A 72,089-nucleotide genomic window follows, 5' to 3' on the forward strand; every position below is an offset into this window, starting at 1 on the left:
GATGGCCTTTCTCCTTTTTCAATTGCCCTATTTATTTCAGTTTAACCCAAAATTCACTCTTCCAATTAACTACTCTTTAGTAATTCTGATAACATTTTTTTTTAAAGATTTATTTATTTATTATGTATACAGCATGTATGACTGCAGGCCAGAAGAGGGCACCAGATCTCATTACAGATGGCTGTGAGCCACCATGTGGTTGCTGGGAATTGAACTCAGGACCTCTGGAAGAGCAGTCAGTGCTCTTAACCTCTGAGCCATCTCTCCAGCCCCAACATTTTTTCAATAAAAATTATTTTGGACATGATAGTTGAGGCATATAATTAATTAACTTTCTGGTAGCAACATGGTGTGCAGCATGCCATTGTACAGTCTTTGTCTATCTTAACCACTTGCAAAGGTGAATTTTGCATTCTGAAACTGTGATGAAGGATAGAGAAACTTAGATTTTTATGTAACAATTTCATTAACTTAGGAAGAGTATTTGTATTAGGTGTGTGTGTGTGTGCGCGTGTGCGCACGCGCGTGTGCATATGGGTGGTTGTGTAAAACCAGTCAACTATACTTTTCATGACCTTATCATTGCTTAGCTTGACTTCTTTCCCTTGTGCTTATCACTAGGCATCCTGGAGTGTGGTGTGGGAGCACCTGCTGTGCACAGCACTCTTCGTCAATCAAACAGCAAAATAGAGTGTACATTCTTAGAGCTCAGCGCATCATTTAAGAAGTCTCACCCTCTCCATATAGAACATGTTGCCCAACAATGATTTTATGTGTAGCTTGTTTCTGATTGAAATCACCGCAAAGCTAATATTTTCAGTACTGTGCCCAAGACAATTTTTTAGCACTAGCTGACAAACAAGCTAAGAAATGAGGGATTTAACACAGGAATAAAAATAAATAGAAATAATATTGTAAATCTCCAAAAGTAATTTTTTAAAACACATTTCAAATTGCATTCAATATTTAAAACATATTTTTGGATGCTGTTAAATGCCAAAATGATCCATTTTGCAATGGTTAAGGTTTTGTGCATAGTAAAGCATCAGACACATACTGCACCAACTTCTTTTCCATTTCCCTGTGTTGGTTTTCTCCTTGGGTTCCAACACCACCAACTGTCCCGGATGTTTTGTTTATGTATCCTGTTATCTGTTTCAGCTAGAATGGAAGCATTCAGAAGGTAGAGAGTAGCACCTTCTAGCTAAGCAATATTGGTTGAGTGAGTCAATATGGACACAGCCATTAGCCAGTATTTGAATCCTGGCTCTAGTGGTTAGTAGTCATGTGATTTTGAACATGTTAGGTCATTCTTTGTTTCAGTGTCTTCTCCTGTAAAGCGAGAATATATTAGAGTCATGCTGTATCTGAATAATTGGGAGGACTTACAGACATGTCTGCTGCAGAGTTCAGTTAGTGGTAACTATGGCCCATAGATCAAATGGCTTTGGCTTAGGAAAAATACCCAGAGATTTACAAGAATATTAGAATCACTTGTTGTTGTTTTGTTTTTGCTTTTGGCTAAGTTCTCCTCTTCTCCCCATGTCTTCCTTGGTGTTAGAATGAAAAGCCCAGTAATGTAGAGACAAACCACGAGTTACTTGCCCTGGCCTTCCTACTAGGTATCATCTGTAGGCAATTCTTTATATTCTCCTGGAGTTTTTGTGTTTTCACACCTGCTCCTTGGATGTGGAAATCCTACCTGGCTTTGTTACTCACCAGGCATTATTTCATTTCCCTTTAGCATGACTACTGCTACTCAGTAGATACCACTACAGCTTGGGGGCCTCTTCCTTTTGGTTGCCATGGACTTCCAAGCGATAGACATCGTATGTTTCTACTTACTTGTTAACATGGTCAAGCCACAAAAAGTATAGCCTGGGGAATTAAAATTGTGCTTCTTTGACTCAGTCTAGCATATTGTAGAGTCGTGTATTAGAGCTGTTAATTAAGTAGCTAAATGCTTTCCATAGGTTGAACAGTCTTTGAAGACTTGGGTGTATTCTTCCCTTGTAGCAGCATAGAGCAGTATTCACAAGGAGCGGGCACTTAGGTATTTATGAATGGAGAGAAAAGGGGAGAGAGAGAACACAATAGGTTCAAAGACTCATTCTTCATGATGAATACACTGCAGAAAGCACTTGAACCTTTATTTTTAAATATTGGCATTCGATTTTTATTGTTTTTCTTATTTTTGAAATTATAATCTAATTAGGTCATTTCTCCATTCCTTTTCTTGCTTCCCCATTCTCCTTTGTACCCCTTCTTGCTCTCTTTCAAATCCATGACTTCTTTTTAAATTAACTGTTATTGAGTGCACGTTTGTATGTGTTTAGAAACATATATTCCTAAATACAATCTGTTCACTCCGTATAGTGTTCCAGGTCTGACCATTTGATGGTGGAAAACCAATTGGTGTGCTCTTCTCTGAAGAAGACATGTTCTCTCACTCTCAGCACTCCCTAGTTATCTGTAGTTCTCAATGTATGGTTGAAGCCTCTTGGGTTTTCCCCTGTTCACTTTAGCATGTCTATTCTTGTTCATGTTTGGCTCATCTCTACGCAGTCATGTTGGTGAGACTTTATGGGTATAACTTATGGCATTACTAGGAGACACAAAGTGTTTAAATTGAAAGAGAATAGCAATCAGAAAATTGCTCAATGGACATACTCAACACCAGTAACTTTCTGTACTAATTTATTCATTGGTATGCAAAGTATCTTAATGATGAAAGCCCAGAAAAAACAAAACAAACAAACAAAAAAAACAACAAAAAAAACAAAAACAAAAAAAACCACAAAGTGTCCTCAATACCATTTGGATCATCCAGCCATCAGTTACTTCCTATAATTTGAATGTGTATATGTGTATGGTGGCTTGATTTAGTTAACTTGCAAATAAGACTTTTCTTTTCTACAAGATGGAAGTTCCTTCTATGGTAGGAGGAACTGAGGCAGATGCTTTCATGTCATTGTTTTGTGTCCTTGGGCTGCTGAGGCACAGCTTGCATCATTCAGTGTGCTTCCCTGTTCTTTGCCACTCTACACCATGTGTTTGTGACATTTTTATTAGTCTTTTGTGCTTGGTCACTGTATTAAATCCAGCAATTTCTTCCTCTCCTCTTAAATTGTATTCTCTGCTCAGGGGGTGGGGAAAAACTCGCGGTGCATACACATAAAAAGTCATTATCTCTCTTAGCAAATCCAGCCACACAGAAACAGTGAATCATGACAGCTCTGCTAGGGAACACAGGCCACATCATGAAGGGCAAGGAAGTGAGAGCGAGGCACGATGAAGAAGTCTGCTGTCCTAGGAAAATGTTCATCAGCTGTGGCAAATATTAGTAGCCTTGCCCTGATTCACATCTTGTTTGACAGACAGTTTAGCACGCAGTTGAGTGGGCAGATGAAGTTTATACCAGGCAGTGCTCTCTGTTCATCACCATAATTTACTTGGCACCAGTCAAATCCAATCAGGATAGTTATTTTACTTTCTAAAATTCAAAATACCTTTTATTACACACACACACACACACACACACACACACACACACACACACACGAGCATGCATGCAAAACACAGGAAAGAGAGATACACTGACTTGATATTTCTTGCATCTTGAGACTGAAGTCATGTTTTATTTATTATGCTATCATCTTTTGTTTTGTTTGGTTCCTTTGTTGGAACATTTTGTTGAGTAAATGACTTTAGGATAGTATATAACAAATCTAAATGTGTTTTTCCTCTGCAAGGCCCATGTGTAGGGTTTAATCTAAGGCTACATATTTTCAGGGCTGGCAACAATATCCTTCTGTACTTCTAATAGTTAGTAGAACAGTTGTATCTTCACAGTAAGCTTGGCCCTCATCTCTCTCTCTCCTTCCTGGCATTCAAAGTACTGGTGGCAGATTCTGTTATTCATTTTTGTGATTCCCATAGCAGTTGTCATAGGAGCAATCACACAGAAGAAGCTAGATAAATTTTGTAAAATGTATTATATATATTATATACATTTGTTTTAATTTGTGTGTGTGTGTATGTGTGTGTGTGTGTACATATACACTTGTTTGGGTATACTGTGCATGCAGTGCCTACAAAGCCAAGTAAATGACCAGGATTCCTTGTAAATTGAGTTACAGGTAGTAGTAAGACACCCAGAGTGGGTGCAGGAAACCAGACTTGTTCCTCTGAGAAATCAGCAAGTGATTTTAATGTTTGAACCATTTCTTCATCTCCCAATAAATAGAATTAACAAAAGCCTTTCTTCCTTCTTTTAAATTTTGTTTTGAAATACATTTATGTATATATTTTTAAAAGGGTTTTCCAGTTGCAGAGATTCACGGCTCTGGGAGTCCTGTTGAAGAGAGAGAGGAGGGATTGTGTAAGCCAGGGATGCCAAAGTCATGAAGGAGGAACTCACAGAGAAAGCTGACCTGAGCTCCCAAGAGCTCATGGACTCTGCACCAACAGCCAGGGAGCCTGTATGGGACCAGTCTAAGCCCTTTGCATGTGTGTGACAGTTGTGTCGTTTGGTCTGTTAGTGGGGCTCCTGAAAGTGGCATAAGGACCTGTGCCTGGCACTTGAGCTAGAAACCTACTTCTCATACTGGATTTCCTCATCCAGCCTTGATGCCGGGGGAGGAGGTTGGTCCTGTCTCAACTTGATGTGTGTGTGTGTGTGTGTGTGTGTGTGTGTGTGTGTGTGTGTGTGTGTTTGTGTGTGTGTGTGTGTGTGTGTGTGTGTGTGTGTGTGCTTTGTTGAAACCCACAGAGAGGCCTGCCCCTTTCTGAAGGGAAACAGAGGAGGAGTGGATGGGGAGGGGGTTAGAGGGGAGCTCAGGGGAGGAAATAGGAGGAGAGGAAAGAGGAGAAAATATGATCGAGATGTAAAATAAATGAAAAAAAATGCAATTAATAAAATAAAAAGGCTCTTCATTCTTTGCCTCCAACCCAAATTTCTACCAAAACTGGAAAAAAATTCGAATAAAATACAACTTCAGTAACATTGCATATGATTTTTAAACAGCTCAATACTTAAAAATAACAGCATGTTTATTGTCTACAAATTGGTAACTCAACTGATTTCCTGGTAAACTGTCATTGCTGTTATTATATTTATGACTTTATCATGAGAACATATTATGGTAATTTATTTTGCACTCTTTTTAAAAGAATAGCTTGTAAGCCAGGTCATGGTGATGCACACCTTTAATCCCAGCACTTGGGAGATAAAGGCAGGCAGATCTCTATGAATTCAAGGCCAGACTGGTCTATAAAGAGAGTTCCAAGACATCCAGGGCTGTTATACAGAGAAACGCTATCTCAAAAAACCAAAAAAAAAAAAAAAAAAAAAAAAAAAAAAAAAGAAAAGAAAAGAAAAAGAAAGAAAGAAACACTGGCTTGTATGTTAACATGCTATAGATGAGAGAGAGAGAACCCAGCCTTTGTGTGACGGCAGGAGGAGCTCAAATGTTGGTTTAGCACGAGAATCACTCTCTAGGCCCTATCTCCCCTGCCTGTTAAATGTCCACAATGTGCACTTACCTTACTAGTATGTGGTGAAGCCTAGGTGATGCCATGGTGTCAGTAAAGTACTCAAGCTCAGTACATTTTCAAGGCACCTTCACTATGGCAGTATTAGGAACACTGACAGTCTTTTGAGTTCATGTTCATTTCATTTACTCTTTGAAATGACCTAGTCTTAACAGTAGGGAAACCTCTCGCTAACTTCTCTCTGTCCAGCCTCATCTTCTTTCTCTTTCCCAGGAGATCCCCAGTTCGATTCAGTGCCCCATCTCTTCACAGGTCATAGCGGCAGGCTGCCTAGTGTAAGTCAGTCAGCACATTGCATTTCTTTGGTAATTCTATAGCAGAAATTTTCTAGTTCATGTTGTTTCATCCTACAGAAGAAAGAGACCTAGATATCCTCTGCAGGGCTGTTATCTCTTTCTCTCTTTATTCTCTTTTTCTCTGTTTCTAAGGCAGGAAGTATGGCAACCTGCTCACACTGGCGACCATGTTTAGTCCAGGAGTGAAGCTGTTGAACAAGCTGACCTTGTAGAAATGTAGAAATGAAGAGATAAAAGCTCCAGTCAGTGCCTTGATCTCCACCCCTGAGATGCTTGCCCTGTGAGATAGTAATTCCCCTTAGGATGGAGTTAGGTTTGGAGACTTTTCAGTTACTTGCAAACTAAAGTTTAAAGCACTAACCCTACAGCAAGAACTAGAGCCAGCTTTCTTATTTAACATTTTTTTAATCTGTGAGCATAAAATATGATTTCCTGTGATTACAATTTCTTTCCCTCCTTTTCCCATGTAGTGGGTAGACTACTATTATTTTAATTATTAAAAATATCTGTGAGGCTCAGTAACTGTCAACATGATAATCTTTTCGTTTTTCTTATTCAGAGATTCATTTATTTCATGGTTGCCACATGTGTATATCCACTTTTCATTTCATATTTTTTTTGCATTATGACAACCTACCCAAGAGAAACCACACATAGGTATTATTATTTTTTGAATGGCATTTTATATTTGATCAAGGACTTGTTTAGTCTATGTAGAAGCTTTGTCATGGATAATATTCTTGTAGTTTGTACAGATTCGTTTTGTCTGCTTCCTTATTTAAAATGTGAACTTCCTGAAGACTCTGCTCCAGACTCAGCGAAGCCGTGTCTCAGAAATGGCAGGTGGGGATGGCTCGGTGCTCTACCAGGTTTGATGAAGGAAGGGAGAGAAAGAAAAGGAGAGAGGAAAGATTAAATGTGACCTGCAGGGCTCCAGGAACTATCAGTTTTTTAGATATAAAACCATTCTTAATGGGCTCTGAGGCCTGTACACCTGCCATACTCTGGACAGCTTCCACTTGCCTCTTTTCCTTCCCTGGAATCCAGCTCTGCAAGATTCTGTAGCTCATGAGGTTTATCTCCCTCCTCACCTGCACTGGCTTGGGCATATGCATAGCCTTTGTCTGTCTGTCTGTCTGCCTGTCTGTCCCCGCCCTCTCTTTCTCTCTTCCTCAGCTCTCTGAATACATCTCTCTTTATGTGATTAAGTACGAATGTCCTGTCTTTACTACAGCTTGAAAACAGGCAAGTGTTTACTCAATCCTCTAATGGTTTGCCAGTGTCTGGCATATGTTAGTTGTTCATAATTACAGATTGAATGAATGCCAGCAAACATTGTCTTGTCAGCCTACTTCCATATTTCTTCTTAGTAAATTGCACTTATTGTTTGCCGAAGGTTTGTTTTCATATTATCTATTTATGTGTCTCTAATAATAAGCTACATAAAAGAAAATTGTGCTCATCAGAGATAGATGTTGTATCCCTGACTCATTCTTATTCTGTTTTATTGTCTTATTTATGGCTCAGTTTATGCTATAGTTTGAACACGATCCTCTAATGTTCATGCATTGAAAGCTTGACCCCCAAGTTTATGTGGTAATAATATTTAAAGATAGGGCCTTAGGGAGGTTGTTAAGATTAGGTAATGGTATTTGTGTGTTCCTATGGGGATGTGAAGAAATGCCTGTTCATCCAGATAGAGAGGACCATAGCAGACCAAGCAAAAATCCCTTGCATGTCCAACTTGGTGAGTGTCTTAGGGTTTCTGTTGTTGTGATAAAACAGCATTACCAAAAGCAACTTGGGGAGGAAAGGGTTTATTCCACCTTAGAGCTTGTAGCCCATCTTCCAAGGAAGTTAGAGCAGGAATCTAGAGGCAGGAGCTGATGTAGAAATCATGGAGAGGTGCTGCTTCCTGGGTTACTCCTCATCACTTCCTCAGCCTGTTTTCTTCTAGCACCCAGGACCACCAGGATGGTTGGTACCATCCACAGTGAGCTGGGCTCTTCTATATCAATGATCAATCAAGAAAATGTACCACAGTCTAGTCTATTGGGGGTGTTTTCTCAATTGATGTTCCTTCTTCCAAAATGATACTAGATGGCGTCAAGTTAACATAAAATCAGCTAGCACAGTGAGTCAAGGAGTTTGTTGGGAGTTTCTTATAGTGACTCCAAGGCATTTACATACCCCAGTCTATTATTTACCACTTTAATAATCTTGGTAATCAGCTTTATAAAGATCTCATGGATGTTCATGAACCGTGGGATTCCCATGAACCCCATGAGCCTTTGTCTTGTGAGCATCCCTACTCTTTCTACAGGTGGATATTGATAGACTCCCACTTCATAAGGTGAGAATCTCTGATTGAAATGACCTTATGATTCAAGATGCCAGTGGTCATGTACAATGCACACGACTCTCTACTCCATAATAGTATAAATGTCTTTTTAACAAAAGGAAAAGTTCCCAGCATGGGTGCTCATGCTGCCTTACCACGAGATGCTGTGCACTGAGCTATAGTGCAGGACAAAAAATCATCACCAAATCCTGAATATGTTTTGGTAATAAGTCAAAGTACTCCTCAGCCTTGGGAACCACTTTTCTAAATAAAAATGTTTTCTTTATACATTACCTAGTCCCAGGTGTTTTTGTAGTACTAGAAAACAGCTTAAGAGAATATAGATTTTACTTTGCCAAGCTTCTCTTTATTCAAGTCTGGATTGTGTGGTGATCTGTAGGGCTCTGAATCCTGTTAGCACTGTCACACTGTCATTACTCATCTCTTTTTTACATCTGTCTCTCCAAAGTAGATTCAGAATCTAGTCTGAGATGTTTGTCTATTGCTGAGCGCAGAGCCTGGCATAGTCGGCACCAGAGATACTTTTGACGTGGGTGAGTTAATGAATGCATGCCTTACACTTGCGTGATATTCCCCAGATGTCTAATGTATTTCTGGAAAAGCATTCAGTAAATATTTATAATTTAATTCTGTGTCTTCAGTGTAGTATATGCATCCCTCATGGCTGCTCGGGAAAGTCTACTTTTCAATGATCTTATATTTGAGGACATTGAAAAAAATGTATATAAGCATTTGGGAAGGAAGAGAATAGGACTCAGAAAGTCTGCCTCCTGCTCTTTGTATCTTATTGGCCCCCTGAAGAGGCTGCCTTTCATTCTGTTTCCATTGAGATTCTATGAAGAACAGAGGGAAAAAGAAAATGTTAAAATTTTTTGCTTCCATTTCTACTTAAATTTTCTCTCAGTGTTTAAAACTCTACATTTTTCTATTTTTTAAAAATACATAACATATAGAGAAACTAATACTAAATTATGAACATGTAAACAAATTACGAATGGTTGAAAGTTTTGCTGAAAATATGGGTACCATCACACATGATAACACATTATTGAGAATTTTTAATTTAATTAGTAATTTTAATACAATAAGAGTTTCCAAAAGTGATTTGCAAGTTTCTTTGGATGTCATTCTCAGAAAGCTTTAGGAGGGGATAGATGAGGTTAGGGTAAAAACATTTGGGAAGTCCCCATTTCCACTGTATGCCTGCAAATGTATGCATGTGAGAATCATGTGACTATCATTTGTCCCAGTGTATGCTGAAGAATGGATGGTTTGTGGTTGCATTGTAGTTCAAATCCATCACAAGGCAGTCCTTTTCTGAAGAGCAGATCAGCTAATTTCAAGACTCATTAGCCAATTATCCTCTCAGAAGAGAAGTTTATGACCAATCATCTCGTCTCCCATGTATTAGCATATTCTAAACCTTTTAGTACAGAACAGTATTGTAATTCTCTGCTTTGGAATATGAAGATTTGACGGTTGGGCAGTACTTACAGAGCAGACACAGTTATCAGGACACGGAGTTCCTTCACTAGAATTACACAGCTCATCGTTTAAACTTTAGGTAAAATAACTCTGTGCCTTTGTGGGTCCTTTCTTTTCCTCTGTAAGATGGAAATTGTGTTAACTCACAAATTTGTTATCAGAAGTAAGCAGGAACATTTTAACATGGCTTGCATAGTACCAAACATGTATTTTGTTGAGTGTTAAATTCTGACATCCATTTTCTTGTTTATGAGTGGTAATAAAACCACAGCTGTTTGACTCTGACGTGACTGAAGGAAAGGTTTATTCCTTTGGTCTACTAAGCTGGTAAATTTGACTACATATTCATTCAGATGTCTGGATAATGGAATTACTTGGGTTTAGAGGGTGAGAGGCCCTTATTTCATTTTTTTGCCTCTGTACTCTAAGTACCCCTGTTATGTGACTGAGTAATGTAACTAGATATGTCTTCTATCATTATTCTTTTGACTCCTGAGTGACCCAGAGCTCTGGAGAACTGAGATGAATTTTACCAGTATATTTGGAATGACAACATACAAATTTCATTTTAAGTAGGTTTTTTTTTTTTGTAGTTTCTAAATGTACAAGAGGAGGCAATGCATTCATGTAAACAAATCAATATTAGCTGATGAGGATGGAAGGTACAGTCTATGTCTGCAGAAGAGTTCATGTGTTGCACTAGTCAGTTCAGGAAAGATAGTCTAAGAAGTGTGGATTGGACCATTTTGAGGGGTGTGACTACTAGGCTAATGACTTCAATAACAGCTACTGGCAGTATCTGTCTGATCAGGATCACAATCAGGATCTATGGTTATGCATGAATTTAAGTGATCTTTACTAAGATCTAGAGGTCAGTTATATGATAATGCCCTGGAAAGTCCTCATCCAGGAAAAGGGAAGAAGACTTTATGGAGAGATACTTTATAGTGAAATTATATATGTTTTACAGTATGATGATTTCAGATAGAGGGAAAGAATTTAGATTTGTAAGAAAGCCTGTATAAAAAGCAAAAGGAAGCGATTGCTTCAGCATTTTGATTATTTGAGACATCAGACGTAATTATCAAATGAAATTTTAAACCCATACATAGTGAAAAATAAAATCACACTTCATAAAACACTTCTTTCCATTTCAGGTTTGAGTCACATTTTTCTTTATCCTTGATACCATGCTCTCCTATTCTGCTATTGGAGCAATAAGGGGTGTGGGTGAATTGAAACCAAGGTGTGGCTTTGGTTTTCTGTAGTAGAATCAAAGCATTTCCGTTGTGGAAAGGGTCTGAGGAAATTAGGTGAAGCAAAAGGAGCCAAAGCGATGCTGTGCCTTGCTCAGGGCAGTCCTTACCACAGGAAGAGAACTGCCACTGTCTCTGTTGCTCAGATTCCAGACTCCCTGTATGAAGGCTCTTCTGAGATTCCAGGCTGCCTACATTCCACCTGCTCCTCTATTTGTTGTCACTGAGGACATTTCCCTGGAGATATGGTGTCCTTAGAAACTACCAGCATATCGAGGGTGCTCCCCCATGTTCTATATGAAGTCAGGATACTGGAAGCTCAGAGCCTCCACTGTGCCTATTTCTCCTCCATACATTGAAGTGTATATGCTGAAGTCACTGCAAGACAGGCTGACATGTCAATTTTTCCCCAGAAATTTTCAATTACACTGGCATGTTTGGTTTTTTATTTTAACCAATGTTTTTGGCTCTGAAAAAAAAAAGAGAAAGGAAATTTACATTTTCTTTCTTTGTAAGTTGGTTAGAGTTTATATGACAACTTTTTGTTAAGAGGGAAATGTTATATACCTTAGTTTCTGGACCAGAAAGAGAAAAATGAATTGTGGTTAATAAAAGATAGACTCATGACTGGAATTCATGTCTTCCCTGGTCTTTACCCTTAAAGAAGCCATCACTAATGACTTACTAGTAATATTGACAATGTGAAGAGTTTTCAGAGGAAATTTGTCAGGGTAGTAGAGTGCTAGATAAAAGAGTCTATTATAATAGATTGAAGGAACTTGGAGTGCTCACAGATGACAAACAGTATAATACTCAATTATAAATGTTCAAACAGTTGAGATATACTTTTTACAAAATAGACCACAGTAAAAACACTAAAGTAATTTGGCATAGAAAGTGACTGTCTTGCATGGCCCTATAGAGACCATTGAGTCCTGTAGCTAGCAGCTTCCCTGATGGGATAGTGCCTAAATATCATGTACTAAATGTTTCTAATTTCTAAGTCTATTAGTATAAATTAACATATAATTTATTGCCCATGATTTCCGTGTTTGAAACAAAGATACTAAATAGCCCTCCTCTTGAAATCTCTCTATGGTCTCTCTCTGAAGCCTTATGTGCTCAGTAATCTTAATTTGAAAAACTCAGGAGTCATGTATTTCCAATTTTCATTTCAAAGAAAAGATATTACTTTAACTTCGATTTGAACAAGGTCAGTCTGTGCTATCGACTCTTGTTCTGTGCTTGACTTTGAGTAAATCCACAGTGAGGTCAATACTTAGGCAGACATCATCTATTATCCTAACAGCTCATCCATCCATGATACTCACGTGCTGCCATTTTGACCAGTCACTGCCCTGTCCCTCATTGAAAGTTATCCTAGCTGCCCAAGTATCCATTGAATGTAAAGTGAAACAAAACAAAGTAAAATCTTATGGAGTATGATTTCCCAGATTTTTAAAGAAGCACTCTCAAAGATTCTTACTGTACACAGTGATATGTTTCTTCTAAAATTCTCAAACATTATGATCAATAAAGAAGTTTGGATTATAGAGAAATCTTCTTTCAATTCATGGGCTATACTTTTCTGAACAGACTATTTTTGAAAAGACAGTAATAAGAGAAGGTAAGGCTCACTATCAAATAAATTGTTGCTGGAGTTGGTGCTTGGATTTTGTGATCCTTTCCTGCTTTTGCTACAATGGAGACTCTTTGCATTGTATTTGAATCATGGTCTGGACATCTATTTAACCCAAGGAAATGGCCAAGACACAGAAATATGTTCATTCATGTTTGCTATTGATGGCCATTCATTGAGTTTTTTTTTTAACAAAGTATAGATTTCCTAGACACACTAACAAACTAGGCACATTCCCATTGATTAGACATTTTGTCTACTTAAGAAAATGAATAAATAATTCATATTCTATGTGTATAAATTCATCGATAATATCTAAGGTTTTGCTTGTTTTAATGTTCCACCTACATGTAGTAATAGCAAAGATTGGAGAAGAAAGTTGTGAAAAGTTAAATGTTATGTTAAACTATGTGAAAAATAAACAAACAAAATAGGCCTATAATCTGTTCTGGAAACAGTAAAAACGTTTTTTGTTTTTGTTTTGTTTTGTTTTGTTTTGTTTTAATCCCCCCAGGAACACAAAAGTTACCATGGCACTACCTTTCCCTTTGTGTGTGCTGGTGATTCAATTTAGTGGTGTTAGAAAATGTGAAATGTGTCTATTGCTGTGTTTAAAATTTCTAATTACGGAGACTGGTCAAGAAATCTTCAACTACAGCAGATGTTTGTAGAGAACCTGTTAGGCTGACAAGTGATTGGCAGGTAAACAACCCCACTGTGCCCTGATATTCCATTCTGGGATGCTAGACTGTGGATATTAAGTAGGCCTCAGGAAGTTAAGGTCTTCAAATATTTATTAGCTACTTGGCTTTGTGCGCTTTATAACATTATTGTGTTTTAACTGACCAATGTGCTACTTGCTTTCGAGCTGCCTGGCAGGCTACCCTGATGCCTTGTGATGGGGTCTTTGTGAAAAGAAGAGATGGGAAATTTCCTCTCATTTGTTTATAAGAAGTTAAGCCCTGCCAAGCAAAGTGCAGATTGCAGCAAATAGATTGAAATCATCTAAGAGTGAACCAAGAGGACTGTATTTCTAAACTACGATGTTCTGATTATGACAGAGCAGTGCAAGTGTGAAATCAACCCTTTTCTCTCCTAATGTGAAGGAGAGCTAACTGCTCAGAGCTCATACCTGTACAATGTGTGAAATCAGAGGCCTACAGAATTGACCTTCGATGTACTGTGCTGCTAATATGTCTTGATTTTCAGAGTGCCAGACTTTTCTTCCTGCTTTTAGGCCCAGGCCTTCCTTTTTCACCATTTTATACTTTTAAATTTTTATTTCTTTTCCTTTTCCTTTTTTCCTTTTGGTTTTGGTTTTGGCTTTCAAGATAGGGTTTACCAGAGTAGCCCTGGCTGTACCAGAACTAGCTCTGTAGACCAGGCTGGACATTAAAAAAAAAATTCAGATGCATTTCTTTTGTATTTCTTTTTTCTCCTTTTTTTAAAAAATAAAGAAAAGATCATTGAAGCCAATTTTAACAACATATTTTGAAATAGTTGATAAAATATTATTTAATAATTTATTATTTAATAAAATGTTGAAATAGTAAATTGTAAATTGCCTGAAAAGAAGAAAATACATTAAATAATAAGCTTAAAATTAAAATGAGTGTCTGATGTGAAATGCCATGTTTTCTTGAATTTTAAATTTTTGTAGAAAGTACATTTTTTTCTTTTTAAAAAAATTTATTTTTAAATTCTTTCTTTTATTTTTTGAGGTTATGCCATAATTACATCATTTCCTCCTTCCTTTTCTTCCCTCCCTTATAGCCCTACTTGTTCTTTTACAAATTCATGGCCTCTTTTACATGAACTGTTGCTATACACATATGTATAATTTCCTCCTTCCTTTTCTTCCCTCCCTTATAGCCCTACTTGTTCTTTTACACATTCATGGCCTCTTTTACATGAACTGTTGCTATACACATATGTATATACATAGATACTGGAACTTATATTCTCGGATTTTTTCCCATTTATTGAAAATATTTTTTTTTCCTTCCATAATATCCCTTGATTACAGTCTCCCATCCCTCCACTCCTCTCAGTTCTGCCCCACCTCTTCTGCCGTCTGGATCCACTTCTTTTCTGTCTCTCATTAGAAAACAAACACCTTTCTAAAGGGTAATAATAAAATATAATAAAACACAACAAACACTAACTTATAGGCATAGGACAAAACAAAGAGAAGGGAAAGAGCTGAAGAAAGAGCACAAGAAACAGATACAGAGGCAGAGACACACTCATTAGCACACTCAGTAATTCGATAAAAACACAAACCCGGAAGCCATAATTTATACACAACGGGCCTATAGGGGTTAAAAGAAAGAGAAAAATAATTATTAGTTTAAAAAGATTTCTAGAAACCTGACATCATTATGAGACAAGGAACCTCTAAAGATATCTTTGAGTTTGTTGAGAAAGTTCATTTAAAAAAAATTATAGCCATTTTACATTTCTAAGATGCTCTAATGATTGCCTGAGAGTCTGGAGGCAAAATGTTCATAGTATTTTTTTCCCCTCTACTTCAAATTAAATGCTAAGGACTTGGATGTTTTCAACAAGCTGTTTGCCAGCCGATGTCGAGTCGTTCCTCAAAATGAGAAACCTAGTCAGTAAAATATGTTTGCCAACCAGCAAAATTTGGAAAACCACATTTTTGAGATTCCCTTGGCAAAATTGTCTATCTGTTCATGCAAATAGCTCACTCAAATGGGGGCTTTATGATGGAATTAGATTTTGTTGGTTAGAGATTTATTTTGTGTTCATGTTGCTAATGTAAAACATTCATAGGCCTTTTCAGAACAAAAATGAAATACTTGTGTATCTATCATGAGAATTATATTCTCTGGACAAATTAAAAAAGGAAATGGAAGGTTAAAAAGTGATTTAACATAAATTAACTGCATCCATTGTAACTGATATCCTGTCTTGGTAATAAATATTAGAAGAAAAAATTAGATCAGTTTATTATAAATATTTGTAAGCTATTTAAAACTTGGAACATGTTTTCCCATAGAAACCGTGTTGTAAACATTGGTTCAGTTCCCAGCCCAGTGTACAACATATTTAACCCATATGTATGGAAGAAATGGTATGAGCGTCTGCTTGAGTACTGGCGGGGTCCTAAAGGCATACGTATAGAAAAGTACACAGGGATATGTATTTTATATCCTTTTTCTTTAGACAAAAACGGCCCTGTATGAACTTTAAGTAAACAAGAACAACAATTTCATTATTTGGTTTTTGCTTTTATGCCTCTTCTTGTGGCTGTGGAGAAGACAGGACCGACAAGTTTGCCATGTCTCTCTCTCCTGGCTCTTTAACTGAGCAGCAAACTGCTGGGCTGGATTGCTGGTTGCACACTAGACTTTTGCTAATTAATAAGAATCTTAATAATCTATTACATTTCCATTGAAATGTAACATTTTGAATAAGCAACCTGTCAAGGCCATGTAGAGCTATTATTTATATATATATATATATATATGAAGTGTGTATTTACCAAGGTACAATGGAAACACCCCATTATGTTGCTAAAAGCTTAAAGTTTTGGAGTTTAGTTCTTATTTTTTCCTTAATTTATTTTTCTTCACATCAAGCTACAATTTATAAAGAAATTTGTTTTACGCAGTATTCCTCAATATGATGATAGCAGAGCTTTGGCTGTGCTGAGGCAGTATTAGTGTGGTTGTTAGTGAGGTCTTTGTTCAAACTCTGATTTGAGACATACTGTCCTGTTTCTCAAAACCTGCAACCTTGCTATTATTCACACCTGTAACTTTATGTTTATCTCAGTGACAGCTTAAGTTCCCTTCACTCTTCTGTCTGCCTGAGTGAGTAGGGCTTTTATCACTTACTTTGCTCTATGATTACCTCGCTTGTACTCTAGTTTTTTTCAGACCTGAGCAAACAGGTCAAGGAAATCAACCCAGCACCAGAGTCTCACCATAGCTATGTCTTAACTACCGCAAATTGCTTCTCAGTAAGATGTGCAATTTAATACGTTATTGGGAATATATATCAACAAGGATGGAAAAGGACTTTTACCAGAATGTTTTCTCCACTTTGTTTCATGGAGATATTGCTACTTTGCATTTTTGTACACTAGGTTCATCAGATTATTTTTTTATTATTCTTATTTATTTATTTATTTATTTATTTATTTATTTATTTATTGTTGTTTTTGAGACGGGTTTTTTTCTGTGTAACAGTCCTGGCTGTCCTGGAACTCACTCTGTAGAACATGCTGTCCTCCAACTCACAGAGATCCTCCTGCCTCTACCTCCCAAATGCTAGAATTAAAGGTATGCACCACAACTTCCCAGCAAGACTATTTTTTTAAATGAAGAAAGCATTTGTGAGATTCCCTCCTATTGCAGTACTTTGTGTTTCACCAAGCAGAAAGCTTCTATCCTTTTTTTTTTCATGTTGTACATTCTTTTTAATTTCTTTTCATCTAGAAAACATGGCAACACGTACATACCTAATTAGCTGAGGGGTCTATTTATAATATGTATTTCCTTTTTAAAGTTTACTATGATGTGATGGTCACAACTGTGGACTTTTTAGGCCCAACAGGGGGAGCTAAATCCATATTCTCTTGAGGCTACCTGGAATTATTGCATTTGTCCATTTGTCAAAACCAAACTGCCTGATTTGCATTAGCTGTCCTCAGGGCCCTGTAACAGACATGGTGAAAAATGATGCAGTATTTTGTAATAATTATCATCTAGTCTGTAATGCTAAATGTATTAGTCTATTAGTTATGCCGAGAAAACTCTAAAATAAGAGGCATTATTTTGAAATGTGGGATATGTTTACTTGAGGTAAACACAATCTTAAAACAATTGTAGAATAAAAGTCAATGTGGAAAATATAGACCATTTTCTTCATTACAGAGTCCTTTAACTATAGTATGTTATGGGTAAGTTAATAAAGATGATCATAAGCCCCTTTCCCCTCCTTATCAATTACATATATAAAGTAATGGAAATAATATTATTTGTTATATTGGTTAAAACACATATATTTCTTTTATTCAGAAAAGAAATAAAGACGTTTGATTCAGTTCAAAATATATCATAATGAATCATTTAGGTTGGTATTGAATTTCCATAATTCTTTAGTCGTGTGTTCAATTTTCAGTAAGGAAATAGGATGGTTCTATTAGTTAAACTATGTGTGTATTTTGATATAGTATATTTCTGTAGAATATACAAATTTTCAGTCAGAGATTTACCTTATTTTGACAAAAAATATGGGTGTATATTACACAAGACATTCATTTCCTTTATACATAAATACCATAGTCTTTTACAATATTTTTTTAACTTTGGTTCCCTAGATTTATGCATATGAGTATAGCCTGGTTTATTACATATAAGGAATGTGTTTGAGTTTTCCTCTCCACACACAGCTCTGTTACAGTATAGCCAACCCACCTGTACTTCTTATTTGCTATATATTTAGTAGCTACCATAGTAAGAGACTCATTTTGAATATTAGATAACTAATTAATGATTGTTTACCTATTTTACATTATAAGAGCAGGAAACTTCCACTTTTCTTTTAAATTTTAGTAAGTTTTTTCCCCTAGGGAGCTCTTCGTGTATTTTTTTTTTAACCTAGTTGCTGCAAGAACTTCATTAGAATATGATAATGTTACCAGGAGACTAAAATACAAAACCAGAGTGAATTTGCATTTTTATTTTTAAAACATTGGCTCTGTTATGTAGAAACTTCTCATTGAAAGATTTCTCTCAGTGCGGGGAGATGCCTCAGTTGAAAACAGTGTTTGCTCTGCATGTACAGGGCATGAGTTGGGTCCCCATCACCGAAACAGAAAGCAAGAAGTTAGCAGCTGTGTGCATCTGTATCCCCAGCACCAGGACAAGGAGGTGGAGACATGTCTGTAGGATCACTAAGGCTTTCTGGTCACCAGCCTAGTCAAAAACAAAACAAGCAAACAAATAAACAAAAACAAAACAATGAAGGGTAGTTTTAGTAACAGACCCTGTGCTGACAGGATCGGACAGAGAGCAACAGAGGGAAAAAAAATGCCTTATCTCTTCATCTGTCCTTTGCGCAGACATTCATGTGGATGGATATGCACCTGCATATATGTTTATGAACATGTTTATACCACACACACTTGTGCACATACACACTCACACTAATTATTAGTCTTGTTATTCCTTCAGCATAGCTACATTTTCCCCCACATGAAAAAAAAGTCTTTATGGAATTTGACACACTCATGAAAGAATGAATGAACAGGTGAATGCTTACCTGATATGAAGCTTGTATATCATACATGTACCTGCTTTACTCAGAGCTGTGATAGGCAAATCAAATAGGTATGGAAGAGCTTTCAAATTATAAACACATTATAACTATGAACTTATTGGTACTGATAATACTAGAGTTTTATAATTCAGAATATTGATATTGGAGTTAAACTTAAAGAGACATTACTAGCTGATATTGTCTATTTGCCAGTTTTGGTGTGATGGCACCCCATTTTGGCAATGTGATGGTGAGTCGTACTTCATTAATGGCTAAAATTACATCCTTATTATACCAAACCTCCCTTTTACTCTGTGTACTTCAGAACATCATTTTGTCCTATGACCAGGCATGAATGGGACCAGCTAGTGCTACTCTCTGCTCTTAACTAAAGTTACATTTTCATTTCATTATTTCTATTCCCTAGAGTAAGAGATAAAATGCCACTGGAACCTCTTTAAAACAACAGTTTTTTTTTAATATTGTTGATTATTTTGATTAATGAGGTATCCGCATTAGATGATGGGTTTTCATTTGTAAATAAGTATTGGGGTTAAAAAAAGTTGTAGAAGGCCATTTTAGAATAATCATATCCCTCATGAGAAAAGTTGTCTTGACAACTGTACTGCTTATAATTAGAAATAATGAATATTTTATTTCTCGAAGGAAAATTATCGCTAAGTATGCCAGACGGTGATTGGGATATTTGTCAGGCTCAGTCATTTCCAGTACAGATCTATACTGTGTATTGACTGACTCAGGTTAAATTCGAATCAAGCTTTATACTTTAAAGGAAATAATTATTATTCACATTTTGAACTAGAATTTAGTCAGATAAAAAGATGAGTTTTTTTTTTAAACCTCATCCTATGGAAAGGTACATATCTGAAAATACAACTGAATAAATGCTTGGTTTTTCCTTTCTTTTTCTCATTCAACCAGAAGCTGAGGGAGCATAAGGAACATTCCTGAGTTGTGTTGTTTCATATAACCTGGGATTCTTATTTTTTTTAATTCATAATATTTATTCTCATTACTTATATCCCAAATACATTCCAGCTGTCCTCGAATAGTCCTGACTTAAATAGATGGCTGTTTAAATTAAAAGATAAGATGTGGACTTCATTTTGGCCATCATTTATTATCCCAGGCCTCAGACATTTATCTAGCATCTACTATGTGGCAGCCATTGCTGGCTGTTCCAGTTGAGTGAAGCGTCACTCCTATGGGAGAGACTTGGACATGTGGTTATGCAGAACAGTGATCAACCTTTAGAGAGTTGACATGGAAAATGCTAGGTGATATCAGAGCAACATAGAGTATTTATGAGAGCAGAGGGAGGAGAGGACACTTGAGGAGGGCTATGGAAAAGGGAGTGTGTTAGTGGAGAAAGGTGAAAGTGGGGGTCTAGAGAGATGACATGAGCAGTCAGTGGGCAAAGGAGTGAGTGATTAAGGGTAGTATGTAGTTTTAAACAGAGCCTGAGGCTATAGAAGGACCTCGTGAAATTTTAAACAAACACGATCCATCCTGTAAGGTCTCTTTCCATAAATTCAGCAGTCTGGTAGGATACTCAGTTGTGTGTCTGATTACATGTGATATGGAACTTTCATAGTATAAATTCACATTTTACCATTCACTGTCATGTTATCTTGAAACCTATTTGCTTAATGAAATCTGACAATTACAATATATATGTAGTTAATATGAGACAGGTTTCACTATTCATTCTCACTTTAAAAAATTGAAAGCTTAAATGGTTCTGACACCACACGATGATTTTAAATTTGATGCAGTTGTCATGTTTTGTTTTCATTTTATTATTATTTTTCACTTATCTGTTTGTTAAATATTTATTTATGTCTTCTCTGTTGCTTTGTGGTGCCTGAGATCTCACTACATCAGTGATACATTATCACTAAGATTTACTACCAATCCTTCAAAATGGTATCATAGAAGATATATTTAATTTTATACTGCACAAGACTTATTTTAATAGCTATTACTATTTGCATTCTTTTCATAAAAATGTAGAATTTGGCTCAGGATTTCCATTGGATGGACTCAGAGTAACACACAGGAGTCAGCCATTTAGCTTAACAAGTCTTTGAAACAAGGGCTGAATCAAAGTGTGTTATCTCCATTTTTACTTTGTTTATTATGTTTTTTGCTCAATATTTGTTATTAACCTCCATTCATCATTAGAATACACTTCTCTTTGGAGCACATTAGAGGTCTTCAATCTGATACCAATATTATCATGCATAAGATAATGAATACATGATAAAGAACATTTCACAGAAACGAACAATCTCTTTTCTCACTCTTTGTCCTTGCTGCTTTTTTGATTTCTTCTTTGTGCTATGTCTGTGTTTGAAAGAACTGAATTCTGTAGTCACGAGCACAGTCCCTCAAGGAATTGATAGCCTATGTCTAGGGAAGAGTCACAGTGTACCTGCAGCAGCATCAGGAACACGTGGTCCGCATCTGGACAGGCAGTTGTGTGTTCCCAACTGCCTTTGTGAGCTGACAGAAAAGTACTAGAGTGTGGGTCTGGTAATGAAATTGCATGTCCTTGCACTGAAGCTCAATCAGGGAAGAGCCTTCTAGCTGGACTGAAAGGCAAGGATCCACACCCTCACCTACAAAGAAGAGTGAGGAGCAGTGTTAAGGAAGTTGCACTACAGGAAACACAGAAAGCTTGGGGGAATGGAGGCATTAGCCTTTGGATTTCATCTGCTAGTCTGAAAGAACCACTATATGAAAATGCTATAGAGGTGTTGCATCATGCTTGAATTTTATAGGATATAATTTTCATATTTGAGATGGTGTTGAGGGACAGAGCATACACCCTTGCCCTGCAAAAGTGAGTTGGCAGAGGCAACAATTTACCAAATTTCTCTTTGGTCACATTTCTACCGCAGTGAATTGCTATATTCTATGCAACACATGGGTGTCTTCCCCACCTACTCTTAACTTAGAACCCGGGAGAAAGATTTCAAAAGGAAAGGAAGAAGAGAAGCCAAAATGAGATGAGACTTTCAAAATGAGACTTTCAAAATGATAAAAGAATGCCTGTGAAGACATTTTAGAAGGAGAGCCCAAAGGAACTCTATTATAAAGTAAATTGAGACATTCTGGTAGACTGTTATGTTGGTAACAATGAAAGACATCCCCCAAATTTGTTTCCCTGTTTTGATGTCTCTTCTGAACCTAATTCTGGCCCTGGGATATATCACCAAATGAGACCTTAGTAAGTGAGGTACAAGCAGGAGCTTGACTAGGATGTAGCCATTGGGAACTGTCTTCATGAACTGCTGATTTTCAGAGGACAATAGTTGCTGCGGTGTGAGGAACATCAAGACATGATATGGGTGATAATGGAGATTCAGCCACACCACAATCTGAGCCCTGGCCAGTTTCAACATCTACAGAATTTCATAAATTGCATATGCTTCAGCATCACAGTTCCATAAAACCAAGCATGAAACTGCCTCCTATGGAGCTCAGAGAAGTTTTAGAAATAACAGTCTGTGGTTTTATTATAAAGTATTAATGTTCTGGTAATTTCTTACAAAATAATGTATAACTCTAAAGGGAAACAAGGAAAGTTTGAACACAGACCTGAAAGTGGATGGTGGAACAAGACATCTTCATGCACTGAAGATGGAAAATGTAAAAAGAATAGTCTGCTTTCTCTTACACTTGACTCTGAACTCCTGCAAAAGAGAATACATATTTATCATTTCATTTCAGCACCAAGAGATATGTAAAAACATTTGCTGGATGCAGTATTGGAAGTAAGATATACTTAGGATGGACTTAAGTGCTACATATTCACTGTAAGACTGAATGCTTTGGGGGTCTATTGTTTTTATTTTTCTCTTCATTTTCTTCTTTTGACTATCATAGATTTTTGTGACATAAATAATCCCCAACCCATCACACACACCAAGAAGGAAGAAATTGTGATTATCAAACTGGACTTGGTTAGGTAAGATCTCAAGGAGAAAATTAAGGCCTATGCCACCTGTTAAAATAACCTAAAATTAATATGCACACAGATATTTGTAGCATAGAAAAAGCCAGGCTCATACTTTATATTCTGCTGAATCTAAACTATGAAATATTAGATGTGGGAAATCTGTAATTATATACACAGCTTGAATACTTAAGTAAGAAAGTTTGGGTTACCGTCAAATGAGGGCAAATGATTGTGTGTGGGATTAGTGATCACTTCCTGAGAAAAACGTGTAATTGAGCAGTTGCAAATAAATGGTGCACGTAGCATTTCTTAAGTGTACACCAGGTGTTCAAAGCTGTAAGATATTCCTGTGTATTTTTGTCTAATTATTGTATCTTCAGGATTATAAAAGTTCAGTTTGCCACAAAACAAACTCCAGAACCTTGATCATCCTAGAAAAGGGGGTGCAAGATAGTTAAAGGTGGAGCCAGTCAAGTGGCTGAGAGTGGTTGAGAGGCAAACTTCTGTAAGCATCTGAAAGCAGCAGGGGGCAGTAAAACATTTGGAGTCTGGTGCAGAGGACTGGAGCTGGTCAGTGGAGAAAGACATGTTCTGTTTTATTCCATAAGACTATACTTTATTGCTACCCATGTCTCCTTTCTCACAGTCATGCATTGAGGGGATAGTAAGATATAATGAACCTCAATATTAAACAGAAACTACTCATTCAGAGAAATAACTTTTGCTCCTTTCTTAATTAAGTCTGAGGCAGGATCCGTTTCCTTGTACAAAATATAATACCTACTCACATCTGTATCCCCTTTTCTGCTTCTAAATAATTTTGTGTGACAGTCTTAATAAGTAGGAAGAATGAGAGAAACGTGGATTATAAACGTGATAAGGAATGGAATGCTTAGATTTTCTCTGTGTTTGAGATCATTAAAGCAATCTTTTTCTGTGTTTTAATATCAGAGCAATCTCATTTCATCCTCACAGACATCTTTTGTTCCTGATTGTATCTTTCTCTAGAATCATCATTCTTGTATTTCCATGAGTCGAAGCTATCAATATTTATTGAGAATTGACTTCTGATTCAGTTTTTGACTATTTCTGGTATTTTCCCAATGAAAAGTAATAATATCTTTCATTAAATTCTCCATAGAATTATTCCTGTCCAGAATCCTTGTACTCAGTTGTCTACATTTAAAAGAGTAAAAAGAATGATGACATGCCTTGGGAGACTGAGGCTAAAGGGTCAGGAGTTCAATGCCAGGCTCTGATGCATGAGTCCCAGTTCACAGACAAATGATCATTTAAATAGAATATGTTTTCCTTCTAGGGTTGTAGACACCAGCCTCTGGGCACACAAGCTGTAGTATGGTTTCTCTTCTGATTGATGTTGGGTGTTTGTCTGGACTGTAATTGCAATTCCTTTTGCTGAGTTGTCCATGTGCCATATTGAGATAGCTTGGAAGATAGGGATGAAAAGACAGGATGCGACATTCATCAAGTGCTTAAATGTGTTTTCGTGACTCTTCATGTCAGGTCTTGTGCAATCCTCATTCCAACTCTTCCAACTAGGCAGTGTTGTGTCAGTGCCATAGAGGGCATGAAGCTCACAGGCTGAAGCTTGCCCAAGCTCCAAGTGAAAGCATAAGGCAGCACTGAAAATGAGACCAGTTCCTCCTGCAAGCACATCCATAGCTCACAATGTTTTCACTACATGGAAGTTATTTATTATCTACTCTGGGCCACACATAGCGTTAGAACTATTGATTCTACATTGAAGACAATATTAATCTGTCTTTGAAAGGTTCACATTTCATCAAGGGAGTGATTAAGGTAATTATTATGATTCTCAGTGATAAGGACTTAAAAAGTGTCTTATGGGTACCAAGCAAGAGACCATTACTTATATCTGCCAAGAGATGCATATCCCACCAAAATGTAGAGTTGGGAAATGAAAATCCATAGAGGATTAGCAGTTCACTCAGGGCAGGTACAGAAAGGCTCCTCAAGCCAAAGTAGGGGACTAAGGTCAAGAGACTGGACATCACAGTAGGGAAGATCACTAGCGGCAAAGGAAAGTCAGGAATTGTGTATGTAGGATGAATGGTGAAACACATTCAACTCATCATAGGGTCCCAAGAGTACTCCACAGTGTCAGAAGAAAACCTGCTGTGTTTAATCATGTGAGCATGGAGGTGCATAGTCTACAGATAGACTATCAAAGAGGTCCTTTATACTGACATCATAAGCTCAATAGGGGGATTCTGGGAGGGTGTATAACCAGTACAGAAAACATAAGCTTTGAAGTTAAACAGACAAACTTTGAGCACCGGGTCTGACACTTTCCAAGCTTAACCTACAATCCAACTTATCACTGCCTCTACCAAGTGAGGAAATCACTACTTCAAAAACAGGTGAGAATTTGATGAATCCAATGCCCAACAGTGCAGGTGTTTAGTCAACATGGGCTTTGTTTTCTACATTCCAATATAAGTTAATAAAAGTGTTACCAAAACAAGGTTATATTTTGAAAACAATGAAATTCTATATATTGGTGTATAAACTGGAATTCAGCTCTACGTATACATACAGACTGAGATAAATACACATAAAGCTGCATCTAGAGATTTGCCTATCTTTAAACAACTCTCTATGTAACTTAGTGAAAGTCTATTATAAGAGCATGACAATGCTTTTTGTTTTCTGCCATTTTAATTTTCCATTACATCTTATTTTGATGTTTTGAGAATAAGTCTAATTTTCTGCCTAATTTTAGTATATCATTATAAGACTCATAATATCACCACAAATTCCAAATTATAAATCAAGCAATGTTTATGGTTTGCCAAGCAGTTTCTTTGGTTTGCAAGAATGGATGATTAACATTTTTTTTTCTGCTACTGAAATGATATTTACCCCAAGCTACATACATTAGAGACATTTTTAAAATTAAAATGTTGATACCCTTTTCCAATGAAGCTATTCTTGTGAGCTTCAAAAACAAACTGGGGGCCAGGCGGTGGTGGTGCATGCCTTTAATCCCAGCACTTGGGAGGCAGAGCCAGGCGGATCTCTGTGAGTTCTAGTCCAGCCTGGTCTACAAAACAAGTTCCAGGAAAGGCACAAAGCTACACAGAGAAACCCTGTCTCAAAAAACCAAAAAAAAAAAAAAAAAGGTTATTTTCTGTTTCTTTTTAAGGTACAGAATAAGTGGGGGAAATTAGCAAACTGTTTTTCAGCTTTGTTCTTTAGAGTTGAGTTTTGAATCTAGGTGAGCTAAGCATGCATTCTATCCTTAAGTTACAGCCCCAACCACAACCAAGAGTGTGGGAATTTAAACTCCATCTCATCTTAACACCAAGATGATAAAACAAAATATCACAAGAGATATTTATGTGCAACAGGCAAATATTATAGCAATATTTTCAAAAGCCATGAAATATTGATCAAAACAACATGTCTGAATCACAGTGCTCTACATGAAGAATGAGGCAGTTTCTGTGGAACACTTAGTAGAAGATTTGTAACAGTATCATCAGAATTCTGGAATTTTTCCTAATAAAAGTTAAGGGGTTTGGTGGGAAGAAAGGAAAGGTGAAATGTTGTGGTCACATTATAATCTCAAAAAAAAAATTAGCTAATAAGTAGTTTAGGAACTAAAAAGGATTCTAAAAAAAAGTTAAGATGGAAACCAATTGTGAAAATATTTTTTTTTTTTACTTTTGCCATCAATTTTATCTTATATGTCATTATTGTCTCTCATAATTTGACTTGGAGATTTTGTTTTGATGAATGTGATGATGATGTTTTGAAACATTTCATAGTCACAGAAAGTCATGTAGTTAGTGAGTCTATGTGTCACTATTCTGGTTAAAAATTGACTGTTATTATCGAAGACCTGCTGAATTGTGCATGCTATTATTGAAGCTTGACTCCTTGCAGAATTAATTTAATTTTCTTTCAAATAGATTCTGTTAAGCCACTCTAAATGTGTATCTCATAAGTTACTTGAATTAGTATTCAGATGGGATCTTCCTGAGTGTTTGGGAGCCTTTACAATTAGCTTTATCTCTGTGAGGAGTTGGGCTTTCCAATACAAGGAATGCAATTTATATTGTTACTGCTACAAGCCATTGGTATTTTCCCCCCATTTTCTAGGCATAATGGGATAATAGTATTTGGTCACAATGTGGTGTTTTCTAAAAGCACATAAACTATTTCATGAATAAGATTAGCTAAGGAATTTAGCCTCATTTTATGACCATGACAGTTTAGGTGTGCAACATGAGAGCTTGTGTTTTCTCTACAGTCTCTCCAAGTGTTTTTGTAGAGAAAATGAAACTCCTTCTTACAGAGTCTGATATTGGGTTTCCTCTAACTGTGTAAAATGTCTAGTTTTAAATTACGCCATGGAAAATTGGGGCTATTCACCTATTTAGATGTTTCCTTGTGACTCATGAAAGGTTTAATGATTATAATTATCCAGAACTGTTAGGCACGCATGATGTGATTGTGACATTAGTCTTTATCGTGACGTAATAACTGATCATTTCCTCACCTGTGGACTGTCTCAGGGACTTTGTGGCTTGCTGTCCTCTTTGTTGAAGTCCCTTTCCTAACTTCTGTTCAGCTATGGCAGAGGCTGGAGAGGCATGGCTGAGGACTGAGCAGAGGCCTGATGTCCAATCCCAACACAAGACTGGGACTTTCTTTCTTTGAGGAGTCACTTTTTAGGACAGAAACTGTTACCATGGAATGAAAATTGATGGTTTACTCTGAAGACTTATGTAGTTCAGCAGTGACACATTCAGTTCCACTGAAATTCTTGGTCTTTAAACAAGTCATTTTTAAAAGCCTAGAAAAAGAAACAAACCACTGGCAGAAAACACACTTATAGACACACACACACACACACACACACACACACACACATTCACATATACACAGACACACAAGAACACAGACCACACAAACAAAAACAGACACTTTAAGACCACTAGAAACATTGGTTTGAATAGGTGTTCAGTCACTTTGGTAGTTAACTAAATTTGCTCCAGTTAATAAGTGACAAGTCCATCATAAAATACAAGCATAGGCCGGGCGGTGGTGGCACACGCCTTTAATCCCAGCACTCGGGTGGCAGAGGCAGGTGGATCTTCGGATCTTCGTGAGTTCAAGGCCAGCCTGGTCTACAGAGCAAGGTCCAGGAAAGGCACAAAACTACACCAAGAAACCCTGTCTCGAAAAACAAAAACAACAAAAACAAAAAAAAATACAAGCATAGATTTATGAGAAATAATTCTTACACTACCAGTTAATTGTGTGTGTGTATGTGTGTGTGTGTGTGTGTGTGTGTGTGTGAGAGAGAGAGAGAGAGAGAGAGAGAGAGAGAGAGAGAGAGAGAGAGATATGAATCTTAGTATGACTTCAGCAAATGAAAGTAAATTGCATTTCACACAAGTTATAAGTTTACATTAAAGTAAATTGTATCCTTGAGAAAATAATTCTTTATATTTTTCAGAGATGTAGATTGTGCACATCATTTTCAGTACATGATCACCATTACGGTAAACCTTTTTGTAGATTTACAGAAATGACATTTTGTAGTTTTAAATGCAATTCATATATCAAATAAAATATTGACAGTAAAGTTTGCCTTACGTACACCCATCACTTTAAAAGAAAATTGATTTTTCTGTGCTAATAATGATTTTCTTGGGTTCATATTATGAGAAATTCATTTTAATTTTTTCTGGCCCTATTTTCGGATGGGATTGTTGCTACTCAGCTATTTAAATGTATCTGCTCAACCTTAGCCTTTCAAACACTCTTTTTTGTCTGCCAAAGAGTGTTTTCTCACATATTAAGAAGATTGACAAGAAAGAAATGTGCCAAAGATTAATAGCACAGGTTCTGAATTGCCACTGCGAGTTATGTGATCATCGGGAGTCAGTTTTTTCATTTCATGGTGTGAGTCAACTGATTTCACAATGGCATTTTACTGCAGCAGTGATTTTTTTTGTGTCAAGCCTCAGGCATGATGGCCTTTGGCCTGTTCCCCAACACTTATTTTGTTTCTTCCTGCCTGTGTCAGTTTTATAGCTGAGAAATATTTATTGTGATAAAAATCTATAATGTAAACAAAGCATTCTGGGTCTGAATATCAGAGAAGATAACAAGGACAGAAAATAGCCCATAAGAACAGCCTACCATTGCTGCTAGTTATAAACACAAAGGTAAACTTGTAATAGCCAGTTGGTAATGCTCATTTATCCTTATGAAAAATAGAATTCAAAAATTAACTCATTTACTAACTCATGTCCAAAGTACTATAAATTTTAGAGATATGGAAAATACTCTAATTGATTATAATCCCATTTTGTTCAAGGAATATGCTAAAATTTAGCATTTTTAATTTTTAGATGTCCCTTTATGATGTTAATGTATTTATTCATTCATTATTGTTTAGTTATCTTATGACCTCAAGTGTTTGCATAGTTGTGTCATATGCAAGGAATACCTTTGACAATCTCCAGTATAATCACGTTAGTGTTTGTAGTTTGTCATGATTAAAGTTTGCTTCTTCACTTCCAATTGGGATAATGTTTCTAGACTGGTTATACAATTTTGTTTGTAAATCACATTGATTCGATTAGCTGCTTTCTCCTGGAGTCTCTTTTCTTAGCCTTTAGTGTCTTGTAAGAAGTAGCATCCTGATACCTTTCTTCTCCTGTTTCATCCTTCAACACCAATCTTCTTCCTTGGCTAATCACCTTGGAGTTCTTGTACTTTTAGTTATTATAAGATATGCAACAAATTTGTATATTCTATCATTGCATAGGTTGCCGTTTACTGAGACCTTGTATTGGCCAGGTTCTGTTTCAGATAGTGGGTCCTATCTGTACAGGTCTTTTACCAAAACAAATAACCCGGTTCTCTAAACCTTAACAAATCAGGGAGTTAGCCTTGTAAGCTTTCCTTCATTGTTCCCTTATTTACTTTAAGGACTTAGGCTATGTTCTTGGCTCATAACATATTCAGATTCCCAAGACCTGATTTATGAAAGAAAAAGTTGAGCAGGATGAGAGTTATTTATTTCTTGTATAAAAAATATTCACATGAGTTGATTAAAAGGAGGGGGAAACATGTAAAGGAAGTAGAGTAAATGATGTTAACAGGTAAAATACAAACGTGAAACACAGCTGGCTAATAAATTCATGGAAAGCTGCCCAAACTCACTAGTAATCAAGGAAATGCAAATAAAAGTGAGGATATCTGTTTTTTGCCTCTCTCATAAAATTGGAAAAAGGAAAAATTGTTGATACTGCCCAGCATTACTGAAAATGCAAGGAGAATGAGAACATTTCTAGAGAGAGATCTGGAGTGAAACTTCCCTGGAACATTCCTTGCATCACTTAGTGAAGCTTGAACTCAAAGAGATCAGAGTTTTGAGTTGATTCAGCAGTTTGTACTTTAGACATTTGTCTTGAGGCTATGCAACACCAACATGCAAAATGGTCTTCAGCACTGCACAGTATTGCAGCTTGAGACAAAAAAGAATTGTAAGGTTTCCTCATCTAGGGCCATTTCGAGACAAAATAACCCATGAATAAAAAGATGTCTCCAAGGCAAAACAGCTCTTTTTGTGATTGTCAATGAAAAAACAAAGAAACTAGAAAAATTACAAATGTTCATCCGAATGAATTTCAATAAACTCTGGTGTATGCAAAGTACTTAACATCATATAACAGTGAGTTCATGTTCAAGGTGAATGTCTGCGATCATTTATTATGTCAGAGAGGCAGGGTTGCCTGCCGCCAAGTTATTATGACCCCACAGGTTTTAGTTTTATGAGACAGAGTCTCATGTATCCTGGGCTGGCTTCAAATTCACTATGTAGCCAACATTGATCTTGAACTCTTGATCATCCTGTCTCCATCCCCCTAGTGTTGGAATTACAGGCGTTCCCTGTCAAATCTGGTTTTGCGTGATTTTAGGATGGAACCCCAGGAATCAATCAGGCTAGCAAACACTACACCAACTGAACTGCATCCCAAATCTCCTTTTACCCCTTTAAAAAGTCTATATTCAAGCCCTATTTCAAATTTGATAAGATTTTTATAAACATAGAAAAGCAGAAGCAATCTTTATCAAGCTGTTAATATTTGTCACTTCAGTGAGATGGTCCTTAAAGAAATATGGGCAGATACTGCCCTTTATGTTCTAATTCAGAGTTAGTACAGTTATCACATGTAGTATTGCATCAAAGAAACAGAAACTACAAAGATGTTAAAATGTTAAGCTGCCCATTTTAGCATACATTGATATGGCGCTTACCAACAAGCAGGCAAGGGCTGACAAATAAGAGGTGTCTAGTGGATATTTTCATCTTTCTTTAATTGAAATATATCAAGAACCTCTATATCTAAAGTTTTTCAACACTCATTAACACATACAACATCTACAATGTCATTATCTACATATTGACATATTATATTTTGAGGAATATTATGTATGGGGGTATCTATCACTATAAATTACTTTCTACTTATTTTGGGCAATTCAGTAGGAGTGATTTGAACAGAGATTTTGTTTTGTTTTGTTTTGTTTTGTTTTGTTTTTTTTCAAGACAGGGTTTCTCTGTGTCGCTTTGCGCCTTTCCTGGATCTCGCTCTGTAGACCAGGCTGGCCTCGAACTCAGAGAGATCCGCCTGGCTCTGCCTCCCGAGTGCTGGGATTAAAGGCGTGCGCCACCACCGCCCGGCTGAACAGAGATTTTTAACGGCTGCAGCAAAGCTATTTATATTGTATCTTCTCATTCTTAAAAATGGTAAGATGGGCAAGGTGGAAAGACATATATACACTCATTGACTCAGCTATCCCAAGGCTTATTGCCTGCTATGTTTTGTGGGAGAATCAAGGGCTTCTTCACTGGTCTATACTTACAAGTAGATTTTAGATCTACAGATAATAAGTGAACCATCAATTCCATGATAGGTAGAATGCAGAGGTCCTCCTAGATTATGCAGACACAAACCTGGCACAAAAAACCAATAGACCCAGAAGGAGGGCCTACAGAATTCTGCTACCCATAAAACACATAGGGTAGATGTGTCAAGTACTGTGCTTTCAACTTCTGAGGAGTTGAAGATGTCAGATTTTTACCTTTTGGATAAGTGACAGTTTTTCTGACCCCTTGAGATTGCTTAGAAGCTACCCCATCCCCTTACCCCCCCATATCAATCACACACCATTACTCATGACATAGTACATTTTGATCTAGTTAACACAGAATGAAAAACTGTTTCATTTTTGAGTTCCAATTTGTTAAAAAAAAAAAGTATCTAAGGGCTTTCACTTTCAGGTATTTCTAAGCAAGAATCAAAGGAGCGAGCCTTCAATTAAAAGTATGGTAAGATCCTCGTGCATAACAAATGATGCGAGTGTCTGTTTAAAAGAATTTGCAATGAGCAGGGATATCTGTATGTGTGAGGCCTGTGTGGGAATTAGTGGTTACTGGTGCCGAAGCTACCGTTTCGCTTATACTTGAATATGAATCATTGCTTTCCTGTCAGATTGTGTAAATAGAGTTATCTAAACACAATAAGCATCCGTTTCTGTGTCTGCAAATTAGGATACCAATAATCCTCTTCTGAGTTTGTTATGGGAAATGAATAGTTATCAACTGGTTCCAGCCCAGGCTTAGTGTCTGTGCTGCCAGGAGCCAGTGGCTTGGCATTCCATTGTCACAGAACAGAATTGTTGGTAATGAGTCACTATTGCAAAGGGTAAAACTATGATTCTGGTTTCAGGAATGTATTTTCCAAAATCATCCTTTCATTCTCATTAGAAGATAAAAAAGAACATATAATAAGACAATTTAGAGAATCTACATCCCCATATTGGGGCTGGTTCTCCAGAAATAAAAAGACATTTACATAAAGAATTTCCATCAGATTTCTAGCAATAAAAGAGAAGCATTCTTCAAAACACTGATGTATTTTTCATTTAATGATGCGCTCTTTGGGAAGATGGTCCATTTTTCTGTGTATTCATCATAGTTTTAAAACTGTGAGTCTGGATGAAAAGCATGCAGTACTTGCCTTGTTCTTACATCAGAAGAAGTTTTCCTTTTGTCCATTTTATGCTTGTTTCCAAGGGCTTAAAATGAAAGCTTTGTTTCTGCAATAACGGCTTAGTGTAAGCTTACATTGTTGATCCCCTCAGTAGATGCAATGTAATCCACTTTGGTAATGTGAATTTTTAAGCAATCATAGGCCTCTGCCATTAACCCTTCTCTGTTAATGATAATACTCCTTGAAAACTACAAAGGAACTGAGGCCCTAGCTCCACATTAGACTTGGAGCACACTTAGCTGAATTTGCATTTCTTATTTTAGCAGCGGTGAATTGCTGAGCATATGTTGAACCTCATCAATACCCGAAGCAGAATAGGTGATTGTGAAACTAATGTTCAAGTGCAAGCATTCAGACACAAACACTGCAAACTAGAAGAAAATAATGATGAAATACATCAAAAGTGCTTTCCAGTCCAAAATTCCCTTTGAATGTGCTTTGGCTGCTGGGTTGTTTTTTTTTTTTTTTGTTTTTTTTTTTTGTTTTTTGTTTTTGTTTTTCTTCAATATTTTTTAAACTGACCTGTTGCTTTGCTAGGTTCATTATAGTGCAAATGTCTCAAATAAAGCTGTACATGAGTCATTTTTTTCCTCCTCGGGCTACTTAGATAATAGCTCACTTTGAACACAAGCAGGGGGACCTATTGAATGCTTCCTGCAGAAAGCCTTCAGGGGTTTGCACAGCAGCTTGACGTGGGTCTTTAGGAGAGAGAAATGGTAAATTAGCCTAGAGGAATTTTATTCCATGACATATTTCCAAACTAACATTGAGAACCCATTTCCACTTCTTGTTTAGATTCTACTTTGGGGACTTAGAAAAGGTTTCCTGCATTTGGTAAAGTTACATGCGTGGTCGACAGCTAAGTTAAGATGTTCTTTGGGGATTTGTAGACATTGAAAGCTCTGCTTAAACTAGAGAGATCTTTGCTGCAATTCACACTGAAGCTGCAGTACTATATGCCTTCAGGGCTGTGGATTTAATAAACAAAAGATCTGTCACCAAGCTTGGCTCACAGTAGGGGGTAGATGTAATTATATACTTTAAAGGGGGGGAAGAGTGTTGTTATTATTTTACATTTATTGAGTGCCAACATTTTGCAGTGTGCTGTACCTAACGTAGAATTAGACATAGTCCTTGCCCAGCGGACTATCTATCTCAATTAGACACAATCTAAATATTTCTGTTAAATAGTGCTTGTGTTTTCAAGTTTGTTACTTGATATACTGCATTAGTATAGAAGTATTGCTGTGTCTGCAAATGTGATTAGACCTCTAAAGGCATTCAAAGACAAGTGTTAAGATGAGAGGTGAATGTTAGACTATACACTGCCCATGTTCTTCAATGTTTTGCTTGAAAAATTATATATTCAGCTTAGAATGCTGGAAATTAAATTTGGAATGTGATAGATGCATCATTTTGATTTTCAATTTAAAAAGGCAGTTAGCAATAATTATGTTACTTTGAATAGGTTTAAATGGTATTTGTGTATTTTAAAATTAACTTTAGTCTGAGTAGAATTCCATCAGGGTCAGAAGAGTGTCTGAAACATTCCCTTGCTCTTAAAAGGTATACAATACATAATTACTGAAGTTGCCAATATAATGAATTTATAGATGATTTCTTCATCTTCTAAGGACTTGATTCAGCTTTTAGACTCTGTCAGGGCAGTGCTCTGCTAACTTTTGAAAAACACAGACATAAAAGTGGAAACAACAAAACCATAAATACCCAAAGCCAGAAAATTTTCCTGGGAATATCTTTGAAGAACTCAGACTCAGGACATCTTTGTTTTCTAATGAAGATGTTTCTTGTTTCTCAGCAAGACGTAGACATAACAACACAGTGGATCCTGGAGGGCTGTGAGAGAACTTAGAGCTGTCTTGATCCTCACCAGTGATCAAAGAACCTTTTCACACTGTAGGCTGGTTTCTAGGAATGTGGTCACCAGGCACTCTACTCGGCTTACTGGTCTGTTGTGGCGACACACACAATCCCTCTGAATTCTGTTATAAATGGGGTGTTGCTAGGGGGAAATGTGTGGATACAGAAAGAGAATATATCAGTTGGATGACTGATGTATTTTGCCCGTATAGAGAGGCTGCCTTCTACATTCCCTGAGGTGTGCAGGGCTCTAGTGTGCTCCTTCGGCTCCATCATGATCCTCCACAGTGCACATTAATTGTGTTTGCAAGATGGTAGCCACTCTGTAAGCAGTAAGGAGGACGACTGATGTCACAGAGTAGTTAGTCATCAGGTGTCAAGTCTGAGTCTTTTACAACCAACTATCCTCTGGGCAATCTAGTCAACTTACTTAACTTCTTTTAGTTTCAAGCTCCTTTGATATAAAATAAGAAAAATCTTTAGACTAGACTGTTAGAATTTGGGTGAACATTTATCTGATGTATTTAAAGTAGTCTGAGTATAATGTTACAATTAATATTCTTCTTGTTATTATAAATGATTGCTTTATAATGATGTAGTCAAGTATGGGTATTAAAAGCTCCCCTGAATATATAGTTTCATTTTGATGTATAATATGAAGTTCTCCTGTTTCAAATCCATTTGATAAGCAGTTATCTTTATGATCTGCCAGTATTACACATGGAAAGCTTAAGAAATATTGAGCTACTCTTTTTTTTTATGTTTTGTTTGCCATTCTAGACAGGGAATCGGAGTTGGAACCTCATAAGTTGGACAAGTTCTGAAATACCCCAGCACAAGATGGTCCTTTTTAAATATAATTTTTCTTTTAGTTTTGAGATTATAATAAAATTACATCATTTCCTTTTTCCCCTTCCTCCCCCTAACCTCTCTCATGTAACCTCTTTTTCTTCTTTCAAATCATGGCCTATTTTTTTTTAGTAAGGGTTATTACATGCATATATGTATATGTACATACATTTATATTCCTAGATTTAACATGCTTATTCAAATATAGTGTTACTTGTATGTATGGTTTCATGGCTGCTCCTTTGGTATTGGACCATCATTTGGTGTGCTCTTCACTAGAAAAGACTATTTATTTCTCCTGCTCCCAGCCTTCCTTATTGGCCGTAGTTCTTTTTGGAGGATTGAGAACTCCTGAGCTTTCCAGTCTAATTTGGCATATCTCTTGTTGCTGCCCTTATTCAGCTCATGACATGCAGGTTGTGAGACTTTGTGGAAGTTGCTTAAATTTGTTCTGACTTAATTCTTTACTCTTACTCTGCTTGCTCTTCCAATCCCTACTTTGCCTCAATTTGCCCTATAATCTAAACAAACTCTAATCTTTTTTTTTTTTTTTTTTTTTTTTTTTTTTTTTTTTTTTTTTAATTTAAGCCTCAACTTTATCTTCTCAACAGTAGTCTTGCTTCCTACTTTGGAGAACATCTGACCTAATTCCCTGAAATATTTCTTTTTGTTTTTCTCAATATATTAGTTTAACCCAGTGGTTCTCAACCTAATGCTGTGACCTAACACAGATCTTCATACACTACCACAAAATTATTTTCCTTCTTACTTCATAACTATAATTTTACTAGTTATGAACCATAATGTCTATGTTTTCTGATGATCTTAGGCAACCCCTATGAAAAGGGTCATCGGACTCTCAAAGGAGTTGAGACCCATAGTTGGTCACCACTGATCTAACCCTTTCCCTTCAGCTCCAGTTTCAGAGTCCAGACTCTAGACAACTCAACATCTTACTTGTTATGTTGTTTGTTAATTTTTTCCAATCTTGTACATGCCTAGGATTCCCAGTTTCTATTAATACTCTTCACCTTTCTGCTCAGAATTCTCTTGTTCCCTTTCTCTTCTGTTTGCTCATTGAATGGTCTTTCTCCTGCCTGTTGGATAAGATTGCTTTTTCCAAATTCACTGGTCACTTGCCCATGGCTGAATCCAACAGCCTCATCAACAGCATGTCTTTTCCAGCCCCAATAGGTCTCTGTTCTTGCCTTCATTGGTCCCTTACTTCGACATTTTTTTAATGGAAGGATTTCCCTATGTGCTTCTTGCTTCCTTTCAGTTTTTCCTCAACCTTCGAAGGGTCAGGCTTTAACTTAAATATGTGCTGTAAAGCTCTGCATACCCTACTTCGAGTTATATCCCAGATGTCAGGCCTTTTAGCACCCAGGCTGAGTGTGACATGTCCACCCCTTTGTCGGGGGATTGGGGATGGGGGTGGGTGGCAACTCCACTCATCTCCTCTTGGTTTCCTTGTGGCTGTTAGTGATCTTAAATTCTCCTGAGAGAAGCCTTTATACGAAGCAGCGAGCCGTTTGGAAGTCAGTTGTTACCACGTCCTTTGTCATTTCTGTCACTTCCCTCCCTTCCTCTATACTTGCACCTCACCATCCGTTTTTGACTCTGCAGAAAACACTTCCAATACCACACCATCTCTAATTTTGAAAAAAGAAAAACAAAAAAAATGTAAAATAAAACTGGAACCATGGACTCCAGTAACTAGATTCTGTCCCCATAACCAAAAGAACTAAACAGGAGCTCAGTACTCCCTGTTGGTTAACATATGATACTACTTCATTTCAAATGCCACACCTCATCTTGGGGTTCCATACATATATATATCCCAGTCCAGTGCTCTTACTATTCACACACACACAGAGAGAGAGAGAGAGAGAGAGAGAGAGAGAGAGAGAGAGAGAGAGAGAGAGAGAGAGAGAGAGAGAGCAAGAGAGCAAGAGAGAGAGAGAGAGAGAGAGAGAGAGAGAGAGAGAGAGAGAGAGAGAGAGAGAGAGAGAGAGATACGGCTTTGCTTTCTCTTTTTCTCCTTCTAGCCAAATCAGTCTTTCTGTGGGCTAATTTAATCTTTAATCTCTTGTTTCAATTTTTAGTAGCTTCATGCTTTTGAAAGTTATAGTGACTTTCAAGCTTGCCTTCATGTCTTGCAGCATGAGTATTGTCAGGGATTTTTAGAAGTGCAGATCTTCAGGCTCCAGGGATGGCACTGCAATGCAGTTTGTGTAAGCACTAACAAGAACTGAGAACTGATGCTTTATAGCTGGAATAAAAGTGGCCATTAGTTGTGCTAATCAGAATTTTCTCCTTTACTGTATTCTTGAACTTCTCTTTAGTAAATTAGCCCTTTGGAAGTATAGGGTCCTCTGAGCCTATTGTATCATCCCATTTCTGTTTTGCTTTCATTTCTTTAACTCATTAATTTCTTCGTAGTCTAAGTTAGAATCTGATTCCACTGTAACTCATGTGAAATGAAATCACATTTTTATATTAAAGATATTGTTCCTTTAAAAGTTGACATGCATTACTCTCTTTATCTACCATACATTAAATTTTATGGGCTCAAACAAGCTCTTGGTAAAGAGAGTTAATGTCTGCACCCTGTTTTACTTCCCCACAGTGTCCAGCATGGGGCATCTTTACAGTTCTTCATGATGGATTTGTGCAGACTAATGGTACTGAACATTTTGGATTCTATTACTGCTTGTCAACATTGTTTCTATTTTTTTTTTTTTTAATTTTTATTTTGCAATACAATTCAGTTCTACATATCAGCCACAGATTCCCTTGTTCTCCCCCCTCCCGCCCCCCTCACCTTCCCCCCAGCCCGCCCCCCATTCCAATCTCCTCCAGGGCAAAGCCTTCCCCACAGACTGAGATCAACCTGGTGGACTCAGTCCAGGTAGGTCCAGTCCCCTCCTCCCATGCTGAGCCAAGGGACCCTGCATAGGCCCCAGGTTTCAAACAGCCAACTCATGCAATGAGCACAGGACCCGGTCCCACTGCCTGGATGCCTCCCAAACAGATCAGGCCAATCAACTGTCTCACCCACTCAGAGGGCCTGATCCAGTTGGTGACCCCTCAGCCATTGGTTCATATTTCATGTGTTTCCGTTTGTTTGGCTATTTGTCTCTGTGCTTTATCCGACCTTGGTCTCAACAATTCTCTCACATATAAACCCTCCTCATTCTCGCTAATTGGACTCCCAGAGATCCACCTGGGGCCTAGTCATGGATCTCTGCCTCCAGGTCCATCAGTAGTTGGATGAGGTTTCTAGCACGACAATTAGGGTGTTTGGCCATCCCATCACCAGAGTAGGTCAGTTCGGATTGTCGCTCGACCATTGCCAGCAGTCTGTTGTGGGGGTATCTTTGTGGATTTCTGTGGGCCTCTCTAGCACTTTGTTTCTTCCTATTCTCATGTGGTCTTCATTTACCATGGTCTCCTATTCCTTGTTCTCCCTCTCTGTTTTTGATCCAGCTGGGATCTCCCACTCACCCAAGCTCTCTTTCCCTCGACCCTCGCCCTTCACTACCCCCACTCCTGTCCAGGCTGTTCATGTAGATCTCATTCCATTTCTCTGTCGTTGGGCGATCCCTGTGTCTTTCTTGGGGTCCTGTTTTCCAGGTAGCCTGCCTGGTGATGTGAGTAGCAGTCCAGTCATCCTTGTTCCACATCTAGTATCCTGTTATGAGTGAGTACATACCATGTTTGTCTTTCTGAGTCTGGGATACCTCACTCAGGATGATTGTTTCTATTTTTAACCACCAGATCTCAGGACACTGTGTTTGTAAAGAGGTCTTCTCCTTCAATGGATTAGTTGACTATGTACTATTTTAAAGATGTTTCCATTTGCAAAGTAATTTCCCACAGTCACTGATTAGAGCCTCCTAAAGCCTCTGTGATGGGAGTGCTCTTACTGTCTTCATTTTGCAGACAAGAGGACTAGAAAGTATCACGTTTAGAACTGGTGCTCTCCATGTGGGACTGGAAAGATCATAGAGATTCAAGTGGGAATTTTATAACTATGAGAAGGTATCAAAATGTATGTTTTCCTTTAAAAAACTTCAGTCAGAAACGTATTGTGACCATGGGTTTCCAAATGTTTACCTCTGTCAAGATTCAGGTTTCCAGGCAAGTGTAACTTAGCCATTTCAGTGACATGCATTTGATAAGAATCAAATCATGATGAAAAAAAATGCAAGAAAAAACGGGTGTTTTATTTTTGGATAAAGAACTTTGCACTTGAATGAACATTAAGAACAAATGCTGCTGTGTACAAACATATACATTTAAAAATTTAAAAGTGAGAGTTTAAAGTATTTATATTGCATAAAGAGCATTTAACATACTTCCTAAAATATTAATGCAAATATACCTCAGTTTAAACCTGAATCTTTGCATTTCTTTTTCTGAAATTAAGGATCCAGCTTAGAGCAGTCCTGATACAAGAATTCAGCAAAATAAAACCTGCTTTAAACAGTCTGTAGAAGAAAGAATATTCCACTGTAGCTCACTTAGCTTCAAACATAATCTGCTGGGGAACAGTCTAAGCTCATCATAGGAAAAAGAGAACATTTGTAGGCTGAATTAGGTTTGGCCACTTTGAAGAACTGTGATATGACAGTCTGCTGTGGATTTTTCTTCTTTAATTCTTTCCACATGCCTTTTACTGTATATTTCTTATGTAATGTAATCCATTTGTACCTACTGAGTCACTTAATGTTTTTCCCAAATATTTTTAACTTGGAATTTTATAATATGACCCTGAAGGCATAGTGGAGAACATCTGATTAATGCCAGCTAAAACTTTGCTAGGCAAAAGTATTAGACACTTAATGAGGTGAAGACACAGTGACATTGGTAGCAGTTGTAGAGACACACAGAGAGAAACACAGTTTAAGATCCTAAGGGTGGAGAACTGGAACTGGATATTGTTCTAGGTTTGGTTCCTCATCACAGCTCAAAGAGACCAGACTGGGCATCGAATCATAAGGTGCTTAAATTTCCTGGAGTGGAATTTCTAGGATCACTGTTTTTGGTTGATGTTTCCAGACTTGGTTGCTTCCGTGAATCCTGAGGAATTACACCAGTGTTGTTGAACTGGAACTGAGTTCGATCAGTATTGTTCACTTAGGCCCCATCCCTTCATGCCTTGCATGGACTTTTAAAAAGGGGGAAGTGATTATGGACTCTTCATTTCAAGGCTCTTTAAAAATAGCAGAGCCATACAACTAAAGGGCCAAAAGGTACGAGGCCTAATGATGTCTGCAAATGGAATCAGGAGTTGAAAAGCCATAGGGATTTCTACCAGGCAGTCTTTGTCTCTCAACTACTCTTCTCCCCTATTCTCTTCCCTTTCCTTGCTCTGTATAGTAGTGGGATTCCAGTCAGTGAGACAAAATACCAATTGAAGATAACTGTGTGAGAGAAAAGGATCATTTGGGCTGGGCTCTCAGAGACCATTGTTCACGGTTGCTTTGGGAGCTGTCAATTTTATCTTACTTCTTTCTGAGGGAACAGCCTCGACTTGGAAAGAGTTTCTGAGAATGATGCTCTGAGAAACAGGAAGCTTGATGTCTGATAGGCTCTTCTGCAGTCAGTGATGTAAGCCATGACGCACACATTTAACCACTGGATGCTGGAGAAGGTAGGGTAGATCTCTAGAAACCACAGACAGAAAGAGAGGAGATGGAGGGGGAGGAAAAGGGAACAGAGTAGAAGGAAAAAAGAAAAGAATAAAATGTCTTAATTGGGCCTCAGCAAATGTTCTCCTAAGGTGTCATAAGCTCATTCATTATTTCCCACTTCTACTTGAGATCATCACCTTGGAGTATGCTGACATGGCAGTTTAAAAGCCTTCTGTCTCCGCTCCAGCCAGACATGGATCACTAAGTTTCTCACAGGTTTCATTTTAGAAGCCAGCCCTAACTGATACATTTGAATTTTGTCATTTTTGAAGGACCCAATTCCTTCCTTCTTGTTTTAATATCTTCCATTTAAATATTTGTAAAAGTTCTTTTGAGTTCAAAGCTGGAACTAGTGACCTCTTATTTTTCTATAATTCTTGATGTAAATATTTGCTTCATGGTGGAATAAAGAAAGGAGTGAATGAAAACTGCTTTATGTAACTTTGCTTTAGTCTCCAGAAGTTCAGTGTTCCATTTGTATTCAAATGTTCCTGGTTTATGCTTGCTTACTTTCACTTACTACTAACTGTTCTTTTCAAGTTTTTCCCTATCTGTGCCCTTTAAAAGTCTGTTTAGGAGATAGTTGCAGTATAAATAGCATTAAAAATAAACTGCTTATTCTGACATTTACACTTGTAAGGATATTTCTATTTTAGGGATGATTCAATTTGCAAGACAAGTTATTAGCCGCATGTCTAAAATATGCTTAGATAATTTCGACTGCCACACAGCCATTCAGACTAGTATTTCTTGTTTGGTTGTTTATCTTTCTCATTTGAACACATCTCTGTCTGCCCAAATATGTCTGATTGAGGCTGAGTTTATTAAGTTGATCTTTTGAAGGATAGTTAATACCCCTAAATCTTGTCTCAAGTTCTAACATTTGACACATTGTGTGCATTCTATTATGGATACTTGTACTCCAGACAGAAGGCTGTCTGCCTCCCTCCTTTACAACTTTAAATTTTTATTCTTTGTTCTTTAGGATTCTAATATATGTAGGTTTTGTTTGTTTGTTGCTTTTCAATGATTCTTCCTCTATCTTGTTTTCAAAAGTGACTGAAGTCTAACTTCTTTGGTAAGAGGTACATAATGAACTCTAAGTGAATCTTACTGTAACTCTCCTTGGAATTCTCTACTCGGTTTGTATGTTATTAATTTACTCTTATTTGTATGTCATGTTGATGTCATGTTAAATGCATTCTGAAGGAAGATTCTTTTTCTTTCTTTAAGTGTTGAAATGAGTTCTGGCTCTTTAGTTGGAAGATTTGACAGTGATTTCTGAGATTGTATCTCTTTTACCTTTTATTATCCTCCCCAGTTCATACAATTCAATGTTCTGTATGGTGAAGGAATGCTTGTTAAATAATATTGGCTCCTAGGTTCTGGGTTAAAGCATAGAACATCGATTATGTTTGCCTAAACAGACGTTTTATTAGGGCATAATATGGCAGTTGTCCTGGGATCATGTGAACTTCATTTCAAAAAATAAGTGAAACCTAACTTTGGATAGAGCTGTGTGTCACACTATCCCAAACAACAGGTTTCTCAGTGAGTCTCTTTGTTTCCCCTCCCATTATTCATATTCATTCCAGATCGATTGAAGCATATGGCTTTAATTATCAAGTAGAGGCTGAGGCCATGCAGAGCTACAGCCTTCCCCCGACTTTTCTAATGAAGCTCATTCCTAGCAGCAACGTGTGCCAGATTATTGTATTGCATTATGACATTAAACATGGACCAGCAGAGGTCTGGCTAATTGGGAAGGATGCCTTTCTCTCGCTAACTGCTTGTTTATTTTCTAGGAAGCTAATTTGCTTTGGTTAGAAAATGAAACCTCATAATCCACTATAAATGAGTTTGGTCATATAATATTCATAGCTAAGCTAGGGGAAATCCTATAAATAAATAAACAAAAATACTAAGAGAAATTATTTACACAAAATGACTAAATGTGGCTTTGTTGCTGTTATTTGCTGCCTGTGAGACTCAAATTAACATTGAATGTGTGTTTTCCTTCCTTCTTTTAATGAATCAGCAAACATTATTTCTAATTCCTGGATTAATTATTCAAAGACAAGTACTCATTGAAAAGCTTTAATATTAAAATTGGTTTCTTTCATTTCACTGGAAAATAAGTGAAACTTTGTTTTCTTATGTTTAAAGGATAAAATAAAAATTATAAACAATTTAAATAATATACATGACAATATTTACACTTCTTACATATCAAATTTTTAAGGATTTATTTTTAGTCATGTGTATACATGTGGGTTTGTGCATGTGTGAGTGCAGGCGCCCCCTGAGGCCAGAAGTGTGTATCAGTTCCCCTAGAGCTGGAGTTACATATAAATGGTGTGGGCTGCTCAGTGTGGGTAATGGCAACTGAACTTGAGAACATTGCAAGAACAGTGGAGTCTCTTAGCCTCTGAGCCGTCAAAGTCTCCAGTTCCATATACCAAAATCGTATAGAGAGAATCTGAAACAATATAGTATTAAACACCTGCTTATCACACTATTACCGTTACCCATCTCATTTGCATTTTGACAATCTTTCTTCCAAGCCCTGTTAAATATGTGTTGAAACTTTTCAATGAATGATAACCTGAAAGCTGTTTCTAAATGTGAACCTTTGTGTTTTGATGATTTCATGGAACACAATGCTTTGGGATGAGAGAGATCATATACTAAGGAATTATGCAAAACTCCATAGGATGCCATGACCAAACAAGAGGGCTTCTGGCAGCTCTTCTTGGAACTACCCTAGGGATTTTCAGGCAGGGGAAGGAATGGTCAAGTGGGAATTTCCACTTCAGCTCCTTCAATGATTGCAGTGGAAATATGAATTCATCTTTTACACGTGTTGAGTATAACAGCATTCAATGGCTTCTTTTGTAGGTGAGAAATAACAAGGCAGCTTCAGTGACAGGATAAATGTTATCTTTAAATATTTTGCCAAAGCTTTGATTTGAATCTAAAGCCATGAGCTTGTAAATGATTTCTCTTCACAACAAACATTAAAAAAATAACTCATATTAAAAAGCAGTAACTAATATTTAATATTTTATCATCAAGTGAAGTGACTTTCAACAATGGAAAATACTGGATCCCCAAAACATGCTCTAAAATTAAAAAATATTGGTGAAAACAACATACTGTGTGTTTGTGGCCTATCTAGTCTTTATTGGTGTTAAACAGTAACTGCTAAGTTTTGTTACAATCAAAAGTAGGTTCCAAAAAATATTTAAAAATACATCTTGTCAATGTATAAAGCTTTAAAAAATTTGTTTCTACATTTCTTATATACTAGTCACTCTGTTAGACAAATGTAGAGTCAAAAAGAGTGCATAAGGACTCTATAAATAAGTATTCACAATTCAATTAACAAGAAAGCATAAACAATCATTTTGGTGGCCCAGGGTGACACTTCTAGAATGGAAAAATAACACTCAACAGAGCCTTAATGGAAATCAGAGAAACTGAAAGGAGAGAGAGAGAGAGAGAGAGAGAGAGAGAGAGAGAGAGAGAGAGAGAGAGCGCGCCTGTCTCTGTGTGTGTGTGTGTTCCTGTGTGTGTGTGTGTGTGTGTGTGTGTGTGTGTGTGTGTGTGTGTGTGTGTGTGTGTTTTGCAGGGAGAATGAGAAAACAGAATAAAGACTGCTATACGGTTGGATTAACTGATTTATGGTGATGTCATTAAAGCTCTGGAAGAAGATGAGAGTAAGTCATGTTGAATTCCTGATTGTCTCCAGGGACCTGGTAGACAAAAGGGAGCTTAGCTGTTAGGCAAGTAGTAAAGGCTGGAAATCCTCAATCATGCATTTCTTCATTCAGAAAATAGTACTGGGTGTTAACTGTACCTCCAGTCTAATAGACAGTATTAGTAAAGGGAGTGAGTATAAAGAAGAAAAGAAAGGGACTATTTCTTAATTTATTATCCATCAAGGAGACACATTTGTTAGAACACTACAATAAAGTTAAGAGATTTTTAATTTATGAAATTTATGTGATTTATGAAAAAAGAATTTAATTAAAACATGTTAGAATAATTACTATTCTCCATAATTGTAAATAACAGAATTATACTTCTTTTTTAATATAGATAATTACTTTAATGATGATGCACTTCTAGTGTATTTATTGAACAAGAGAAACAGTAACTTGTCTTGTCTAGAATACATCACAATAGAGGCTGTTTTTCTTGAGGATTGATGGATAGCACTGGAGATGACAAGGCTGTGTTGTATGCCAATCAAGCCTGGATCTAACTGAAGAGAGGAGTTATAGGGTGGGGATGATTGCTCAGTCTGCAAAGTGCCTAAGTTGCAAGCATGAGGACTTGAGTTTAACCCCTAGAATCTATATTAAATATGAATAATAGACAAGGTGATATGGAGTCCTGACATCCAAATGTTGGAGAGGAGAGACACAAAACTTTCAGTAGTGGCTGACCAGTCAGTTTAGAGCAGTGTTTCTAACTTTCTTAATGCAGTATCCTCACATTGTGGTCGCTTCCAAAAAAAATAAAATCATTTTGTTGTTACATCATAACTGTAATTTTGCTACTGTTATTAATGATAATGTAAATACCTGATACACAGGATATCTGACATGCAGGCCCCTTAAAGGGTCATTTGACCCCCAAAGGGGTTGTGACCCACAAGTTGAGAACCTCTGGTCTAGATGACTGTGTTAGCTCCTACCTAGTTCAACAAGAGACCTTGTCTCAAAAAGTAAAGTGTAGAGTGATTGAGGAAGGTTCCTCCTGTTAATCTGTGGTTTGCACACACAGAAAGAGAAAACAAACATTAAAAAACAACAACAATGAAAAGTGGAATTGTATGGAGCTCATATGTCCAGGCTCCTTCATAACAAATACCTTCTGCTTTCTACCATACTCTGTGTGGACTTGATCAGATAAGCACAAAACAATGCTTGATATTTGCATGTGCACTGAGGATAATCAGACAAATACTAACGTTTGCCTCTGATAAATGTCACTTTATAATTGCACTAGTGAATGGTCCTGTTTTTACCAAATCTTAACCATCCTGATTAATACAGACAGCTTTGCTTGGAGGCTTTTCTTGCTGCTAGCTTGGTTTTATCATTTTTTTGGGGGGGGGGTGTATCCTAAATTTGTCATTTTTTCTGTTTTTATTTTATTTTCCATCATTTTGCATCCTTCATTTAATGACAACTTTTCTTTCTGGTTTTTCACTTTTTTTTCTGGTTTTTCGAGACAGGGTTTCTCTGTGTAGCTTTGTTCCTTTCCTGGAACTCATTCTGTAGCCCAGGCGGGCCTCGAACTCAGAGATCCACATGCCTCTGCCTCCCGAGTGCTGGGATAAAAGGCGTGCACCACCAACGCCCGGCTTTAGTTTTTCACTTTAAAGCACCTAGGAATCATGAAGTGTTCTATACTCTATAATTACATGTTCTTACCAGATAATTATTAGTCTTTATTAGCAATAAATATAATTTCTCATACTTTAGAGTTTTTTTTTTTAACTTGGCCAGCATATTTTCATTTCTGAAAATATAATGATGAGAGAACAGCATATTGAAGAATATTTTTACTAAAAATGTGAACCATTTACAAGTTAAGTTGCCAAATCATGACTTTATAGACTTAAAATTTTGTAGATCATGCAATCCAGCATTATACAAAGAATTCTGGTTTTCGTTTTGTTTTGTGAAACTAGATCTCACAATGTAACTCTGGCTGCTATGGAATTCACTATGTAGACCATGCTGCCCTCAAACTCAGAGACCCACCTGCTTGTGCCTCCCAAGTGCTGGCATCTACAATCATGCACAGCTAGGAAGAAGTCTTAACATATATGGAGATCATATGTTAGAGATGAGATTAATTCCTTTGTGTATATGAAAATATGGTCACCAACTGGAGATATCTTTAAAGTAACATAAGAGGAACTGAGCACAAAGATGAATACAAAAACATAAGCAACTTATCATCCCATAGAAGAAAGCTTATCTCTGTATAAAGGATTAACACATGAAATGGTGATGTAAAGTGGCTGTGTCTTTTTATTATGCTTTTATTCACTTCTGCTTTAAATAGAGTCTCAGAATATTGTTGGGCTGGTCTTAGGCTCCTAAGCTCCTAGGCTAAGTCATCAACTAATCTTCATATTGCTACCCTAGCTCCCAAATAACCAAAGTAGCATGTTGCCATAGCTACTTAACACTTTCATTTTCCAACTATGATCTTTCAGTTTTTTTAAACTTAATCTCAGACTTTAATTAATTAATTAATTATTCATTACATATACAGTGTTTGGCCTGCATATTTGCCTGCGTGCCAGAAGATGACATGAGAACTCATTATAGATGGCTGTGAGCCACTCTGTGTTTGCTGGGAATTGAACTCAAGACCTCTGGAGGAGGTCAGTGCTCTTAACCTCTGAGCCATTCTCCAGCTCCTTCACTAAAGTTTTAAACGTGAGCTTCCATATATTCTCACAACAAATATCTTTATAGAAGGAAAAAAAAAACTCATGATGGCAGGAAGAATAAATAATATTGGCTTCTGAGTTTGTCTATCATAGATCTGAGGTAAGAAAATAGTAATACATAAATTTTGAAGTTGATTAATCATTTTGTATCAATCATAAAAGCTGCTCCTACTCAAGGAAATAATTAACAAGCTCAAGGTAAACCAGGAATCATACTTGCAGACCATACATCTGATTAGGAGTTAATATCACACATTTATAATGACTTAATACAACCCCAAAGCAAGAAAACAAGAACACAATTGAAATATGGGCAAAGGACCTGAACACAACTTTCCCCAAGAGTGGAAAGAGAAATAAATATCCAATAGAATCACATAGATGTATTCACCATGATTAAGAATTCAGGTTCTATTAATTCATACAATATCTGCAGAGGCCAGATTAGGATGTCAGACAACCTGAAGCTTGGGTTACAGATACTTGTCAGTCTTCTGATGTGGAGGTTGACAAAAGATCCTCTGGAAGAGAATGGCATGCTTTAGTCTCTGAGCCATCTCTCACCCCCACATTCCCACCCTGAGACACTTTTTTGGAAAAAGTTCTAATATAGTCTGGACTGGCTTCAACTTAGTATGAAGACAATAATGATCTTGCAAAGCATTAATCCTAGTACCTCCACTTCCCAATTACTTGGATTATAGGAGTCTGCTAAAGCTTCTGGCTCCATTTTTTTTTAAAATTTAATTTTATTTTATTTTACAATACAATTCAGTTCTACATATCAGCCACAGATACCTTTGTTCTCCCCCCTCCTGCCCCCCTCCCCTTCCCCCCAGCTTACCCCCTATTCCCACCTCCTCCAGGGCAAAGCCTCCCCCGAGGACTGAGAACAACCTGGTAGACTCAGTCCAGGCAGGTCCATTTTTTTTAAGTGTATGTGTTTGTATGTATCTGTGTACGAGTACATGTGTGTGCATAAGCAGGTGTGCATGTGTGCGTGTGAGTGTGTGTATATGTGCAGGTGAGCTTGAGTATTCAGGAGTACAATTTTCAGGGATCCTAAGCCAGCTTTCCAGGTTGGTCTTGCTACCTTTCTGAGACAGCATCTCACACCTACATATACCAGGCTAGCTGACCCATGAGCTTCTTGGAATTCTCCAAATGTGGCCTCCCATCTTGCTGTAAAATCACTGGTATTATTCACCCATGGTACAATGCTGGATTTTACATTGGTTTGGGGATTGACTCTCACTTCCTTATGCATACACAACAAATGTTTTACTCATACACAGCCCAAGTTCAGCTTTATGGCTTAACTCATTAATTATGCCAATCATTAAGTTTTGTATATCAAGCAATTGTGATCAATAAAACATCTCTTGGAAATTCAGAGGGAGGGGAGAGGAAGGAAGGAAGGTAGGGAGGAATAGAAAGATGGAGGGTGAAATAAGACATCCTTTCAGTAAGTCATAGTCAGAAGGAATATCACTTCATGTTATAAATTAGGTGTCTTGCCATCCCATTAAAACAAGAAAAAATCATCAAAGAAATTGAACAGAGAATAAAATTAATTCTGGTGTATAAAATTATGGTGCAGCTCATAAGGCTGAATTCAATGTTTCCTTTTCAGCAACAGCAACACTCTAAATATAGAGAAACCAAATCAGAGAAGTACAGCGTGAAAGGGAGCAAGCTGGGAAGCCAGTGTTGTTTGAAATGGGAAACACTGCCCACTGACTCATGATTTCAAAGCCTCTTTTCCCTGCGGGCAGCAGTATTAGGGGAAGATGTAGAGGCTTTGAGAAATGAGGCCTGCCTGGTAGAAATAGGTTTCTAGATGCAGAACTTTGAAGGTGGTTCCTATGGTGGTTTCTCTGCCATTTCTTGCTTCCTGGTTTGGGATGATGAGAACAGCCTCTTCTGTATGTCCCCTAAGTCCAGATCCAAGATGCTATATTCTACCTTTCTCACTGAAGCCCTTTGAAACAGCAAGCCAAAGTAAATACTTCCTTCCCTTAGTTGTTCCTGTCAGGAACTCCAGTAACAGTGACATAGTAGTAACTAACACATTTGGGAAGTATATGTGGTGTGATATGTTATTGAATTTGTTGGCATGTATACAATCATTAATGATTAAATTTCTTTGATGATTTTTTTTAAGTTTTAAAGAGGTGCCAAAACATATCTAGTATGTACGTAAGAGGTTGGGCATTGAAGTAAATATTAAAGGCTACAGAAGACCTGCTTCTTGAGTAAAGTGTACAAAGTAGAATATGTGAATGAGTGATCTCAAAATATATTTTAAATAGGTTTATGTAGTGTTCGAAAGCATAGTGTGTTAATCAGGGCTTCTCAGTCATTAAATGGATTATTGAAGTGTTTGAATGGCAGTAAGAACCAATGAGGAATGAAAATATTCCTAAACACTGGCCATTCCACAAAGGTCTCAAGAGACAAGACACTACTTCTGAGTGCACTGAGAGCTGATGTTATGGAAAGGGAGGCCCTGTGCTAGAAAGTGTCCAATGGAAATAAGTGTTGAAAGATTGCTTGGTAGTGTGATGAAACATACTAGAAAAGAGCACATTAGGTAATGTATTACTTACATTATTTTCTATGACCAAATACCTGACAAAGAGCAATGAAAAGGATGAGAGGCTTATCTGGTCTCATGATTGAAGGGGACATAGTTCATCCTGTTGGGAAGCCAAAGTAGCAGAAGTGACTTGTGAGTGTGGCAGGAGACTGGAAGGGGTACTTGTTTATATCATCTTGGTAATCAGGAAGCAGAGACAGATGAATGCTCAGCTGCATTTTTATTTTCCTACTACTTACCCCCTCTTATTTAGTAAAGGACCCCAGTACAAGTGAGGGCACCACCACCTTTGGAAGTGGTATTACCCACTCATTTAATCTTCTATGGAAATGGCTGCCCAGAATCACCAAAGGTGTGCTTCATTTGTTTTCTAGGTGTTTAGAAAATTGTCTTTCAGTCCAATAAACCTGACAATTGAAGTTTCCAATCCCAGGAAACATGAGGTACTCACACATATAGGATGAAGAAGAAGTTAGAATGGAGCCTGAATCTTGGGAAAGAAGACAAACAGACTCTCTATTGTGCTTAAGCCATGACAATCTTTAATTTTAAGAATAGATATGGAGTCTACATAGAGAAAAAATGAAATAGCAAGCTTTATATATAATGAATGAGAAAAATCTGACACTATGTAATTTATTGCCTTTATTGTGATGTGAATTAGTGTATTATAATTGTTAGAGAGATTTTTCTTAAGAAATGAAATAAAGAAAGAAACAAGATTATTCAAAGTTTGGATTCATATGATCCCCCAGTGCCCCAAATTATTCTTAAAGCACTAAGCAATTCTCTTAGGAGAGAATTATATAACAGCTCAGTTACACCAGAGTGGGACAGTCACACTCTAAACTGCCATTCTCCAAAAGCTCAATTAATTTGAAAATTTGCACCTAACTAACTTACAGATTGGAAAAATATTTGTTTTAGGATTGCTACTTGACAATAACACTAATATGACTACTAATATGGAATTAATAATAAGGTAACATTTTGAAGGACTGACTATATACCAAATATATTGTATGTTTAATAATTTTAGATCTATACTTCAAGCCTACACTTTTAGTTCTAGCCACACTCATACTCTGAATTAAATTACAAGATATTTTTGTTTATTTTTTCCAGGGCAGGCATCTGAAGCTCAGATTAGTGACCAACGAACTGACTGGGATAATTCAGGCCTCAACAGTTCTTGGTTATTGCTTCTTCCTGACTTTCTGTATCTCTTTCTACTTCCTGCAGGGCAGTGAGCTTTTAGTTTCCTTCAATTGCTTGTTGATTCATCTTGTTTTTAGTGTCAGGTCTTACCTGTCAACGTAATCTCCACAGTGGCTGGTCCACTGTGTGTGCTGTCACAGTGTAGCCTGCATACCAGCTAACACTGATAACTTTGAGATATAAGGATGCTTGTGATTATATTTTTTGACGTTTTGATCTCAGCATGGACTGATATTCTATTCTGTGTTAAGGACCAGCAGTAATTGGCATTTTTATATGTAGAACATAGGCTACTGTGCTAGATAGTTTTCTGTCAACCTGATAGAAGTTTCTTATTTAGTGAATGATGGGGGAAGGTCCTGCCTATTTTGGGTGGTGCCATCCCTAAGCTGGTGGTCCTGGGTTCTATAAGAAATCAGGCTGAACAAGCCATGCAAAGCAAGCCATTAAGAAGCACTCCTACATGGTCTCTGATCAGCTTCTGCCTCTAGGTTCCTGCCCTCCTTTAGTTAACATCCTGATGTCCTTTGATAATAGACTGTGATGTGGAAGTATAAGCTGAATAAACCCTTTCTTCTCAAGTTGCTTTGGTCATAGTGTTTCATCAAAGCCATAGTAACTCCAAGTAAATATGACAGCTACCTTCCTGGTGTTAGATAGAAGAATCAAAGGAAATTGAAAAACAACATACTGTAGTGTCAGCATATGAATTCCAATAAGAAAAATAAAGGATAGAAACAGAGAAATAATCAGTGGAGATGCTATTTTGGATAGGTCAGTCAGAAAATGCTAGTTCAAAGAAGGGACATCTGTGAAGAAAGAGTGAATATGGGGAAAATAATGTCCCAGAGAAGGTGTTGGCAAAGTACAAAGACTTTGAGTGCAGAACTTGATTCTTGGTTGACTTCTTGGCTAAAGTCCTTAGTGATCAATATTATTCTGCTACATGGCATGTCCAATAATAACAAAGAGACATGTGCAGAAGTAGAACACTGAGTTTAGCTGAAGAATATATTACAAAACAATTATATGGCAGGTACAAGAATGATAATATATGACTTTCCATTCCCTGACAACATTTAGGCACTTTGAAGTTTATACACAGCCCAAATGTTTTTAGCAGTATTATACAGTTATTTTTAAATATTCATTTATTTTTGAGAATGTTTTGCCTCTATGTTTATATGCACCGTGTGAGCACCTGGCCACTGTGGAAGTCAGAAGATAGCATCAGATGCCCTGCAACTGCAGTTACAGAAGATTTTGAGACATGTGGGTGCTTGGACCAGAACCTAGATCCTTTTCAAGAGCAGCAAATGCTTTTAACACTTGAGTGCCCGTTCCTCTCCCTTAATTCAGTCTTTAATAATTTTTTTTCCTGTTGCCCATGTTCTCCCACTAGAAACTTCACTAATTTTCCTTCCAATGGAGTGTAATCAGTTTCTCCTTTAAAAAATAGAGATGTAGATTTCTATAGATAATCTCTGAACACAACTCATGAATAGTTCTCATATGTTCCCTTTGTGAATGGATTGCCCGCAGACTATTAACCTTTCAACTGCTCTCCTTCCTCTGTTATTACTGTGTCCACTTGACCAACATCTGCAGCATCTTTGATAAAATAGAGTTAGTACCCTAAGGGACTAAAGTCCTGGTCTCCCTTCCCCATCCCCCCACTACCTTTTCTCTCATAAATACACATGCGCACATACATACATACATGTAAATACATTTTTTTTTAAATTGTAGTCTTGATAAAATCCTTGTTTGGAATTGGCCCCTAAGGAAGCAGTTAGAAACTTCAGATCTTTTAAACTTTAGTAATGGTTTCCTATTTCCATCATAAGTATTTACAAAGTATTTCCCTGGATTTCTTTCAATACTAATGTAGTAGGAAATAGATGCTAGTGTCGCTTTTTGAATTTAGGTCAAATTAAATAACCAACCTTTTAGCAGTTTTTTGTTTCATGGATTATTAGCAGTTAGGTCAGTAACTTAGAAACTTGAAGTTTAATTTAGCCATCGTCCTAGAGCTGAAAGACGGTATGTCACATCTACGAGAACTAGGCCACATTTGGACCATTACATATTTTCTGCCTTACATATACCTGAGTGAACAAGAAGTTAAAGAATGACTTGGGCGGCCAAGAAGTGGCTTTCGGATTCTTTCCTCAACTTACACAATTCATCCTTGTCCTTTCCCCATTCTTTTGTTTAAAATAATAACAAAAAATATTTGAGGCACAGGGCTGATTCATACTTTATAAGAAAAAAAGGGTATTGTTAAATATGTCCATTTTTTAATTGTACCAGTGCCTTGAGTTCAGAAGAATTACTTGAAAGCTATTTAACAAACTAGCTGTGAAATCAAGGGAAAAAATGAAGAGAACCTGCCACGTGTCACTCATTTGAAAGGGCTTGCTCATTTTGGATAATTATGGGTAGTTTTTCATGGCTATTGCTCACAAGAAAGGAGTTTTGGGGTGTATTTCAATGATTCATCTTTGGCTCCTCATACATTTTTAAATTATGTTCATGCAGATTTCCACATCCAGACGGGGTTGTGGTTGCCATAGGGCCTTTCCTCCATTATCTTAGAATTACAGAGGATGAAAATATTTCTGAATGTCTATTGCTACCAAGTCTGCAATGGTCAGTTTTACTCCACAGAGAGTATTACTGGTCGTAGTGACTCTGGTTTTGATGCTAAAAAGAATTTCCATGATACTATCAGAGTGCATTAAGCTGTAGTTTGTCCCTAAAAGATTCAGAACATGATTCTTTGATGTCAGCTTTGGAGCAGGATATGCCCAGCATCCCATTTAGTTAGAAATATGAAAGGTCTATGTTAACATGATTTACATATCACACTCCTGTAGAGTTTCATGGTAAATAATAGAAATGGGCAAGGATTCCTACATCAAGGCAAATTCACTTTATTTCCTGACACACAGAGTGAAGCTTATTTTGGCATAATGGCTACATATGTTCAGGAAAATTGGGCTCATGAGTCCACCATCAGAACATTTTCCAGAAAAAAAAATGCATGCATTGTTTAAAAACAACAGGGAGAGGTCCTTCTATTATTTATACAATGACTTTTTTATGAGAACCAGTACCAATATTTTATTGCTCTCTTGCCTAATAAATAGACTATCCATTATGGTTAATTGAGTATTTTGACAAAATGATATATAGTGTATATTCTTAATACATTGCAAATGTTTCTAATATTCAAACAATGAACAACTCTTTAGCATGACAATTGAGCAGAACCTGACTTTAAATTTTTAATCGAATAGGGAATTTCAGTGTCTCAGGAGTCTACTTCCTCATGTTTTTAACAAATATTTGTTAAAAACCATTGCATGGCAGAGAGAATTTCAGTGGCAGGAAAATAAACAGTGACATTAAGAGACTCAGAATTTAATACCATGATAGGTACAAAAGCAAACTATGCTTCAGGACTCTTTATAGAAGAATCTTCAGTTAACTTACATGTACTTTTCATAAAGTCTGTGGGACAAAGGCCATTTTAAGAAAGTATAACAGCAAATATAAACTTAAATTGGATAAGATGACAAGAACCATTCTGGGTACCAACAGGATTTGATGTGGTTGGAATGCAGATTGTTTTGAAGGTAGTAACAATAATCCAGATTCTAATAAAAATTTATATTATTTCCTGATTCTGAAATGACTTGAAATCACTGGCATTTGGATTTCTATCATGAAACGCCTAAGTTGTAACAGCAATTGGAAAAAAATAAAAAGTTACATCTAATTGATGTTCAGAGACACTCTTCTGAGTCTTAGTATGATTATTGCCTTTCTAAGGACCAATACCCCTGACATTGTTCATAACATATTGCCAAATTCATCTAGGACCACTTTAGTTGTCTTTATGTGTAACTTATTGCAATTCTTTGCTGATTCTGTGTTCTCAATGCATAGCCTCCAGACCTGCCTCCTCCAGAACTTCGATTATTCTATTTTTCCCTTTCTTATTAGAATTTTTGAAAAATGAGGATACAGTACTATGTCATCATATTCACCCCCTTTATTCTTCTTCATCTTCCTCCCACTTCTGCTAACCCTTCTTTATTTTTTCCCTATCTTAATTTTTTTTTCCTTTTTGAGATTTTTTTCTTTCTATTCTGATCCTCCATTATATGTTCGTGGTTTAAATGGCCGAATAACTAATATCCAGATGACAGGGTTTTGCAACACTCCCCAACCCTCAGCAGTTCTAATCTCCTTGACTCTTATTCTGTAATCTTCTGTGGTCCTTGAAGTGAATATTTGAAATGACCTCTATATGGCTAAAGACCCACCAGTCTCTTGTTCTAGCCCTTTGACTAGTTAGGAATCTCCATATTAGCCATTGCCCACTGCCAAAGAAAGCTTTTCTGATCCAGCCTTGAATTCTGCTCTAGGTCTGTGGACATAAACAGACACACCTAGAACACAGTTTGATTTCGTATTTGTTTAGCAAATCTTCAGTAGGAATTTCCTATCTAAGTCCTGTAACATTCTAACTTACTCAGGTTTATAGACAAGCATGCATTCCTTATTATGGAGTGGACCTTAGATACAATCAAAAAGTGGTGGATGTCTATCATGTCTTCAGTGATAGAGATGTACTCTCTAGTTCTGGTGGACAAACAAGAGTAATGGCAATAGCCATTGTTGTTTACTGAGTACCTGGGAGCTCTCTTGCCCTTCCTTTCTCTTAATTAAAGTTTGTCACTGTTGTGCTACCTCTATCTTTCATATACTTTTAGTCTCTAGCTAGAGAGAAATGATAAGCACACAAGTAAAAACATCCCTGGATACACTCAGTTGTGTGTTTCAGCTTGCTGTGCATCTGTGGTAATCTCTCCTCAACCAAGGATGTATTTGTATGTTGTTTGTTCCTGAAATATTATTTTGAAAAATCTTACAATGCTGCTTCTATTTTGGATGCTTAGGAAATAGTAATGAAAAAAATATTTCAAGCAGGCCTACCTTATTCATTTTTATATAATTGATTTATATTTATAACATTGATTTTTATATATTGACATATATTAGTATAAGATTGTTTCCTGGGAGAAAAATGAAGAATAAGGAGATATTTGGTTTGTTGGCTTCAACTTTGAACAGAGTGGGGAGAACAAGCTAACTTAAGAATATGAAATATGAACACACTCTTCAAGGCAGAAAGGAATACAGTTACCCAGGAATGGAAGTAGCCAGCACAGGGGAATTAAGGAAAGATTCTAAAGGACCTTCGCTGATAAAGACCTTCCCCTTTGTAAGATGTGTGTTCAAATGTATTGTGATAAATAGCAGGAATTGCGCCAAGGATAAAGGAATTGCTTTTCCCATCAGTACCCATGGAGAATGTGTCCTTTGTTATATAACATAGAACTGAATGTGACAGTACACTGACTCAGTGTTTGACACACTGTTTTTCCTGATGTAGTCAACTAGTCACTACCTTACACAGCTGTGCCTGTGGCTTTGTGTACGGTAACATTTGGAGATTTGTCAACAGATTCTCACTTGCATTCTAAGAGTCTTGCTTTTGTAAAGGTCAAAAGAAAATTTTCTTTGAGGTATTTGTCATTCCTAATTTTCACAGGAACCTGGAGCAGTGAGGAATGAGTGGAGAATTCCATCTGCAAGTTAATCTACTGGAACTGCCACTGAGTGCAGGCATTTGAAAGGAGAATAGTTTTATCAAGAGGAAGTCTTTAGGGCTCAGCTTTTTGGTAAACATCCTGTCATTCTAAAGTTGTGAGAGGATGAAAAATAACACCACCTGCCACAAGGTCAACTAAGTTTTACCAACAGACATGTTTTTTGAGAGATTTGTTCTATTAATGGCCTATAAACCTGGCTACACCAAGTATTGAAATTGCCTTGTATTTTATTGTTGTAAGACAAATAATCTGATTTTTGCCTTCTGCTATGGACACCAAATCTTTAATCATATATAAATGCATTGATGTTAGATTCTTTTTAAATTAATATTTATAAAACAGGAGTGTTGTAATTTTAGTTTGAAATTGTATTTTGGTCTATTTGGTACTTAGAGTCTATTTGTTTCCAGAAGTCAAAATCCAACATGAATTTTTTTAGTTATAGTATTTGGTTAAAAAGGCCCTGTGACATATGACTTGTGTTCATTTTAGAGGGTTGAATTCTTTTGTTCAATGTCTTAGTATAAATGGACAGATTGGGACATGATTTTCATAAACATGGACAGTTCATCATCACTAATGATTAATCATGTTTCTAGGAAGTTAATGTCCCTTAAGTTTTCATCCCACTAGGTCATTAAATTATATTCACATCTGCTTAGCAATGTATGCCAAAATCTATGATTGTTTCAGTAAACTCCATTGGTCCTGTTTGTGAATAGTGAATGCCTAATAATAGAATGAGAATAAAGGTGAATTTCCAATATTTCATGTTACTATACAATGGCAAACTATTGTGTTTTTTATTTTATTCTTAATAAGACCCATCACCTATGCCAATCAAACAGGATTCCCACCCAGGCATTTTCCCTAACAGATTATCTGCTGTGTGATGTTCTGTATGGCAAATGTGTTGCTCTGATTGGTCAATAAATAAAACACTGATTGGCCATTGGCTAGGCAGGAAGTATAGGCGGAACAAGGAGGAGAATAAAGCTGGGAAGTGGAAGGCTGAGTCAGAGAGACACTGCCAGCCGCCATGATGTCAAGCAGCATGTGAAGATGCCAGTAAGCCACGAGCCACATGGCAAGGTATAGATTAATGGAAATGGATTAATTTAAGCTGTAAGAACAGTTTGCAAGAAGCCTGCCACGGCCATACAGTTCATAAGCAATATAAGTTTCTGTGTTTACTTGGTCGGGTCTGAGTGGCTGTGGGACTGGCAGGTTGAGAGAGATTTGCCCTGACTGTGGGCCAGGCAGGAAAACTCTAGCTACAATTATCTACTTGTCTGGAGATGTGGAAAGAAGTGGGCATGGGTTTTGACTAATGCTACATCTACAGCTCATCCATATGTCTTCTAAATGTTTATTGAGGCCACAAGGCATATGATACAGTAAAAGATCTCAGGCCAGAATCTAAACTTGAACATCCCCTTTTAAGATAAATATATTTATTTAGTATATTTTAAATACATTATTTATTTATGTATTTATGTATTTTCCCCATTTTAATCTTTCAAGACAGATATGTGGTTATTTGATTATCTGTCAAATCATTCAGTATTTTTTTAATGTCCAGTGTTTCTGACTCTTTCCATTTGCTGATAATACAGGCATAATCAACAGCATAGCTGTGGGTAGATTGGATCCTGTTAACCCTTAGGTGTTAGGGCACAGTAGAGCACATTTGTGACAATGACTTTAGTCTTCCAAAGGACAAAACTTTCTCTACTGTTTTGTATTGACATCCTTTTGGTAACAGTTTGTTTGGAACCTCATGTAAGCATTGTATCTTTTTTATTATTGTTGAAAATACAAAGATGGCATCTGGAGATCTCTTTTTTTATCCTAACTTACAATGTAGCAGGGAACACAGAGGCATGGAGATAAAATTGCTGTGTTAAGAAATAGAAATAAGTTCCCACAGGTATGCTAGAAAAGAAATTTCATTTTGTTTAGGGAAATCTGGGAGGGATTCTCACATTCATTTTCTCAGATATTATCCACTGATTGTTTTCATGAAATTTCTTCTAACTCTCAGTTAGTTTTTCTAGCCACTGAAAGGTCACTAGCACAGTATTTGATATTTAGGAGTTTATATCAAAATGCTTATCATCTGTTGCTGCTAATTGAGGCAGGGGCTATCATTGTATGCTCAATAATCTCTTTCTTGCCATTTCACCCATATATAGCTTTAATCCTTTTCTGTCTGCATTATTCACACCCTTGGATCCTATCTCAAACACCCTAGTGAAACCTTTCTTTCACTTAGACAAATGTGGCTTACTATACAGTGGAGATGAATGTAGCTGCCTTTTACCTTTCCTTCTCAGGAGACTCCTTTCCCAGACCCTTTATTTTCTTTTGTTATAATTTGAAAGCTGTTAATCCTTTCCACTATAATAACTTTTTGGAAGGTTAGAGGGTATGGTTAGTTTTATTCCCTCTAATCTCTATATTGCCAAACATGTAATAAGAGCTGTTTAAATACATGCACATTAATTTTGCATGATTATATTTATGGTCTAACTGTTGGTTACTGATTTTAAAATGTATAATGGATATAGGTAATATTTTTGTAATATCTATTAGAAATGTCATATTAGTGTCTGTCTACCTTTGAAGTCAAAGTGGTTGATCTCAAGTTGATATGCTATAATGCATGTAAGACTTTAAATATTAATCACGTTAGCATCTCCCAGGAACCAATTAAAATTGAAAGTGTTAATATCCAAAATTTGGTAGTGTGTATTTTATTTAGTCCATGTTTGTAAAAAGTGACTCCTTTTTGTCTAAGTCTCTATGTGTCTTTAGAAAATTGTGGCTCTTGAGTTCTGGACCTCAATCAGGGCTCAGGAATTTTTGCCAGGTTAGATATCTAGGACTCAACCCCTATTTTACAATAGTCTTGAATGAATCCCAAGGCCTTCCACACATTAAGCAAGCATTCTACCAATGAAGTGTACTTGCAGCCCTATATGATTGTGATTGCCTTGTGCTAGCCTCATGGAGGCAACTTCGTGAAAAGAAATAACAAAAAGCAAATAAGATGCTTGTAGGCAAATCCTGCACAGGTCCATATAATCCAAGGATTCTCATTTAGAAACTATTGACATTTTTAGGCAGATTACATTTCATTGTGTAGTGCTATTCTGTTTACAGTAGAATATTTAGAAATAGCCCTAGGCACCAGTAAGTTGACACCTTAAGCACTTGAGAATTATGAGGTCTCTAGACATTGCAAAGTACACACCGAGTGTCAAAATGGTTATGAAACACTGCAATAGCACACATTAAAACCATTAGGACTGCATTTTTTTTATTGTATTTAGAATGCTGAGTTTTGTATGGGGCTAATTGTAGGAAAGGATGAAATGTGAAACACCCATCAATTCATTCACATATTAACAGTGAACATGTCAGAAAATATTACAGGCTAGGCCTTTTTAATCCACCTTCACAGAACTGTTAGACTTATTGTTGAGTTTATGATGGATATGTTTGCTATGTTTCTAGACTCTTGATTGTTTTAGAACATGGGCAAGAACTGATATTGATTGTGAGTGAATTGAGTGGAGAAAGGTGTGTACAGGAAAACAAAACAAAACAAACAAACAAACAAACAAACGAAAAAAACCTCTGATGGAAAAGAATGACAAGTAAAGGCAAAGCAGAATGCGATGCCTCTTCACACTTATGACCAGGGGAATGTGGCAAATCCAGACAATCAAAAGGGCAAGTGAAAGTAACAGAGCTGCTGCCTGGTGGCGGTGGTGCACACCTTTTATCCCAGTACTCAGGAGGCAGAGCCAGGTGGATCTCAGCCTGGTCTACAGAGCGAGATCCAGGACAGGTACCAAAACTACACGGAGAAACCCTGTCTCAGAAATCCAAAAACAAACAAACAAACAAAAAATGTAACAGAGCTGCAGAGAGGGGGCCAGGCTGGCTTGGGTCTTTTTATGCTATAAATGATCTTAGACTTCATTTTCTAATTCACCAGGGAACCATTGAGAGATTTTTAAGCAATCACATTGCCATGTGAACAGATTTTTTTTTATTTTATTTTTTTTAAGGAAACACTAAAAACTGGGTGAAGTTGTAATTGGTGTAGTTCAGCCATGAAAACAGGTGTGGTACGACATGGACTGTGCTGGTAGTGACATTTTATTATTTAATCATTTCTTTCTAACCTTATCTAATTCAAAACTTCTCAAAGTGTGTTAGCATTGCCTGTTAAGATTCAGATTCTTATACAGTAGTTTGGAAGAAGCCCAGGAGTCTGGTTTACTACCAAGTGTCCAGTAATACTAATGACTGTAGTTCATGGCCTATGTTATGAACAGCTGTGTTCTGAATGAGAGCCATAGTGCTAGATTCTGGAAGAAGAAATTACAAAATGTAACTTGGAGATTTTCCTATGGGACTAGAACACAGGTACCGAGTGAGACATCATGAGGAGTACTCTTACCTAATATTTCCATCTCAGCCGTATATGAATTTCCCTTTGCTCCACATGGAGGTTTCTTGAACCTCTGGCAACTGATCTCTCAGGTTCAAGGTTCCCAAAACTGAGTTAATTACCACCTTTTCAACAGTTCATGAAAAATGTTTGTCTGGTTGCTTCATACTGAATCCAGTTGAGTCACATATGTGCTTCCGAACAAGTCGCTGTAGCAGAAATACTGCTACCAAATGGCAAAATTGCCTATTTCAGTCTTCCTGTAGCTACTACGAATGGTAGAGTAAGCTTCATTGTAAGCTCTTGGACTGATAATGTGGAACAGTGTGTAATTTCCATGGGAACATTAGGAGCTTAAACTAGAAAGGTGATTGGATTTCTTTAGGATGCAGTGATTAGTTGTCGATCAATGAAGTGTTGTCAAATATTCTTACTTTCATTGAAAAGTTTATATGATGCAACCATCTTAAAGAAATAGTTAAGTTTTTGCTACTTATATCCAGTGGCAGATTTATGTCACTGCAATTAAGCAACTATTTGATAAAATGAAGCTTACAAATTTCAATATAATGATGGATGTTTTTCAGTCTTAACCACCAACACTTCCTGAGAGGGATGTGTGCACCTGTTGCGGGTCTATACTACTTCTTGACCTTCCATTAAGATTGGAGACTGCCAACCAGATTTCCTGTTACATTGATTTATGAGCAGCCATTCCCCTTTTGCTTAATCGCAAGCACATCTAATGATGTCAACAAAAGGAATGCAGTGTGAGTGCCTCATTGTTGGATGTTGGTATTTCCTCAAACAGCTGTTGAATGTCACTGTGTTTCTCTAGAAATTTTAATGTATTCTGAGCTTCGTGTTGAATTTCCCAAGTTGCCTTTGTACATAGATCAGGAAATCGTGGTCGTAGAAATTTCATACTTGAATTTCTTATTAGATTTCTGACTGGGATGAAGAATGAGATATTGGCTATCTGGATTTAGGTCAGTCAAGATGTTTGGGCTGGTGGAGCATCTCAGCCTAGGTGTCTGTTTTCTACATAGACTTATCTAGGTTGGTCCTTGTTGCAAGAATCCTAAATAGTCTTGTAATAAAAACCCAGAGCCAGATATCTAGGTGAAAGCTGAAAGATCGAGGAAGCAAAGCAAGCCACAGCCACAACCTCTTATCTCACCAATTCCTCAGCCTGAAAGAGTGCGAGTTCCTGTCTCCTCCCTCCTTGTATTCCTTTGTCTACCCAGCCATATCATTTCCAGTTTCAACATTCCTAGTGCTGGGATTAATGATGTGTGATCCCAAGTGATGGAATTAAAGGTGTATGCCACCATTGCTTGGCTCTGTTTCTCTTTTAGATTGGATTAATCTCATATAGCCCAGTGTGGCCTTGAACTCCCAGAAATCCAGACCAGTCTCCGCCTCTGCCTCCTGAGTGCTAGGATTAAAGGTGTGTGCCACCACTGCCTGACCTCTATGGCTAACTTTGTGGTTGGCTCTGTCCTCTGATCTTCAGGAAAGCTTTATTTCTTAGATTCCAAACAATATATCACCACATCTCCCCTTTTTTGCTTGAAATAATAAAAGGTTATAACTAATATAAGAAAAACTCTATATAATAACTATATACAATATATACAGTCAAGAATTACATTAACAATGTCCAGTCCATTAACATTTGACAGATTTGGAGAAAATACTCCATTATTTATTCTATTTTCGTGATTCCAAAGTGTTGTACCTATTTCACTTTCTATCCTAACTTGTATTACCAACTGAAAACTATCTTTTGATGTCTTTCAAACTTAAATACTTTACACCTCTCTACGGAGTTTCTTTTCTGAATTTGTTAACAAGGAAAACTATAACTATCTAGTCCCCTGTACCTCTTCTCCCATACTAAAATCTGTCTATTTTTCTACTGCATAGCTTTGTGGGTATGTTAGACCTTTGCCTTCTCATCTTGAATTTAAGGATTTGGTAGTATCTGTGTAGTAATCTCCTTAGTGTGCAGCTTATTTGTGTCTTTGCATTTCAAGTAAATTGCAAATATCATGACATTTTATTCTTGATTTCCCTTTCTAAGCTTGAGATCTTTCACCTCTTGGTAGAAAAGACCAAGACTTTGGCATGTATTTTCATTCTGATTATAAGGCTTCTGAGGTACAATACTTTATTCCCTTAAACTCAAACTATGTGGTATAGTTTAATACATAGAGTCTAAGCAGAGTTCACTTTTGATCCTGAAGTATTTTGTTTCTTTAAGTAGGTGATAGCAGTCTTTTCTCATCCATTCTGTGATACTTACTTATTTTAATAATGCAGTGCTAATACATTTCCACCCAACTTTTAAAATACATTAAATAAATTTTAAAACCAGTAGATTTCCTTTGAAGAAGGAGAAAATCCAATCTCATACTTTTATTTTGACAGGGTTTCTCTGTATAACAGCTCTGGTTGTCTTAGAATTCACTTTATAGACCAGGCTGGCCTTAAACTCAAACACACACAGATCTGTCTGCCTCTGCCTCCCATCACCATCCATCTTTTTTGTTGTTGTTATTATTGAAGGCAATGCTTCAGTTTCTCCAGTTCATGTATGAGATATGATGGGCCTTCCCTGTATCATCATTGTGTGTCTGTGGCCCTCTCATATGAAACCACATTGTCTGATAGAACATCATTCCTACAGATGGTAGAGTTGCCTCAGTTATAGTCTTTCCAAATTGTTCAGAAATAAAATGTTTTGAAAATATTAAGTATAGCAATACTATGTGGATGTATCTTATGTTTCTAATTCCCAAAGTAGAAACTACTGATAATTATTCAGTTATCATAGTACTACAGTGCATGTTATTCTCTTTGGATATTAAAATAATTTGAATTTTTATTTTTACATGGAATACAAAATGAAAATATTTACTCTTTTCTCCTGACAGCGTCCTTATCTAGTAACTTTTTATAGTGCCAAAGAAATATGCATAAATGATTATCAGAACATCAGCAATTCGTCATAGTATATCTTGAGCATGGAACTTCATAATGCTCATTTTGTTTTTGAGATCTGATGTAGTCTGTTTCTTAAATGGATTAGCATTGCTTGTCTATGACATGCCGTGTTGACATTACAAGGTTTTCAGAAGTGCTAGTAGTGAGTGTGTCTGAGTACCAGTTATGTCCTATAAATAACAGGGCTAAGCAGTACTCCTGATTGAGCAGCAGGATTCCCTTATCAGTGTCAGCAAAGTTCCATAAAAAAATAAAAGTGATTTGTTGTGATGTTAATGGCTGTCCTCTTGGAGGAGACCTTTTGATAGATTTTGTTTTAGCCTTTTGTTTTGCTTTGTTTTGTTTTGTGGTCAGCATTTTGTCGTGATTAGCATATGTCAGTCATATGCCTGGGTTCTCTCTTTTTGTCTCTTTTAATTATACAGAGATTTGAATTCCTTCCTCTTAGGAGGAGATTGACATTGCATCTGCTGGGTGTTGAGTAGACTATCAGTTGATGCCAGCAGAATGTCAAGTCTGCACGCTCCTATGTATGTGATGTTTCTTTTGTATAGTGATTTTTCTCTGAGCATTGAAATGATTGATGGAACACTCTGCTATCGCACTACTTAACATGTCTCTTATTGAACTTAAAGCCATCGGTGCCCCTTATCACACAGTGCTGCTCATCACCGTTGGAGCTGTCACTCATGCTGATTGCGCAGAGTAAAAGCTTCTTCTCACCTGCTACTTTTTTTCCTTAGTGCAACAGGTAGAGTTCCCGTATTTCTTCCACTCAACTGAAAAAAAAAAATGGGCAATTTTCCCAGCGTGGTTTTTTAAGAATTGAAATATGTTTTCAACACAACCGAAAAAGTGGAACAATCAGTTAACTTATAACACATATCAATCATTGAAGCTCAAGAGTTTCAAAAAACAGACAAATAGGTCAGCTGAGCCAGCAATGCACAGAACTTCTGGCTGTTGGGAATAAAATATGAACTTGGACTTTCAAGTTACTGGCTCTCAAAGGATCTCTATTTCCCCGAATCCTCTAAGGAAAGCTGTTACTCAAAGGACACGTTTCTAATAACGGAAAAGCCATCTCACTCTAAGGCCTTTCTGAAATGTGCTTTGATCTGTGGATGCATTTGGATGTACGGAGAAGCATCAAGTAAGTGCAGGGAGTAAATCCCATCCTGCCTTTGCTCCAGATTAGAGTCTCATTTTTAGTTTGAAGAGCTACAGTGAGGGAAAGAGCTCTTTACTGGTTCACACTTGGGGTGCAGTCACAGCCAGTGTGGCTGAAGTTCTTCCGACAGTGGTTGAATTCATGTGAAAGGTAAGCGCAAGCAATATGCACGTTCAAGTTTTAGCTTTGTAAGAAAATTACCCCTATTTGATAATATATAAAAATTATAGAATTGAAGCTTAACTCAATTATATTTTTTCCCTGAACTAAAGAACCAAGTTTTCCAAAAGGCACCCTTCATAATTAGCAAGTATGAGTAAAGTGTGAAGTTAATTTTGATGTTCTAAGAAGGCTTTTTTTGCCTTTAACTGTATCCATAATGAAACTTTCTGAATTGCTTAACCACAAACACGGCAGCAATGTGAATCTAATATAAAATGTTCAGTTTAAAAAGAGCATTATATAATCAATAGCCACATGCACTGGGGACATTACTGCATAGCTTTCCCAAGCCTACAGCGTTTGTTCTTGCATTTGGACACTGGAAGCAAATCTTCCCTGAATCCTGAAGTCAGCTGCCCATAGTGCCTCTTTCAAGTGCTAGTGTGTCTGGATTCCTATTTGTGTATGCAGGGGGCCAGGGGGAGGTAGCTATGAGTGTGTGGGTGTGACTTCTTCCAGAGGAGGAAGTAGAGAAGAGGATTAGAATAATAACTGGGAAAGAGGAGACCAGACCAGACTTATTTTCAGAACTTGAAGTAGATACTCTGAAGAACTGTGGTACTCAACTTTAGTATACTCTGAACTTTAGTCAGTGAGACTTTCATAGCCGTGGATATTCACCTTGGGAAGGAAGAGAAACAGAATAATGTTGTTTTTTTATGGGAAAGCCACTGCAAGGGGAAGTAAGTGCTATGTGCACAGTGACATAAATACCCTCTCAGTCAACTGAAAGTGGATAATGGATTTTTGCAGTCGCTTTCATATTAAATGCCAGACAGACATTATTTTGTCATTTTTGTGTACTCCATAAAATATTTAATGCTAAATCAAGATGGAAAGGTAGGGGTTTCTTTTAACATTCTCTTTCTGGAAAAAAAAAATCAAATATTTATTAACTGCTTTCCATTGTTGTCTGTTTCTTTAGAAGGTAATTTGTGGTCAGTGGCACCCAGCAGGGAAGCCCTTTCCCCTCCAGATGGTTGTGACATTTGAGAAAACCTTGGAGGATTAAAGGCACTCTGGTGAGCACTCACTGCAAAGTCCTGACACAATTTGACAGTCCTAATCTGGGTCCTCAACTGATTGGATGACCAAAGGCACAAAATTCTCATCCAACTGTGCAATCACTATGCACACTCTGAAGGCCACTAAAAATATTCCAAAGTTTTGTGACTGTTTTAAAAGAAAATGGGAACTTTGTTTTCCATGATATGATCCTGGAAAGACTTGTGGAAGCATTTCATATGGCTTTTGAAAAAGCTGGCAATATTTTTGCGTGAATGAGCACAGCAGGCTATAAATGTCTTTCCTCTTTATTAAGTTGGGTTTGCAAACAATCTAAATGGTTAAATGGTGGAAGATGCTATAGAAACTGATCTCCGTGCATAAAGCCTACCAAATCTAATTATAAAGCATCACCATCCGCTGAAATGTGGTGGCAGAATTCAAACTATTGCTTTCAGAATTTGTAAGCGATGTTTTGAAGTAAACTAGACCTATGTGGTGTATGTGTGTGTGTGTGTGTGTGTGTGTGTGTGTGTGTGTGAGAGAGAGAGAGAGAGAGAGAGAGAGAGAGAGAGAGAGAGACAGACAGACAGACAGACAGACAGACAGACAGACAGACAGAGACAGACGAAGAGGGAGAATAAGAGAGTAAAGGGAGGTAGGAGAGGGAAAAGGAGAGACAAGAGACAGAGAGATTGGGAGAAAGAATACCACATGTGTATTCTTCCTTTGTCTTGTCTGTTGTAGTTAAAATAAATGGAAAATGTTTCACCTAAATTTTTATTTTATTAAATTTACCAAATTTGAATAAAGGGATTTTATTTTTCCATTTTTTTTGTTTGAACATCGAAGCTTCTAAAATTACCATAGAAACAGATGTGTATTCACATTGTGCATAGTTTCTTTGTGAACGGAACTATGTATGGATGACTGAATTGTAAATCATATTGCTTGACATCTCCTCCCCTAACACACAGACAATACTTCGCCCATAGCCTGTAAATTGGTCATGATTCTACAGATTCTGTTCAAATGCACACCATTGGATGGGATACTTTGTGCCTTTGTGTATTTTCTGATTTTATGAATGTATAAGTAAAAGTCTAACTCTATTTTATTTAATGAGAAAAATATGTTTAATTATTACCCATATACTTATTGCTCCTGGAAAGTTTATTTACATATTACTTGTTCATGTGCCTCTAATAATGATGTGTATACTTGACAGTGTGGTCAGCAGGAATGGGTACTGTGTCCCTTGCTCATTCTTCTCCTGTTTCATCCTCTGACTTCTGATTTAGCTTATGCTATGGTTTGGACATGATCCCTCAAAGTTTATGCATTAGAAGCTTAACCTCTATGCATACAAGTTAATAGTATTAAAAGATGCTGCAGCATACATAAGCCCTACCCAGTTTCAAACCAGAAAGACACCCCATTGTGGAGATGAAAAGGTGGGCATGAAGTCTCATCCCTTACTAAGAAACTATTTGCAATTGATATCTGCTAGGGAAGAAAAATCGTTTTCTCCAATAAATGGTCACTAGATAGCTCAACTGCACTCAGCTAACTGTGCTCAGGCATAGTTAGCCAACACAAAACAGACTACACGAGTTTTGTGTGCTTTTTGTAATGATTTCTTTTGGTATTTTTTGTCTTACTGGTTTTTGTTGGTTTTATTTTAGTTGTTTGTTTTTTGCTTTTGAGAGAGAAAGAACATAAAATTGCATAGGTTGGGAGTTGGGAAGTTCTGGCAAGAGTTTCATAAAGGGAAAATATGATGAAAAATATTGTATGAAAAAACTTTAAAACTTTTTTCTCAAATAAAAAAGAAGGAAAAAAAATCTTTTCCTAACCAATGAGGGTAGTCTTTCATGGAACAGCCACGAAACAGAAGGTTTGAATGAAAATACAATTGCAGTCAAATTTTGACTTAAAAGAGAATGTCTGTGTTTATACTTAAAACGTAAAACTTTATAGTCTTTCCGTTACGGCAGGTAATATTTTACACTGATTTCCTTCTACTGATAGGCAATAAGTAATATATTGATCTAACTATCAGATTGTGTTTCTTAGATCTCTGATCAGTATCAAACTCAGAGATTGCCTTAAATGTAAAATGAAAGAGATAACAGGTTACTACTACATTATTGTGCATGGCAGGGTGTTGTGATGTGAGTATGTAGGTGGAGGTCAGAGTTCAGAGGACAACATTATGGAGTTGGTATTTATTTATTTATTTATTTATTTATTTATTTATTTATTTATTTATTTATTTGGTCTACCCTTGAGTAGCTTCTGAGGAATTAAGGTCAGCTAGGCAAGCTTTCAAGGTAAATGTACCTATCTGATTAGCCATCTCACTAGCCTAGTTTGCTACTATCATTACTGTTATTTGGTCACCCAATATCATCTAATTTATAAATCATCTGTATTTATTGGACTGGCAAAATTAAACAAGCACGGGAAGAAATACCACTGAAATTCATAGATCAAGAAGAGCTGTTCATAATACTGTTACCTAGAAAACAAGTAGATGGTGACAAAAATTATACAGGTCTCATTTTCATTTTCTGTTGTTGAATAAAGATTTTATTTAGGAATACCATTCCATAACTTGAAGTCATTAAATGAAGCATACCCAGTTTTAGAATAAAAGCCAGTGTGAGTGGATATATTCAAAGTTGGAGTCTAGTCACTTGTGTGTCCTGGATAGATAATCCCCTGAAAAGCTGGATAGGATTCCTTTCACTACTGCATCTTTACCCAGGCCAGATATCACAGTATGTGGTATCAATTCAGCCTGATCAATATTAATTTTGGTATGTTTCCATTTTCAAACAGAGACAGGAACAGAAGGTGAGGTTATCAGGCACATCAGATCGCCTTGTTATAAATCAATGCACAGTAAGATGTGGCCTAATGTGCTCTGTTCAGATTGGCATGGCAGCTAAGGACGTGGGGAATTCATTTTGAAAACTGTGTTTGGTGCGCAGACACCACTGAAAGAAAACGGTGGAAGGATTGAGGTTTCTCTGCACCTGTTTCTGAACTGTTTCTATTTACTCCAGCTCAGTGTTAAGCTACTCGTTATTACTTTCAGAAATGGAGGCACACACTCTCTGAGTACTTCTGTAGTCTCCCCTTTAATGGATCTCTGCCAGTGTCAACCATTGTTTCAGTAGCAGGTGGCTGCTCAACTGTGTTAGGTTGCCTGGAAACGCTCCTTCAGTGCAAAACCCTCCAGCCACTCTCCATCCCTCCCAGGCCAGTGCTTAAACACTCAGGGAATCCCACCACTGGTGGTTCCTTTTGAAATCTCTCTGGCAAAGTAATGATCTTGTAAGTGTAGAAAATAGAAAATTTCCCATTCTATGGGGGATGTCTTTTTAAAAAATGGAACAACACACACAAATCTAAATAAGTTTCATTTAAAAAATTAGAATTCAAAACATGTTTCTTCCTTAAAGAGCCTGGTATATAATTTTGTTAAATTGTAATAGGTGCTATTACTTGGAACTATCTTAAACTAACATCTACCACAATTTCTCAGCCTAGAGGTTGGGGGCTGTTGTTAAGTCTGTCCTATATTCTTATGGCTTCATTATTGGATAAAGGGTGGAATTTAGCCACTTTGACCTGGAAATTTCATGCTCTTTCTAAGTTTTAAAATAAGCACTATCATTACAGAAGAGAACAGTCCATCATTTAATTTCTTTCTTGGTTAAATGTGTTTGCACCAGCTGTGAGTGCCTTTAGGACAACAAACTTGTGTTGTTAAATAATACTGACTGATATGGTTGTACTTGGCTTTGCTATAGAGTTATTTTCTCTTTCACAATATAACTCACTTTAACATCAAGTTAGACAGCGAAATAGTTGAGATATGCTTTTTTTTTGTATATTAGCCCACTTTACTAATACCAGAATGTAAGACTGGAATATTATATCATTGTATACCACTTAATTATAATTACTAGTATTAAAAGATTCTTTAAAAACACTATTTGCAACCAGTTTGATTTTGTCTTTTATTATAAGTACTTAAAAATTGCTAACATGTTATGTAATTTACATATAAAAACAAAATAAAACAGGTGTGTTCTCTAGTGTTTGAAAGTCCCACTATCACCAAATGTGGCTTTCTTAAACTTAAAATGACTTGGAATTGGTGTCATAGCAGTTTATTTCCCTTCAATACTTTTTTCAAATTATGCTTGTCATAAATGTAAATAAACAGCTCTTTTGATAGAAGATTAATAGATTAAGTTTTTCATTACATAATACAGCTTATCTATAAAATAATGTACATTCAAATTTGCCTGAACATGATTCCTAACTTACTTAGCAGTAAGCTATGCCCACTCATGTCATCGATGCACTTTAAGTTCCATAGGGCTAATTTGACTGCTAACAGCTGTAAGATATGTGGTTGGCTTATTGACTTGTATTTATTATGTTGTATCTTGAGTGGAAACGGAATTGTTCACGACAATGAGATATTCAGAAATATCCCTTCCAATTCTCCTTTCTTCTATACTCATACATCCCTTAGATCATAGTATTAACACATTCATTTCGACTAATTTTTTTTACATTTGTTCAAGACAATGAGAAATATCCCTTCGAATTCTCTTTCCTTCTATACCAATGCATCCCTTAGATCTTTGTATTAGCACATTAATTTATACTATTTTTTGCTACTTTGCATGTCTAATATAAATTTGGAAAGATATTTCAAAGCCAAAGCTACTATTGTACACTTAAAGTTTATCTATTGTAATGTTGATATGAAGCAATTAAAAGTAGACTGTA

Source organism: Peromyscus eremicus, chromosome 10, assembly GCF_949786415.1.
Source record: "Peromyscus eremicus chromosome 10, PerEre_H2_v1, whole genome shotgun sequence".
Classification (NCBI taxonomy): Eukaryota; Metazoa; Chordata; class Mammalia; order Rodentia; family Cricetidae; genus Peromyscus; species Peromyscus eremicus.